The sequence below is a fragment of the Papio anubis genome, chromosome X, assembly GCF_008728515.1.
Source record: "Papio anubis isolate 15944 chromosome X, Panubis1.0, whole genome shotgun sequence".
In the NCBI taxonomy this organism is placed as follows: domain Eukaryota; kingdom Metazoa; phylum Chordata; class Mammalia; order Primates; family Cercopithecidae; genus Papio; species Papio anubis.
Genome location: NC_044996.1, coordinates 20,178,100 through 20,232,135, shown reverse-complemented (window position 1 = coordinate 20,232,135; position 54,036 = coordinate 20,178,100). Strand labels below are relative to the sequence as shown.

General features: G+C 40.3%; 1 protein-coding gene across 2 annotated transcripts; it reads left to right on the top strand.

The window, feature by feature from the left end:
* The first annotated feature begins 8,565 nt into the window (after positions 1–8,565).
* On the top strand, positions 8,566–50,865 carry HPRT1 (hypoxanthine phosphoribosyltransferase 1). 2 transcript variants are annotated; one of them, XM_017954392.1, is made up of 9 exons: positions 8,566–8,703; positions 22,475–22,581; positions 24,200–24,383; positions 35,701–35,766; positions 39,411–39,428; positions 43,616–43,698; positions 48,575–48,621; positions 48,793–48,869; positions 50,224–50,865. In XM_017954392.1, the coding sequence occupies exons 1-9, from the start codon at positions 8,581–8,583 to the stop codon at positions 50,269–50,271; spliced, it is 753 nt and encodes a 250-aa protein (XP_017809881.1). In that variant the 5' UTR covers positions 8,566–8,580; the 3' UTR covers positions 50,272–50,865. The 2 variants fall into 2 exon arrangements, with proteins under 2 accessions (XP_017809881.1, XP_003918352.1); XM_003918303.2 differs by lacking the exon at positions 8,566–8,703 and adding an exon at positions 8,905–9,095.
* The last annotated feature ends 3,171 nt before the right edge of the window (positions 50,866–54,036 follow it).

Genomic DNA, 54,036 nt, shown 5'->3' with positions numbered 1-54,036 from the left:
GATAAAAGCAGCATTTGATAGAGGCAAGTACCAAAGGTGATGGAATGCAGGGCACAGATGGATCTGCTGGCCAGAGAAGGGACTCCTCACCCCTGGGCCTGGAGGAAAGCGGGGAAGAAGGAAGAAGCAGTGTAGATGTGGACGGAAAGAAATGGATGTGGTTCATAATTGAATCCTTCAATCTCTTCACAAACAAATGGGTCAAGTCTGTTTTTCTACAGTGAGGATGGTGGAGGTTGAATGGGGATGCATGTTTACATTACTTTTACCTGTAATCCCAGCACTTTGGGAGACTGAGGCAGGAGGATCACTTGAGGCCAGGAGTTCAAGACCAGCTTGGGTAACACAGTGAGAACCCCGTCTCTATAATTTTTGAGATGGAGTTTCCCTCACTTGTTGCCCGGGCTGAGTGCAATGGTGCAATCTTGGCCTGCAACTCTGCCTCTCCTGGTTTCAAAAGGAATTCTCCTGCCTCAGCCTCAGTAGCTGGGATTACAGGCATGTGCCTTGGCCAGCCATCCGCCTGTGCCAGGCCCCCACAGCCTTTTTAGTAGAGGCCAGGGTTTCTCCAGCAGCCTCCCAAAGGTGCTCTGCTGGGATCCCTAGGCACTGAGCCCTAGCCTGGCCCCTCTGGTACACAAAGCTGCTTCCAGGCATGTGGCACATGCCTACTCGTTCTTTCAGGAAGCTGGTGGGAGAGCACCACGGCCCAGAGAGAGTTTAAGGAAGCTGTATTAAACCTCGTTAATTCCTATACTCAGCCTGGCCAGCAAAACAGACATAATATCACCCAAAAAGAAGGAAGTGGAGTGGGGGAAGGGGAGGAGGGAAGGAAAAGAAAAAGGGAGGAGAAAGGGAAGGAAAAGGAAAAGAAAGGGAGGAGGAGGAGGAAGAAAAGGAAGGAAGAAGGAAGGAAGAAAAGGAAGGAAGGAAGGGAGGAGGAGGAGGGGAGGAGGGAAGGAGGGGGAAAATCAGTAGTTTGGTCCAGAGCAAGCAGTTCACACCTAGTGAAATCCCAACCATTAGGAGGCTAAGGTGGAGGGAGGAGGAAGATCCTGAGGCCAAGTGCCTCAGACCAACCCTAGGCAACATATGGAGCCCTATCTCAAAGTCGCCCAGTTCATCTCCAGGATCCCATGAGCCCAGGATGTCCCGAGAGCTACAGTAGAAGCAAACTATCATCCCTACCCTCAACCTGATAAGTAACCAGAGCAAGACCCTATCTCCAACCACACTGCCTGCCTTTTTGTAGCACCCAGCCAGGAGGATGGCCTTGGAGCCTATTTTCCAAGAGGAACAGCTACTTCTGGTGGGAATAACAAAGGGAGGTGACCAAGGATTTATACAGGACCGTGGAGGGGCGTTTAGAGCCAAGTTGAGATCTGAGCCCATGAATCTGTACCAGTCTCCATAGTTGTGGGGTTTTTTCCAGCAGTACTCAGCAGCCCAGTATATGGATAGAGAAAACGGGATGTGTTTTGAGCCAGGGTATGGCTTAGCCATCTTGGCAGAGCTGAATCATAGGGTTACAAACGGCTTCCAGGAGTCGGGCAGAGTGATTCAGGTGGGATGCAAACAGAACTGGTAAGTAAAGGAAGCCAGGAACAGGGTGGGAGACCATAGAATTGGAGATCTCCTTGAATCTGAAACACAATTAGGGTGGCTAGAGGGAACCGGAGAGGAAGCAAATTGCAGTCAGAGATTAGGATACTACAGTTTAAGGGCTGCGGTGAACAGCACTGGAAAGCATCCCTGTACCTTATACCACTGTAGGAGGCTATACAGTCTAGTTTCCCTGAGACAGTCCCAGTTTACATGTTATTCTAACATTTTGTCTAATTTAGCATTTGTCCCAAACTTCACTTTCTAACAAAGTTTAAGTATTAATAGTTGCATTTAAATAAGCCAGGATGAGTCTATTGGGCCACCATATTTTTATTTTTAGAGACAGCATCTTGCTCTGTCTCCCAAGCTAGAGTGCAGTGGTGCAATCACTGTAACCTAGAATTCCTGGGCTCAAGCAATCCTCCCACCTCAACCTCCCAAGCAGCTAAGACTACAGGCACGCACCACCATGCGTGGCTATTTTTTAATGTTTTGTAGAGATAAGGTCTCGCCATGTTGCCCACTCTGGTCTGGAATTCCTGGCCTCAAGCGATCCTCTCACCTCGGCCTCCCAAAGTGTTGGGATTACAGGGGTAAGCCACCTTGCCTAGCCTAGGATCACAACTTTTTAATTCCAACTTCTGCCTTGGTCTCATCTACTAGCTTGTGAGATGCATATACAGAGAACCAAGTTCTCACTTTAACACCGGGTTAAACCTAAAAGACAACCAGTGATAACCCTTCTCCCTTTTTCTAATCTTTTCCAAATACAATATAACTAACTCACTCAAGGATAGCATGTAGGGCGTCCACTGATAACAAAGCAAGTGCAATCAGGCAGTAGGGGTTAGGGACAACGAACTCATTTTATTCCCAGGTGGGAGTAAGAGGAGTATTCACCATTGTGCGCCTTGCTGAATAAGTGGTGTACCAGCCAGCTGTCCCCATGCCAAAGCCTGCAAGATACAGGAAGCTGCCAGGCCACCAGTTAGTAGGTCAGTAGATGCAGGAAATTATACATTTACATGTCTGTAAAATATATTCAGGAAATAAAGGCAGAGGAGTCCTGCCTTAGAACATATATTGAGTAGTCTGAATACTTTTGGTATAATGGTTATTCATTATACAGTGTGTATCTACAACTCATGTTTTTATTTTTTATTATTATTATTTTTCTAAGATAGGATTTCACTCTCCACCCAGGCTGGAATGCAATGGTATCATCTCAACTCACTGCAACCTCTGCCTCCTGAGTTTAAGTTATTTTCCTGTCTCAGCCTCCCGAGTAGCTGGGATTACAAGTGCCCGCCACCACGCCCAGCTAATTTTCATATTTTTAGTAGAGACGGGGTTTCACCATGTTGGCCAGGCTGGTCTCAATCAAACTCCTGACCTCAGGTGATCCGCCTACCTTGGCCTCCCAAAGTTCTGGGATTATAGGCGTGAGCCACCACGCCCAGCCCAACTCATGTTTATAATAATGTTTTTGGGTTTTTTTTTTCTAGAAACAGAGTCTCACATTGTTGCCCAGGCTGGTCTCAAACTCCTGGCCTCAAGGGATCCTACTGCCTTGGCCTCCCAACGCTGGGATTACAGGTGTGAGCCACTGTGCCTGGCCTATTTTATTGTTTGGTAATGCTTTTGTAAATTTTGCAATCAATTTCTCCAGCATATAAGTTCGAAAACTAAAGTGCGTAATTAATGAAAAAGTAAATACTGAATCTGTTTCTCAAGAAAGTTGATGATAAATGTATAACATGCATAAATCATTTGTCCGCATTTATCAACCACTCACAGGGCACAATGATGTCACTGACCACATGAAAATCAGAAGACATAAATCTGCAGAGAAAGCATCAGCATCTACCTCAAAGGTTTGTAGTTCGTTGTTTTTTGTTGTTATTGTTTGTTTGTTTTGTTTTTTGAGACAGAGTCTCCTACTGTCACCCAGGCTGGACTGCAGTGGCACGATCCCAGCTCACTGCAACCTCTGCCTCCCAGATTCAAGCGATTCTCCTGCCCCAGCCTCCCAAGTACCTGGGATTACAGGTACCCGCCACCATGCCCAGCTAATTTTTTGTATTTTTAGTAGAGACAGGGTTTCACCATGTTGGCCAGGCTGGTCTCAAACTCCTGACCTCATGATTCACCCGCCTTGGCCTCCCAAAGTGCTGGGATTACAGGCGTGAACCACCACGCCAGGCCAGTTTGTAGTTATCTTAAGACTGTGGCCAAAGATGATTTGACGAGGTACAGCCGCAGAGACGTATTTACATACTGTTCTGTGAAGAACTTTTGTTTAGATCAAATGACTTATTTAGATCAAAATTCATTGGCTCATTTTCCATTTTATGTTGCCTTGTACATGACGAAAAGTGAAGCACTACTTGTAATGAGTAGCTCTATTAGCAGAACTTCACTATCTTTAGATGGTTCCAATAGAAAATCAGTTGTATTAGTCGGGGTTCTCCACAAAAACAGAAGCAACAGGATGTACCTAGATCTATCTTGATCTATCTGTATGTCTATATGTGGGGTTGGGAGAGATTCATTTATTTTAAGGAATTGGCTCACGCAATTGTGGAGGCTTGCTGAGTCCAAAATCTGATGGTGTAGGCCTGCGGTCTGAAGACTCAGGGAGGAGTTACAGTTCCAATCCAAAGGCAGTGTGCTGGAGAATGCCTTCTTGATCAGGGGAGCATTCTTGATCAGGGGAGGTCAGTATTTGTTCTATTAAAACCTTTAGCTGATGAGGCCCACTCACATTATGGAGGGTAATATGCTTTACTCAAAATCCACCGATTTAAATATTAATCTCATACAAAAAACACCTTCACAGAAACATCCAGAAGAATGTTTGACCAAATATATGGGCCAAGTTGACACATAAAATTAACCATCACGGCCAGGCGTGGTGTCTCACGCCTATAATCCCATCACTTTGGGAGAACGAGGCAGGCAGATCACGAGGTCAGGAGTTCAAGACCAGCCTGGCCAACACGGTGAAACCCCATCTCTACTGAAAATACAAAAATTAGCCCGACGTGGTGGCACGCACCTGTAATTCCAGCTACTCAGGAGGCTGAGGCAGGAGAATTGCTTGGACTCGGGAGGTGGAGGTGGCAGTGAACCAAGATCGCGCCATTGCACTCCAGCCTGGGTGACAGGGTGAGACTTTGTCTCAAAAAAAAAAAAGAAAAGAAAAAAATTAACCATCATGTTAGTTAATTCCAATTATGGTTCAATTTTACACCCCATTTATGGAATAAAAGTAAAGTTTATGGAGGCCAGGCACGGTGGCTCATGTCTGTAATCCCAGCACTTTGGGAGGCTGAGGCAGGCAGATCACCTGAGGTCAGGAGATCAAGACCATTCTGGCTAACCTGATGAAACCACATCTCTACTAAATACAAAAAAAAAATTAGCCAGGCGTGGTGGTAGGCGCCTGTAGTCCCAGCTACTCAGGAGGCTGAGGCAGGAGAATGGCGTGAACCCGGGAGGCAGAGCTTGCAGTGAGCCGAGATCACACCACTGCACTCCAACCTGGGTGACAGAGTGAGACTCCGTATCAAAAAAAGAAAAAAAAAAAAAGCAAAGCTTATGGAAAGCTATTCTGATGAAAGTGAAACATCTGACATTATTGAGAAAACCATTATCAACTCATTAAAAAATTAAACATTTAGTATAAATATTTCTGTGATGATTTTTTTTCATAGAAATACAAATTTTGGAGGAGAACAGCACCATGGTTAAAAACAGACATCTTAATAAATAAATTTCTAGAGAAGAAATATAGTTGGACTTGGTTGTGGCACACAAATAATTCATAATTGTGTTCAAGCAAGTCGATTACAAAATTGTTTCTGGCCAGGTGCAGTGGTTCATGCCTGTAATTCCAGCACTTTGGGAGGCCAAGGCAGGCGGATCACCTGAAGTCAGGAGTTCGAGACTAGCCTGACCAATATGGTGAAACCCTGTCTCTACTAAAGATACAAAAATTAGCCGGGCGTGGTGGCATGCAACTGTAGTCCCAGCTACTCGGGAGGCTGAGAAAGGAGAATTGCTTGAACCTGGAAGGCAGAGGTTGCAGTGAGCTGAGATCACACCACTGGACTCCAGCCTGTGTGACAGAGCTAGACTCCATCTCAGAAAAAAAAAAAAAAAAAATTGTTTCTGGAAAGGCATCGGGAAGAGGAATCTTAGGTTACACTCATGCTTTCCTTATTTCTTCCTGCATGCAGATATTCCAGTAAAGAACAGTGACACACCTAGCATATAAGACGTCCAGAGTAGATAATTTTTTAACATTTTTCACCTCTATGACAAAATTGTTTTAGTAATAATCATATAATAATTAGGAATAATTGTTTTCTTGCTTTTTGTCTGTAGTGGGAAAACAATATTTTAAAAGAATACATTTCCATTTTAAATATAGTGTCCAAATTCAGTAAACTATTTCATATGTGAACCAGATTTTCACTTACCAAGAAAAAGTCTTACATCTTGCAGATTGCAGTGTTTGCTGTTTTCCATTTTAAATACAAATAAAAAGTCCAAATTGTCACATGGAACGACAAGATTGAAAGAACAGTACTGTTTCTTTGTCTTTACAATCATCTGGCTATCATTATTTGTTTCAAATCCACTGTTAAAATACAGGAATATCTGGTACTGGAGGATTTGGAGAAAGGAACTGCAAGCCAGAGGCAAGCTGGAAGGATTCTGAATTGTTGGGTACCTAATTTAGAAACAAATTTGAGTAGCTGAGTCCACGTGTGTCAGGGGCCGAATATATAACTGGAAGTTCTCTGAATTAACTTCTTGGTAGAACACAATGTTTGTTAAAAGGGTAAGGAAAATGTTCTAATATGAATTTCAAGTTCTATGCCAAATAGAAATGCATTGATATATTCACCAGAAGATATGTACAAAATGTTCATAGTAGCATTATTTCTAATAGCCCAAACCTGGAAACTGCCCAAATGTCCATCAACAGGGGAATGGATAAGAAGTCTTAGAGGCAGGCTGGGCGTGGTGGCTCACATCTGTAATCCCACCAATTTGGGAAGCCAAGATAGGAGAATCACCTGAGGTCAGGAGTTCGAGACCAGCCTGGCCAACATGGTGAAACCCCATTTTCTACTAAAAATACAAACGTTAGCCAGGTCTGGTGGCACACACTTGTAGTCCCAGCTACTTGGGAAGCTGCGGCAGGAGAATTGCTTGAACCCGGGAGGTGGAGGTTGCAGTGAGCTGAGACCATGCAACCGTACTCCAGCCTGGGCAGCAGAGCAAGACTCCATCTCAAAAAAAAAAAAAAAAAGTCTTAGAGGCTAGAAGAAAGTGAAGAACTGTTTAAGGCAAAATTACTGTGGAACACATAACATTGGTATCATCATGTATTGAGCCAAGCTCTATGCTAGGCACTTTTGCATATATTATTTTGTTCAATCTTCACCACACTCTGTGACAAAGATATTAACCTCATTTGACATATAAGAAACCAAGCACGCAGCGACCAAGGATCTTGCCCAGAGTCATAATGCTATAATAGTTAGTGGGGAACCCAGGATTTGAACTCAGTCCAAAGCCCATATGCACCTTTTCCATTATAGCCTCCTGCCTCTCCAGGATAAAGAGGGAAGGCAGGGAAAGTAGGGAAGTATGGACTTCACAAATTCATACATGCTAAAATTGTAACAGCTACTGCTTCTTGAGCACCTATTATGTGGCAAAAACCATATGAGGTACTTTACATAAATGATTTTTACAATTCTTGTAAAACTCTTCATGGCAGTAGTTATTATTCTCTCTCTCTCTTTTTTTTTTTTTTTTTTTTTGAGACAGGGTATTTCTCTGTTGCCCAGGCTGGAGTGCAGTGGCACGATCTTGGCTCACTGCAGCCTCGACCTTCTGGGCTCAAGCCATCCTCCCACCTCAGCCTCCTGAGTAGCTGGGGCTACAGGCACATGGCCACCAGGCCCAGCTAATTTTTCATTTTTGTAGAGACTGAGTCTCACCATGTTACCAAGGCTTATTATTCTCATTTTTTAGATGAAGAGACTGAGGTCCAGAGAAGCTCGATGACTTGCCTAGTTTTACAAATCTCCTGCCATCACATCCCCCTCAGCGTCCTTAATAAGAGGGAGGCGACTGACTATGTGCTGGGCACTGTGGTGGATGCTGGAGCTATAGGGTTGAGTATATAAGAAATGGTGTTGCTGGAGCAACTGTTGCTTGCTTACCTGACCTATCTGAGAATTAATTAGCAGGGGAACATATTTTTGTTTTCAGATTCAATATAGGAAATTGTGTAGGCAAAAATAAAGATCAGTAGTAGTAGCAGTAGTTCCAATTTGCTGACTGTGTACTGTCCTAAGTGCATACATATACATACACACACGCATACCTATATTCCTCTAATACTCAAAATGATCCTGTTTATGTATTGTTAATATGCTCATTTTATTTTTAATTTTTATTTATTTTAAATTTATTTTTATTTTTGTTTATTTTTGAGACGGAGTCTCATTCTGTCGCGGAGGCTGAAGTGCAGTGGTGCGATCTCGGCTCACTGCGACCTCCGCCTACCGGGTTCAAGTGATTCTCCTGCCTCAGCCGCCCGAGTAGCTGGGATTACAGGCGCCCGCCTCCTCGCCCAGCTAATTTTTGTATTTTTAGTAGAGATGGGGTTTCGCCATGTTGGCCAGGCTGGTCTCGTACACCTGACCTCAGGTGATCCACCTGCCTTGGCCTCCCAAGGTGCTGGGATTACAGGCGTGAGCCACCGTGCCCGGCCAATATACTCATTTTAGTGAGGCAAAAATAGAGGCTCAGAGTCTGATTTGTACAAAGCTACAGAGCAGTTAAGTGTCCTCTCAGATGTGTACCCTGATATGGGTGACTAGGGCTCTAGGTCTCAACTGTTACAACCAGTTAAGAGTTTGGGGAAGCACTGGGCCAAGAGTCAGGAAAATGGAAGCCACAGGTAGTGCAAGGTCTTGGGAATGGGATGTCTGGTCCAAGGAGTCACGCGGTGACTGGAACCCGAAAAGCCTGCGCCCGGTTTATGGCCGCCATGAAGCAACGCGGACGGCGGTAGGTTTGGGAATCTGGGAGCCTTCTGAATAGGAGACTGAGTGGGGAGGGAAAGGGGCTTCGCTGGGGGAGCCTCCGCTTCTTCTGGGAGAAAATTCCCACGGCTACCTAGGGAGCCTACAAACTGGTAGGCGCTGGCGTAGGCGCGTGGGCGGGGCCGGCGGGGCCGGGGGCGGGGCCTGCGGGGCTGGGCTGGGCGGGGAGAGGGCGGGGCCTGCTTCTCCTCAGCTTCAAGCGGCTGCGACGAGCCCTCGGGCGAACCTCTAGGCTTTCCCGCGCGGCGCCGCCTCTAGCTGCGCCTGCACCTCCTCTGCCACCGGCTTCCTCCTCCTGAGCAGTCAGCCCGCGCGCCGGCCGGCTCCGTTATGGCGACCCGCAGCCCTGGCGTCGTGGTGAGCAGCTCGGCCCGCCGGCCCTGGCCGGTTCAGGCCCACGCGGCAGGTGGCGGCCGGGCCCTGAGGCGTGGGGTCCGCAGTGCGGGCTCGGGCGGCCGGGCCCAGGGAACCACGGAGGCGGGGGCGGCCACAGTTTCCCGGGTTCGGCTTCACGTCACGCGAGGGCGGTAGGGAGGACGGAATGGCGGGGTTTGGGGTGGGTCCCTCCTCGGGGGAGCCCTGGGAAAAGAGGGCTGCGTGTGGGAAGAGAAGGTGGAAATGGCGTTTTGGTTGACATGTGCCGCCTGCGAGCGTGCTGCGGGGAGGGGCCGAGGGCACATTCGGGAATGATGGCGCGGGGTGGGGGCGTGGGGGCTTTCTCGGGAGAGGCCCTTCCCTGGAAGTTTGGGGTGCGATGGTGAGGTTCTCGGGGGCGCCTCTGGAGGGGCCTCGGCACGGAAAGCGACCACCTGGGAGGGCGTGTGGGGACCGGGCTTTGCCTTTAGTTTTGCACACACTAGTTCATTTTTATAGAGATGCGCATGGCCTCATTGAAGCCCCACTACAGCTCTGGTAGCGGTAACCATGCGTATGTGACACACGAAGGAACTAGGGTAAAGGCATTAGGTCATTTCAAGCCGAAATTCACGTGTACTAGAATCCGGATTCCAGACTGACCATTGCCTCAGGATATAGAAAATGAGAATCTGGTCCTTACCTTCAAGAACATTCTTAACCGTAATCAGCCTCTGGTATCTTGGCTCCACCCTCACTGGTTTATTCTTGTTTGTTGAACCGGCCAAGCTGCTGGCCTCCCTCCCCAACCGTTCTGATCATGCTTGCTAAAGTAGTCAAAACCCCTGCCAGTTAAATGCTTTAACCTGCTTTATTACGATGATTTTTGTTGTTTTGGCAATGACCTGGTTACCTGTTGATTGTTTCTCCTACTAAAACTTTTTAAGGGCAGGAATCACCGCTGTAACTCTAGTACTTGGCTTGTAAGAGGTCCTCGATGATGGTATGTTGAATGAATACATTAAATAATTAACCACTTGAGCCCTAAGAAGCGATTCTATTTCATATTAGGCATTGTAATGACTTAAGGTAAAGAGCAGTGCTATTAACGGAGTCTGACTGGGAATCCAGCTTGTTTGGGCTATTTACTAGTTGTGTGGCTGTGGGCAACTTACTTCACCTCTCTGGGCTTAAGTCATTTGATGTATATCTGAGGTGCTGGTTACCTCCTGGAGTTATTGAGAGGATTATAAGACAGTCTATGTGAATAAACAACCCTTGCATGGTCCCTGGCTGGGAATAGTAATAATAGCCATCATCATGTTTACATACGTAGTCCTAATTAGTCTTCAAAACAGTCCTGTAGCAATGGTATGATTATTACCATTTTACAGATGAGGAACCTTTGAAGCCTCAGGCTAACAGACATACTGTAGGTCATATAGTTATTAAGAGAAGGAGCCTGACTCGAACCTAGCTCTCTCTGGAGTAATACCAGTTAAAAACTAGGCTAATAATAGGTACTCAAAAAAATGGTAGTGGCTGTTGTTTTTATTCAGTTGCTGAGGAAAAAATGTTGATTTTTCGTCTCTAAACATCAACTTACTTAATTCTGCCAATTTCCTTTTTTTTGAGACAGGGTCTCACTCTGTCACCCAGGATGGAGTGCAGTGGCGCAATCACTGCTCACTGTAGCCTCGACTTCCCGGGCTCAGGTGATTCTCCCCAGGCTCAGGGGATTCTCCCACTTCAGCCTCCCGAGAAGCTGGGACTACAGGTGTGCACCACCATCCCTGGTTAATATTTGTATTTTATTTTATTTATTTATTTATTTTTATTTTTATTTTTTTGAGATGGAGTTTCGCTCTTGTTGCCCAGGCTGGAGTGCAGTGGCTTGATCTCGGCTCACTGCAACCTCTGCCTCCCGGGTTCAAGCGATTCTCCTGCCTCATCCTCCTGAGTAGCTGGGATTACAGGTGCCCGCCACCATGACTGGCTAATTTTTTGTATTTTTAATAGAGACGAGGTTCACCATGTTGGCCAGGCTAGTCTCGAACTCCTAATCTCAGGTGATCCACCTGCCTCGGCCTCCCAAAGTGCTGGGATTACATGTGTGAGCCACCGCGCCCGGCCTAATATTTGTATTTTTTGTAGAGATGGTGTTTTGCCATGTTGTCCAGGCTGGTCTCAAACTCCTGATTTCAAGCTATCTGCCTGCCTCTGCTTCCCAAAGTGCTGGGATTACAGGCGTGAGCCACCATGCCTGGCCTAGGTAGATGCTTTTAGCTTTGGGGTGTGATGCCTGCCCCAGTATACAGTGAATTTAATTATTGCTAGAGCTGGCTGTTTCTTAGTTTTCTTTGAACATAAGATACTCATTGTTTTTAGTTTGCAAATCCCTCTTCCTTTTTAAAAAATTTCCTTCCCTTAAATTGTTTGCATGTTAGCAATAACAAATGCTTAAATGGTGTTATGTGCTAGATACTCTTCTAAGCCCTATTATGTATATTAACTAATTTTTTTAATTATGCAAATCAGAGAGGTTAAGTAACTTGCCCAAGATTACCTAACAATACTAGGATTTGAACCTAAGTTTGTCTCACCCCAGATTCTGCTCTTACAATCTCTAAACTTTTAAGTTAGTGATGACAATAGTAGATATTTATTGAATACTTAACTATGTTTTAGGCGTTGAAGTGAATATTTTGCAGGCATTATCTAATGTAAACACCCTAAAGTTACATAACAGGTACCCTTTAGGTAAATAAACACTAGTATGACCTTGGAGGCACAGATAGATGAAGTAACTTGCCCAATATCACTTACATGAAATTGGCCCTCAAATGTGTCTGATACAACCCATGCTGCTTGTAACTATCATTTTAAACTGCCAGGGTAAACTTGGACACACTTGAGCTAAGAAAAAGCTTCTAGATTTTTGCAAATTAATGTAAAATATACTTTATGTGGATATAATATCTTCTAAATTTCAGGGATGGTAGTCCTAGAAATGTAATTCCGCCCTAGCCAAGCTTACCCTGCCAATAATTTTTTACAGAATTGGTAAAACGGAGCACTTTTTTTTTTGTCCTTGGCCACACTGTTATCAATAGGGTGTAGATTGGCATCAGTCTGTAGGTGTAAACCAGAATTATTCTTTGTGACCACCAAGAAATAGAGCAGTTCAGTTCAGAGGTTTCTTTCTGTGAATTTAGCACTGTGACCTGCATACTACAGGTCTACTTTGTTTTCTATCCAATGTTTATATCTGGGTATTGCAAAAGGTAGGAAAAGGACCAACCAGATCAGCAGAGAAGAGGTGCTTTGGAGTTTTGTTTTAGTTTTCTGCAGTTCATTAGATAGTAACTAGTCCATGTCATTTTACTCCCCTGTAGTGAAGATATGTTGAAGATGTACTAGTATATTCTTCTACCTTTCTGTAATTTTATATTGTGTAGATTTGATAAAATTTATGTGTCCATCACCACCAGTAATATCAATATTGAGCCTCAATTCTTATTTTGCTGCCCAGTGGCTGCCAAATTACTAACATTTACAATAATTCACTACTACTGAGATAATTTACTTCTGATTCAATAACATACTTCAGATTGTTAGGGGACTACTGTCTTCAGCATTGTGCTTCTGATAACTGATAAGTATAATTTTTTTTTTGTCCAGAGTGAGCATGTCTATTCTTCTACTGTACACACTAATAAAAGGAAAAATTATAATATTGAGTAAATTCATGTCCTTATACATATAGTAGTTATGAGCCCATGTCCCTAGAATGGGTAATAATTTTTCCCTCTCTTGATTGAGTAGTCAATAATGCTGATTTTAATTCTTTTTTTTTTTTTTTTTTTAGACGGGGGCTCACTGCAAGCTCCGCCTCCAGCTTGGGTTGCACTGGCCATTCTCCTGCCTCAGCCTCCACGAGTAGCTGGGACCACAGGCGCCCGCCACCGCGCCCGGCTAGTTTTTTGTGTTTTTTTAGTAGAGACGGGGTTTCACCGTGTTAGCCAGGCTGGTCTCGATCGCCTGACCTCGTGATCCGCCCGTCTCGGCCTCCCAAAGTGCTGGGATTACAGGCTTGAGCCACCGCATTCTTATAACAGCTTTATCCCTCAGAAGGGAAGGCAAGCAAGTTATATAGGTAGTTTATTTGTAAGACTGATATGAAATTGGAAGATGAATCTACTATTAGCTTAAATTGTTTTTACATTTAGGCATATTGCATCAGCAACTCATAATTTTGGTTTTTTGTTATCCTGAGTTAACACAAATTATCCAAGGAGATGGCAGATCATCTGCTTTGAGGGGTTTTTTTTTTTTAGAATTTTAATGTATCTGAATATAAAAGGTAAAAATATGCCAACTAGCAATTTCTGCCCATTCCACAAGTTTGGAAATGTTATTGATTACTAGGAATAAAATAAAATGTGGTTTATCTATTGTTGTACCTCTTTTAATTCACATAGCTCATTTTTATCTTTTTTTTTTTTTTTGAAACGGAGTCTCGCTCTGTCGCCAGGCAGGAGTACAGTTGGCTCACTCCAGTCACCGACTCCCTGGTTCAAGTGATTCTCCTGCCTCAGCCTCCCGAGTAGTCGGAATTACAGGCATGTGCCACCACGCCCAGCTAATTTTTGTAGAGACGGGGTTTCACCGTATTGGCCAGGATGGTCTCCATCTCCTGACCTCGTCATCTGCCTGCTTTGGCCTCCCAAAGTGCTGGGATTACAGATGTGAGCCACCGCGCCCAGCCCACATAGCTCGTTTTTAGACTCACTTCCATTAACTTTTGTTTGGACCCACGAACATTGTCTTTTTTTTTTTTTTTGGAGGTGGAGTTTCACTTTTGTTGCAGACTGTAGTGCAGTGGTGCAATCTCAGCTCACTGCAATCTCTGCCTCCCGGGTTCTAGCAGTTCTCCTGCCTCAGCGTCCTGAGTAGCTGGAATTAAAGGCGCCCACCACCACGCCCAGCTAATTTTTGTATTTTTAGTAAAGACAGGGTTTCGCCATGTTGGGCAGGCCAGGGGTGATCTGCCCACCTCAGCCTCCCAAAGTGTTGGGTTACAGGTGTGAGCCACCACATCCGGCCAACATGTCTTTTTTTTTTTTTTCTTTTTAACCACAAAGAGACGTAAGCAATCCTTGTCACAGATGATGAATTGATACTGCAAGTATTGTCTTAGCTTGGATTAATTTTTTTGCTTACTGTAATTTTAGATAATATAGCTTTGTAATTAGAAATTTTATGTGTAAACCACAAAAATGTTTACGTGAAGGCCATTATTACAGATGTGACATGCATAATTATTAAGAATTTGTATGCTTACATGGGTCAGTCTGGCAAAAAATTACGAAGTTTTAAAAATTAAAAAAAATTTGTAATGCTAGTTTTACTGGAAAGTAAAATTATTTCAGTAATTGATTATAGCAAAACTATTGATTTTCATTCTAGACAAAAGTTAGAATGAAAAGTAATTTCTCAATACTCTTTCATATTAATAAAAGTACCTGTAGCGATTTTTATCATTCACAAGTATATCACAAGTAAGTTAGAATTTGAGAACTGTGTTCCAGATCTCTGAGGAGATGCAGTCAGATTTCTGAACTGTCTCGGCAAATGGTAAGCAACTTAGAGCTAGTAATTAATAACCTGTCCTTTGATTTCTAGTTCAGCCAGAAATGGCCATAATTGAGAAAGGCAGATCTGGAGAGTAACCACATTTTCATTCGCTTACCACTTCTAGGCCCCTCCAGAGCTCTCAAATATTTTGGGGTTGAGCCCTTCCCCAAAGCCATACAGGACCTTTTTTTGTGATCTGTTCTAGCCGTTTTTATGTTGGGTGCTTGTTATGGACTGAGCATTTATGTCCTCCCCCACCCCCTATACCTTTTTTGAAGTCCTAATCCCCCAGTGTGATGGTATTTGGAGATGGGGCCTTTGGAAGGTAATTACAGTTAGAAGTCAGGAGGGTCAGGCCCAGGTCTGATTGGGTTAATGCCCTTATAAGAAAAGACACCAGACCGGGCGTGGTGGCTCACACCTGTAATCCCAGCACTTTGGGAGGCCAAGGTGGGTGAATCACGAGGTCATGAGTTTGAGACCAGCCTGGCCAACATAGTGAAACCCTGTCTCTACTAAAAATATAAAAATTAGCTGGGTGTGGTAGCGGGCTTCTGTAATCCAAGGTACTCAGGAGGGTGAGGCACGAGAATCACTTGAACCTGGGAGGTGGAGGTTGCAATGAGCCTAGATTGTGCTACTGCACTCCAGCCTGGGTGACAGCGAGACTCTGTCTCAAAAAAAAAAAAAAAAAAAGAAGAAGAGGCACCAGAGAGCTTACTAGAAGAGGTGGTGTGAGCACACAGTTGGAAGACCTACAAGCCAAAGAAGAGGCCTCAGATTGAAACTTACCTTGCAGGTACCTTAATTTTGGACTTCCCAGCCTCCAAAACTGTGAGAAATAAGTTTCTGTTAAGTCACTCAGTCTATGGTATTTTGTTATGGCAGCCTGAACAGGTAATAGTTCTTTCAGAAAGTGTTGATAATGACCACATGCGACACCAAGTCACAAATAAAAAAGAGATGTGACTTATATTCATACAGAAAGTTGGGCACTGCTGTTGCCTTGTTGGTTTAGAAGGCTGTGCTAGTTCAGTGGCAGAGAGGTGCTGGTCTCCTTTACTCAGTTTACAATCTAGGCAGTAGAATGTAATCACTGCTTTAAACTTGATATTGCTTATGGAGAGAATCATTGGTGCTGGGTAACTTTGGGTTCTAGGTTTACTTTTTGTGTATATATAACTGTGTTTGGTAAATCACAAGTTTGTGGGCTTGTCGAATTAGATTTTGGTACAGATGATGAGCTTTATTATGCTATACAGTTAGTTCTATGTATATATGCCTTTACCACTAGATTATAAGCTCTTTTTTTTTTTTTTTTTTTTTTTTTTTTTGAGATGGAGTCTCGCTCTGTCCCCTAGGCTGGAGTGGAGTGCAGTGGCACAATCTCGGCTCACTGCAACCTCCACCTCCCAGGTTTAAGCGATTCTCCTGCCTCAGCCTCCCAAGTAACTGGGACTATAGACACGTGCCACCACACCCAGCTAATTTTTGTATTTTTTGTAGAGACAGAGTTTCGCCATGTTGGCCAGCCTGGTCTCGAACTTCTGGTCTCAGGTGATCCACCTGCCTTAGCCTCCCAAAGTGCTGGGATTTACAGGCGCAAGCCACCACGCCCAGCTATAAGCTCTTCAAGGGTTGTAAATTTATAATCATCCTTGTGCCCTCCTGCAAATTCTGTTGCACAGTGCCTTAATCAAGGTAGATGCTGAATGCATTTTTGTATAATTGAGTATGTTGCAATCCCCAACTCTTTCCAACTGTTCCTGTCAAAGCAGCCACTGCATTGTTAACTAATCCATATTAGATGGGGTTAATTAATATCAGATGGGACAAGTAAGGGCTAATAAGATTATAGGCCACCAAGTAGATTTATGTCTAGCTCTTATAGAGAGTGAGTTTATTGGACCTGTTTAATAGGAAGTTTTGGTGTTTGGGACGATTAAAACTGAAGTTCCTGTTTATTATACCTATTTATATTATTTCATATCAGTGGTCCACATGCAAGTGAGGCTTCTGAGTCAGAGTTTGAGTTCTCTCTTAGACTACCATAACACTTTACCTGTATCTTTTTTTCTTTTTTTAAGACAGCATCTCGCTCTGTCACTCAGGCTGAAGTGTAGTGGTGTGATCTCGGCTCGCTGCAGCTTCTGCCTGCTGGATTCAAGCAATTCTCCTGTCTCAGCCTCCCTAGTAGCTGGGATTACAGGCCTGCGCCACCATGCCGGCTAATTTTTTTTTGTATTTTTGGTAGAGACGGGGTTTTACCATGTTGGCCAGGCTGGTCTCGAACTTTTGACCTCAAGCAATCAACTCGCCTCGGCCCCCCAAAGTGCTGGGATTACAGGCATGAGCCACAGCACTCAGCTGTCTTTTTTTAAAATAGCAGTTTAACACTGTTCAGTTACTCATGTACATGTCATGCCATCTACTACACTGTAAGTTCTATGAGGGTAGCTGTATCAAATTTATCTAACTTTCTCTTTATGCATGACATACTAAGTATTCAATAAATATTTGCATGTTGGTGATAAGGATATAGGTTCTGAATAGTGGGTCCTTACCATTTAAGAATTGGTATTTGATGGCCAGGCGCGGTGGCTCACGCCTGTAATCCCAGCACTTTGGGAGGCCGAGGCGGGTGGATTATGAGGTCAGGAGATTGAGACCATCCTGGTTAACATGGTGAAACCCCGTCTTTACTAAAAAAATACAAAAAAAGTAGCCAGGCGTGGTGGCGAGCGCCTGTAGTCCCAACTACTCAGGAGGCTGAGGCAGGAGAATGGCGTGAACCCAGGAGGCGGAGCTTGCAGTGAGCCAAGATCGCACCACTGCACTCTAGCCTGGGCGACAGAGCGTGACTCTGTCTCAAAAAAAAAAAAAAAAAAAGAATTAGTATTTGATATTTGATCATTAAATATGAATTAAGAGGACTTAGACTTTTTGTTAAATGTCAAGCTGGGAAAAGTTGTCATTTTAATGAATTGCCTCTTATTTAATTTCGTCTGATGATACATTTTGTTTTTATTTTGTAAAAATTTTTTTTTTCTTTTTAGAGACAGGGTCTTGCTATGTTGCCCAGACTGGTCTGGAACTCCTGACCTCAGGCAATCCTCCTGCCTTAGCCTCCCAAAATGCTGGGATTACAGGCATGAGCCACCTCACCCAGCCTTGTATTATGATACGTTTTGAACAGCTACAAGTAGACATAGTATAATGAACCTGCATGTACCCATTGCCAAGTTCTGACAACTGTCTGTCTATAGCCAATTATGCATTTCTTAAATTAGAACCCCCTCAATATACCCAAATATATATATATATATGAAGTTGTGAATTCATATCTAAAGTATCTCAAGTGATGCAAGTTTTATGAATTTTTGTTTATGCCTTTTGGGAAAGTTGTATTGGCAATTTTTTTATGCTTAAAGTAAACCATAAATAAATCTTTCAAAAAAAAAATCCAGGTTGCAATAAAACAAACAAAACAACTTATTGACATAAATGTGATATGTAAATCTGTTTTGATTGGAAATCAATTTGTTATATTGACAGAGATAGAATTCCTATTTTAGAATACATCTCTGCTGATCTGTCTGTATTCGTAGACTGCATATCTGGAATGAACTCTGGGCAGAATTCACATTGGCTTCATTTGAAACAAACAAGACTTTTGAAATTCTTAGTCCATCTGCAGAACCTGTAGCCAGGCACTGAACCATTTTGATAGATGCCGTAGTCGTTACAAGTGTATATTTCAAGGAGTTCTGGCTGGGTCCTAGTTTGTGCTTGTGGCAGAAGCAGTGAGTAACTGGGAGGAAGTTGGTGAGTAAGCTTCAAGGAAGAAGTCATTTTTAGTACTCTGGATCTTTCTGATTTTAAAGCACTACAAAATGGTGCATTTTCATTCTTGTCAAGTGATAACAGATATATTCTGATGAGCCTGAAATGAATACATATTGTATCATTTTTATAATATCTAGCAAAGTGTGTTATTTTCCCAAAACTTGAACTAAATTTCAGTTCATAAAATTTTTTTATTTTATTTTATTTTATTATTTTTTGAGACAGAGTCTCGCTCTGTCGCCCAGGCTGGAGTGCAGTGGCGCGATCTCGGCTCACTGCAAGCTCCGCCTCCCAGGTTCATGCCATTCTCCTGCCTCAACCTCCCAAGTAGCTGGGACTACAGGCGCCTGCCACCACGCCTGGCTAATTTTTTGTATTTTTAGTAGAGATGGGGTTTCACTGTGTTGGCCAAGATGGTCTTGATCTCCTGACCTCATGATCCGCCCACCTCGGCCTCCCAAAGTGCTGGGATTACAGGCGTGAGCCACCGCGCCCGGCCAGTTCATAAAATTTATAAAATACTTACTTGTTGTAAAATATTTTTGGAATGTTCATATAGGTGACACACAAATGTCCCATTTTCATTCTTTCTATAGTAAATATGTTCTGATATAATGTGAAGGTTTAGCAGATGCATCAGCATTTAATCCTACAGGATCTGGCATAATCTTTTCCCCCAAGAATAGAAATTTTTTCTGCTTATGAAAGTAGTACATGTTTGTTTAAAAACAAATCAATATTGACTTCTTCCCGCTGTGTAGCACTACGCCCCCACCTGGCCATGACCAGGGGCATGTCCTGGTCCACCTACCTAAAAATGTTTGAAGCCAGCCTCCTGGCCATGTGCACAGGGGCTGAAGTTGTCCCACAGGTATTATGGGCCAACCTGGCAATACATGAAGTTCCACCAAAGTCTGAGAACTCAGAACTGAGCTTTGGGGACTGAAAGACAACACAAACCTCAGATTTCTCAGCACTGGAAACCTCAAAATATAACTGAATTCCATAAATAAGATTTTAAGTCTTAAATATGTATTTTTAAATGTATTAAAAGTCAAGCTGCTTGTACTTAAGCACCTAATACAATGCTTAGGTTGTAAAAGGAGATGCTCAATAGGTACTAACTGGTATGTTGAGATTTAATTATGGTTTGACCAGTATTTCTTGGAAATTGCCAAAGCTTATATCATCAGCTTCTTGAATGTGATTTGAAAGGTAATTTAGTATTGAGTATCACGTGAGCTAGAGTATTTCATTCGTTCTGGTTTATTTCTTCAAATAGACTTTGAATATAATGGTGAATGGGCATTATAAATTAATAAAAATGACATTGAAAATGAAAAAAAAAAAAACAAATATTAAAGTGTAGAAAGTGACCAGGCGTGGTGGCTCACACCTGTAATCCAAGCACCTTGGGAGGCTGGGGCAGGAGGATCGCTTGATCCCAGGAATTCGAGACCAGCCTGGGCAACATAGGGAGACTTCGTCTCTAAAAAAAAAAAAAAAAAAAAAGATTTTTTTAATTAAAGAATTTTTAAAAAGTGTAGAAATTGTCAAGACCCCACTTCTTACCATTATTTGGTATATTTCTCTATACCTACCCACCCTTCCTCCTTTTTCCCTCCCTCCCTTCCCAATCTTTTTATCTTTGTATTCTGATTTTTTGTTTGTATATTTTGCTTTAATTTAATGTATCTGTTAATTTCCCATACATTTTATATCTATATATAAAAATACATGCTGCCAAAGATAATTTATAAGAAAGACCATTGAATTTTTTTTAAAAAGTAGTATATATTCATTGAAGAAAATTTAGAATATATAGCAAAGTAATAAAGAAGTAAATAAAATTGCTGTAACTCCTCTTTCAAAGATAATTGCTTTTATGATTTTGTTGTATTTTTTTCTGTATATAGGTACATATATAGTATTTATAAAGCTGTAATCATAGTACATTTTCACATCACAGGTACCATATCAGTGTTACTAAATATTTTGTATGCCAGGGGCTAGACATACCAAGACAACCAATATGTGGTTCTACTTAAACAATATTAGAGTATCTTTTATGATGGCACTTCATTAGTTGACTGTAACAATCTTAGACTTCTAAGAGTTTGGGTTTTCAAATGATCACTTAGCTTTTTTGGGTGATTTTCCCCCCCTGCTGTGAGATGAGAGAGGCTGTTTGGATTTGGGATTGGGGTAGGGGGGACAGCAGTTTTTCTTTTCTTTTTCCAGGTAGGGTATTGCTGTGTCACCCAGGCTGGAGTGCAGTGGTGTGATCTCAGCTCACTGCAACCTCCACCTCCTGGGCTCAAGTGATCCTCCTGCTTCAGCCTCCCCAGGCGCGTGCCACATGCCTGGCTAGTTTTTGTATTTTTAGTAGAGATGGGGTTTCACCATGTTGGCCAGGCTGGTCTCTAACTCCTGACCTCAGATGATCCACCTACCTGGGTCTCCCAAAATACTGGGATTACAGGCATGAGCCACTGCATCAGCCAGCAGTTTTTCTTGTTTTGTTTTGTTTTGTTTTTTGAGATAGGGTCTTTGTTGCCCATGCTGGAGTACAGTGGTGTGATCATAGCTCACTGCATTCTCAAACTCTTGGGCTCAAGTGATTCCTTCTGCCTCAGCCTCCCGAGTAGCTGGGACTACAGGTGTGCACCACCATGCCTGGCAAATTTTTAAAAAGTTTTTTGTAGGGATGGAGTCTTGCTACATTCCCCATGTTGGTCTCGAACTCCTGGCCTCAAGCAACTCTCCTGTCTCAGCCACCCAAAGCACTGGGATTACAAGTGTGAGCCACCACACCATGCCAGTTTTTCCTGTTCTGTGTGATATTTTATCTTGTTAGACTGCAGTGTGTTAAAATTTGTTTTACTAAATTTTCAAACATACTCAAAAGTGGAGAGAATAGTGTAATGAATACTGATATATCATCACCCATGTTTAGAATATTATTAAATATTAAGATTTTGCTGCATTTGTCTTAGCTCTTTAAAATTTTTCTTTTTCTCTTTGTGACCTAAAGGAAATTCCGTATCATATCACTTGACTTCTATATTCTTGACTAAGATGACTAAGACATATAGTTAAGTGGTGGGTTTTTGATTTTTTCTTTTTTTTTTTTTTTTGAGACGAAATCTCACTCTTGTCCCCCAGGCTGGAGTGCAATGGCGTGATCTCAGCTCACTGCAACCTCTGCCTCCCGGGTACAAGCGATTCTCCTGCCTCAGCCTCCCAAGTAGCTGAGATTACAGGCGCCTGCCACCATGCCCGGCTAATTTTTGTATTTTTAGTAGAGACGGGGGTGTTCACCATGTTGGCCAGGCTGGTCTCAAACTCCTGACCTCAGGTGATCTGCCCGCCTCGGCCTCCCAAAGTGCTGGGATTACAGACCTGAGCCACTGTGCCCGGCCTGTTTTTTGTTTGTTTGTTTGTTTGTTTGTTTTTGAGACAGAGTCTTGCTCTGTTTCCCAGGCTGGAGTGAAGTGGTGCATTATTGGCTCACTGCAACCTTCATCTCCCAGGTGCAAGTGATTCTCCTGCCTCAACCTCCCAAGTAGCTGGTACTACAGGCATGTGTCACCACACCCGGCTAAGTTTTTTGTATTTTTAGTAAAGATGGGATTTTGCCATGTTGCCAAGGCTGGTCTCGAACTCCTGAGCTCAGGCAGGCAGCCTCCCAAAGTGCTGGGATTACAAGTGTGAACCAACGCGCCTGGCCTGTTGTTTTCTTATATAATTCATTATAATACCTACAAAGTTAACAGTTACTAATATCATCTTATACTCAAATTTCTCTGATAGACTAAGGTTATTTTTTAACATCTAAATCCAATCAAATGTTTGTATCCCATAATGCTCTCATTGAAACAGCTATATTTCTTTTTCAGATTAGTGATGATGAACCAGGTTATGACCTTGATTTATTCTGCATACCTAATCATTATGCTGAGGATTTGGAAAGGGTGTTTATTCCTCATGGACTAATTATGGACAGGTAAGTAAGATCTTAAAATGAGGTTTTTTACTTTTTCTTATGTTAATTTCAAATGTCAGCAACTGAGTACTTGCTATTTGAACATAAACTAGGCCAACTTATTAAATAATAGATGCTTTCTATTGTTAAAATATTCTTTATTAAAAAAAGAGAGGAGGGCCTTACTAATTACTTAGTATCAGTTGTGGTATAGTGGGACTCTGTAGGGACCAGAACAAAGTAAACATTGAAGGGAGATGGAAGAAGGAACTCTAGCCAGAGTCTTGCATTTCTCAGTTCTAAACAGGATAATGGGCTGGGGCTGAATCACATGAAGGCAAAGTCAGATTTTTATTATTATGCACATCTAGCTTGAAAATTTTCCGTTAAGTCAATTACAGTGAAAAACCTTACCTGGTATTGAATGCTTGCCTTGTATGTCTGGCTATTCTGTGTTTTTATTTTAAAATTATAATATCAAAATATTTGTGTTACAAAATATTCTAACTATGCATATATATATTTATATTTTAACATGAGTATAGTTTTAAATGTTATTGGACACTTTTAATATCAGTGCATCTAGAGCTATCTAATATATTTTAAAGGTTGCATAGCATTCCATCTTATGGAGATACCATAACTGATTTAACCAGTTCACTATTGATAGACACTATCTTGTTCTTACAAACTGTACTAGAAGAAACATTCTTTTACATGTTTGGTATTTGTTCAGCTTTATTCAAGTGGAAATTCTGGTCAGGGGGAAAGAGTTTATTGAATATTTCGGTATTGCCAAATTATCCTCTAAGAAGCTGAATCATTTTATACTCCTGATGTTATATGAGAGTGCCTTTTTCCTCACAATTTGTCTCTTTTTTTTTTTTTTTTTTAAAGACAAGGTCTCTGTTGCCCAGGCTGGAGTGTAGCAGAATGATCACAGCTCACTGCAGTCCCAACCTCCTGGGTTCAAGCGATCCTCCCACCTCAGCCTCCTGAGTAGCTGGGACTATAGGTGTGCGCCACCACTGCCAGCTACTATTTTTATTTTGTAGAAATAGGGTTCGCCTTGTTACCCAGGCTGGTCTTGAACTCCTGGGTTCAAGTGATCTGGCCCACCTCAGCCTCCCAAAGTGCTGGGATTATAGGCGTGAGCCACTGGCCCGGTTTCTACAGTCTCTTTTAATATTGTATATTATCCAAGAAATTTCATTTAATCAGAACCTGCCAGTCTAATGGGTGAAAATGATATCTTGTTTTTATTTGCATTAAAAAAAATTATGATAGTGGTATGCTTGGTTTTTTTGAAGGTATCAAATTTTTTACCTTATGAAACATGGGGGCAAAGGATGTGTTACTTGGAAGATTTTTTAAAATTTTTAATGCATTTTTTTGAGACAAGGTCTTGCTTTGTTGTCCAGGCTAGAATGCAGTGGCACAATCACAGTTCACTCCAGCCTCAACATCCTGCAATAAAGTGATTTTCCCACCTCACCTCTCGTGTAGCTGGGACTGCAAGTACATACTACCATGCCTGGCTAATTTCCAGGCTGGTGTGGAAGTTTAATGACTAAGAGGTGTTTGTTATAAAGTTTAATGTATGAAACTTTCTATTAAATTCCCGATTTTATTTCTGTAGGACTGAACGTCTTGCTCGAGATGTGATGAAGGAGATGGGAGGCCATCACATTGTAGCCCTCTGTGTGCTCAAGGGGGGCTATAAATTCTTTGCTGACCTGCTGGATTACATCAAAGCACTGAATAGAAATAGTGATAGATCCATTCCTATGACTGTAGATTTTATCAGACTGAAGAGCTATTGTGTGAGTATATTTAATATATGATTCTTTTTAATGGCAACAGTAGGTTTTCTTATATTTTCTTTGAATCTCTGCAAACTGTACTGGCATTCATTTCACTTGGTTACAGTGAGATTTTTCTAACATATTCACTAGTAGTTTACATCAAAGCCAATACTGTCTTTTTAAAATTAGTCACCTTGGAGGATATGTACTTATTTTACAGGTATGTGTGTGTTTTTTTAATAAACTTCTTTTAGGAATTGCTGTTGGGACTTGGGATGCTGTTTTCACTATACATACTCACTAGTGGCAGATATCATCTCTTGAGCTACATTGGTTTGGGGGGAGTCAAAAGTCCTTTGGAGCTAGGTTTGACAAATAAGGTGGGTCAACACTTGTTTCCTAGAAAGCACATGGAGAGCTAGAGCATTGGCAAATTGAAGAAACCACTTTTTTTTTTTAAACACACTTAAGAAAGGGGAGTGCAGGTATACCCGAGAGAGTATGGGTATACCAGAAACCACTTTTGATCCACAGTCACTCTGCCTGTGTCACACAATTGAAATGCATCACAACGTTGACACTGTGGATGAAACAAAATCAGTGTGATCTTTACAAGTGAATTTCATTCATAATTTGATAGTGCAGATGTTTGATTTTTATTACTTTAGACTGTTGTTTCTGATTTTATGTTGGGTTGGTATTTCCTGTGAGTTACTATTTTCCTTTAAAATAGGAATTTTTCATACTCTTCAAAGATGAGAACAAATGTCCAGCTTTTGCTGTTTCATGAATGAGTCTTGTCCATCTTTGTAGAAACTCGCCTTATGTTCACATTTTTATTGAGAGTAAGACCACTTATCTACATTTAACCTTCAACCTCATCCTCTCCATTAATCATCTGTTTGAGTGACCCAAGTTTTTGACCTTTTCCATGTTTACATCAGTCCTGTAGGTGATTGGCAGCCATTTAAGTATTATTATAGACATTTTCCCTATCCCATTAAAACCCTTTATGCCCATACATCATAACATTACTTCCTACCCATAAGCTCCTTTTAACTTGTTAAAGTCTTGCTTGAATTAAAGACTTGTTTAAACACAAAATTTAGACTTTTACTCAACAAAAGTTATTGATTGATTGGTTAATTGATGGTTTACGCTAGGACTTCATTCTAGTCAGTATAGTTGCTGGAAGTATAACTGGCCAGCCTTTAATACATTGCTGCTTAGAGTCAAAGTGTGTACTTAGAGTTCATGGTATGATTTATCTTTTTGGTTTTCTATAGCCTCCTTCCCCATCCCCATCAGTCTTAATCAGTCTTGTTACGTTATGACTAATCTTTGGGGATTTGTGCAGAATGTTATTTTAGATAAGCAAAAACGAGCAAAAAAATTAGGGGAGTTTAACTTTAATATTTTCTTTTAAAAAGCATTTTATAGTTATAAGAGCAATTTTGAGTGGTAGAAGCACTTTGACATTTTATTTCCATTTTCTACTTTTACTTTTTTTCCTGTTTTAGATCTTAGAGGATTATTAAGCTGAACTCCTCAATTGATAAAAAGCATGACATCTTAAACATAAGCAAAGCATATTTTTAGGTTAATTTTCACATAGAAAACAATTTATTTTATGTGAAATTCTATGTAGATATACTTTTCTTAGTATTTATTTACATATTTAATTAATTAATTTATTTATTTATTTTATTTTTTGAGATGGAGTCTTGCTCCGTCACCCAGGCTGGAGTGAAGTGGCATGATCTCGGCTCACTGCAAGCTCCGCCTCCTGGTTTCACACTGTTCTCCTGCCTCAGACTGCCACGTAGCTGGGACTACAGGCGCTTGCCACCACGCCCGGCTAATTTTTTGTATTTTTAGTAGAGACGGGGTTTCACTGTGTTAGCCGGGATGGTCTTGATCTCCTGACCTCATGATCCACCCTCCTTGGCCTCCCAAAGTGCTGACACCGCGCCCGGCATTTTATTTTATTTTATTTTATTTATTTATTTGAGATGGAGTCTCGCTCCGTTGCCCACGCCGGAGTGCAGTGGCGTGATCGTAGCTCACTGCAACCTCTGCCTCCCGGGTTCAAGCGATTCTCCTGTCTCAACCTCCTGAGTAGGTGGGACTACAGGTGCCTGCCACCATGCCCGGCTAATTTTTGTATTTTTAGTAGAGACGGAGTTTCACCTTGTTGGTCAGGCTGGTCTCGAACCCCTGACCTCAGGTGATCCACCCACCTCAGCCTCCCAAAGTGCTGGGATTATAAGGGTGAGCCACCGAGCCCGGCCGACATGTTAATTTTTTTAAAAAGGCTTTACTGGGGTATATTTTATATAATATAATAATCACATGTTTTAGCGGTACAATTCCAAGCTTTTTAGTATATTTATAAGGCTATGCAAGGAAGATATACTGTTAAACAGTAGAAATTGAGAAAGCTCTTCTGATAATATCTCTTGATTTGGTGATGGCTCATGCCTGTAATCTCAGTGCTTTGGAAGGCTAAGACAGCAGAATTACAGGAGGCCAGGGGTTTGAGACCAGCCTGGGCAACACAGTGACACGCTATCTCTACAAATAATAAAAATAAAAATATCTGTTGGTTTGAAGTAACTTTTTTTTTTTTTTTTTTTTTAAAGACAGGGTCTCATTCTGTCACCCAGGCTGGAATGCAGTAGCATGATCACAGCTCACTGTGGACTTGACCTTCTGGGCTCAAGTGATTTTCCCACCTTAGCCTCCCGAGTAGCTGGGACTACAGGTGTGCACCACCATGACTGGCTAATTTTTTTTATGTTTGTAGAGATTGGGTCTTACTATGTTGCCCAGACTGATCCCAAACTCCTGGGCTTAAGCAGTCTTCCCACCTCAGCCTCTAAAAGTGCTGGGATTATAGGCTTGAGTCACCATGCCCAGCTTGAAGTAACATTTCTACCCTGTTTAATAATTCAGCAGCTTGTCATGTAAGATATTCATATATGCATATAAAACATTAGGCAGTTTAATTTAGTAAAACTGTAAAATGGAAATTTTAAATTGCAGCATCAATAACGTTGATGTTAGTATGATTTTTACATGCTGATCTTGACCAGTTTGAAATAGTGAGTTAAAATCTGGCTGATCCATACTAAATCCTAAAGAAATATTCTATGAACTATTAAATGTTTCCAGACTGTATAAAGAAGCATTATGATATAAACACACCCATCTTTTTTTTTTGGAAATAAAAACTCCATTTTTCTTATTAAAGAAAACATGCTTATTAGAAAACATACGGCTGGGTACAGTAGCACACGTAATTCCAGTGCTTTGGGAGATCGAGGTGGGAGCGTCACTCGAGGCCAGGAGTTTGAGACCAGCCTAGGCAACATAATGAGACCTCATCTCTACACAAAAAGAATTGGTTGCACATGGTGGCGTGTACGTATAGTCCCAGCTATTTGGGAGGTAGAGGCTGGAGCATCCCTTGAGCCCAGGAGTTTGAGACTGCAGGAGTTTGAGACAGAGGGAGACCCTGTCTTAAAAAAATAAGAAAGAAAACACAACTGCAGAAAATTATAAAGGATTTCAGTCATTCCAAATATCACTGCCACTTTTTATTTAGAATATTCTAAAGAATTCTCTGTGTACACACACACATGCGTACTCTTAATCCAAGTAGCTAGGTAGGATTTTATTTACCTAGTGCCTAGATGGGAAATTGCCTGGGGATTCCAAATACCTATTTCATTAAATTAAAGATGCTGCTGATTTTAAGGCTTAACACTATTTTTCATACTGCCAAGAAAGAAACACTACCAGTTATAATTGTAAATTGTCATCAATTGTAATACATCAAGTTAGAGCTATTATTAATAAAGTGTGAATGTGCATCTTAGAGCAATGAAATATAGTACTATATATTTGATGACCTTTTCTGTCCTGTGATATTCAGAAAGTGAAAGTTAAATATGGGCTGGGCATGGTGGCTCACACCTGTAATCCCAGTACTTTGGGAAGTCAAGACGGGAGGATGGCTTGAACCCAGGAGTTCAAGACCAGCCTAGGCAACGTAGCGAGATGCCATCTCAAAATATTAAAAATAAGTAAATAAATAAAAAGAAGGTTAAGTATGCAAATGTATTTCCTTTGTTGTGAATTTATTTCAATTTTATAGTGATTTTTTTTTTTTTTTGAGACGAAGTCTCGCTCTTGACCCCCAGGCTGGAGTGCAATGGCATGATCTCAGCTCACTGCAACCTCTGCCTCCCAGGTTCAAGCTATTCTCCTGCCTTGGCCCCCCAAGTAGCTGGGATTACAGGAGCCTGCCACCATTCCCAGCTAATTTTTGTATTTTTAGTTGAGACGGGATTTCACCATGTTGGCCAGACTGGTCTAGAACTCCTGACCTCAGGTGATCCACCCGCCTCGGCCTCCCAAAGTGCTGGGATTACAGGCGTGAGCCACCGTGCCTGGTCAGTGATTTTTTGTTTTTTGTTTTTGTTTCTTTTTTTTTGAGACAGGATCTTGCTCTGTCACCCAGGCTGGGGTGCAGTGGTGCCATCTTGGTTCACTGCAACCTCTGCTTGGGCTCAAGCAATCTTCCCACCTCACTCTCCAGAGTAGCGGGGACCACAGGTGTGTGCCACCACACCTGATTAATTTTTGTATTTTTTTTTGTAGAAACAGGGTTTTGCCATGTTGCCCAGGTTGATCTCAAACTCCTGGGCTCAAACAATCCAACTGCCTTGGCTTCCCTAAGTGAGATTACAGGCATGGGCCACTGTACCCAGTCTAGTGGTTTTTAAATTTTTATTTATTTTTTTTTACCAAAGAAACAATGAAGCCTCAGGAGGAAAACTTGATACACAAGTAAATTTTATTGGAAATGTTTTTGTGTGGACCTTACGCAGAGGGAAAATTAGTCTGCATTATGGTGTATCCAGACTAAATGACTGATATTAAAATGAAATTATCCTTAGGATTTGCAATCTTCGAGAAAACTCTTTCATGTTTATTTTTTTTGGTTACAAATTATCTCCATTTACATTTGAGAACAGTGAGTCACAGAGGGATTAAGTAACTTACTCAAGATCATACAAGTCTTTGATTTGAACCCAATCTTTTAACTCTGTAGAACTCAGAGTCACTCTTATCTGGAAAAACTTTTTAACTGATGTGGATCCTCTAATATGGGCTTCCTATTATTCATTCTCTATTAGTCAGAAGTTTTGTAAGCAGACAGAATTCATTTTGCCAATTATGGGACTTTTTCCCTCAGTTGCAGTCAAGGTTCATAAAACTATAACTCTTTAATTAGAAATTTTTTTTTGAGACAAGGTCTTGCTCTGTTGCCCAGACTGGAATGCAGTGGCACAGTCATAGCTCATTGCAGCTTTGAACTCCTGGGCTCAAGGGATCCTCTGCCTCAGCCTCCCAAGTATCTGGGACTACAAGCACATGCCATTACCCCTGACTAATTTTTTTTTTTTTTTTAATTTGTAGAGATAGGGTCTTGCTATGCTGGTCTCAAATTCCTGGTCTCAAGCAATCCTTCTGCCTTGGTCTCCCAAAGTGCTGAGGTTACAGATGTCAGCCGTTGCACCTGGCCAAAACGATGACTTAAAATACACACACACAACACGTGTATCTCAAAAGCATCAAAAGAGAAAAGCTGTAGCTTTAGTCTTGATCTTGACAGTGACTTGATTAGGCTATCTGTTTAACATCAAAGATGCAAATTAATACTGTCTTTGAGTGAGCATATTAAAAATGCAGAAAATTTTGGAGTAGTTTTTTATTTTAAATTGTAGTCTGTATATTTAACATATACAACATGATGTTATGGGATACATACAGATGGTTAAAAGATTACTGCAGTGAAGCAAATTAACATATCCCTCAATTCACATAGTTACCCTTTTTTTTTTTTTGGTGGCAAGAGGAGCTTAAAATCTCGTTTAGTGTGAATCCGAAATACAGCACAATTTTATTACCTATATACCTCATGTTGTACATTATATTTCTAGACTTGTTCATCCTACATATCTGCTACTTTGTATCCTCTGAGCTACATCTCCCCATTTTCTCACTTGCCCCCCAAGTAGTTTCTTAAAGTGTCTCATATAAGAGGGCAGTAGCTTTCAGCTTAAACTTTTTCTCTGTATGTATTTAGTCAATTTCTTTGAGGTATACTTTTCTCTCCAGAATAGTTAGATGTAGGTATACCACTTTGATGTTGACACTAATTTACCTAGAACTTATCTTCTGCAAATCTGTCTCTATTTCCATCTGTCTCCATCTTTGTATCTATCTATCTATCTATCTATCTATCTATCTATCTATCTATCTATCTATCTGTCTGTCTGTCTGTCTGTCTGTCTGTCTGTCTGTCTGTCTGCCTGCCTGCCTGCCTGCCTGCCTACCTACCAACCTACCTACCAACCAAAGCAAATTCATGCCCTTCTCCTATTTATTGAATTGAGACCATAGACAGGGGTGAGATACAAAATTTGGCAGGAATGGGAATGTGTATTATCTGTGGCATAAGGAAACTACAGAACTAGGTTCAAAAGTGTACTTTCTAGTTCTTTCCCATGGCTTTTCACTTTGATATAGTCCTTATCAGGCAACTGAGGTTTTATATAAGTCCCCTGATTCTTAGAACATGAAGTGTAGTATTCAAGTCTGGTCCCTTGAAACCACAATTTTGTGAAAAAAAATTAAGAAAATTGAATAATTTCCTCAGCAAATACATATTGATCATCTGTTATACAGCCATGAGAAGTGGTTCTGTTGAACACGTTTATTTTATCAGATCCCAATCCTAAACCAGGCATAGAATGGAAACCATGAAGATAGGATGAAATAACTTCTGAATGTTTGAAAATAGTGCACTTAAAAATACCAGGTGATGTTTGTTTGTTTGGTTTTTGTTTGTTTGTTTTTGAGACAGGGTCTCACTCTGTCACCCAGGCTGGAGTGTAGTGGTGCAATCTCACCTCATTGCAGACTTGACCTCCCCGGCTCAGGTGATCTCCCACCTCAGCCTCCCAAGTAGCTGGGACTACAGGCGCATGTCACCACGCCCAGCTAATTTTTTGTATTTTTTGTAGAGACAGGGTTTCACCCTGTTACCCAGGCTGGTCTAGAACTCCTGGGCTTAAGTGATCCTCCCACCTCAGCCTCCCAAAGTGCTAGGATTACAGGCAGGAGCCACCATGCCTGGCTGAAAATACTAGGTTTTTAAGTATCAGCACTACCTCTTCAATCTTTTCTATTACTGTGTTGTGCTAAATGGTATTTTTTATTTAATTAGAGCAATGCTGTTCAATAGAACTTTTTTTGAGGGTGGAAATCTTTTATGCTTCTGCTGTATGGTACAGAGCCACTAGTGACATGTGGCTTTTGAGCACTTGACACATCTTGTGCAACACAGGAACTGAATTTTTAAGTAATTTATATTGCCACATGTGGCTACCGTATGGGATAGTGTAGGACTAGATGATCTGTAAAGGCCCTGCTTCATCAATGTCATTTTTTAACTGACAGAGACTTTTAGTTTTTTTTTTTTTTTAAGTAATGTGTTTATTTAAAAGAATTCATAAAATACAAGTAAATAAACTTACTACCTGAGCATATATCCTTCCATACTTATTTTTTCTGCATACATATTTTGGAAAATGGAATATCTGCCTTTTTTTTTTTTATCTGAGATACAGTCTACCTCTAAAAATATATGATTCTAACATTCTCACTTTTGTTGGCATTTGATCAGGGTATAGAAAACAGTTAAAGGACAGAGGATGGTTGAGAGATTATGATATGAAGAGAAAATGTGATTGAGTGTGGTAGACTTGGGGCCTGCCTGAATGTTGAGAGGATGACTGTTTTCCAATAAAAAAATTCCATTCTAGGATCCTAAAAGAAAGGTCTGAAGTTCACTGCAGAAAGCAAGCTGCATAGTACTAAGCCACTAAGGGGACATGGAGCCAGGACTTCCTACCTTGGTAATATTCTCATCATGCCCTCTTGGGATCCCAGCCTTGTTGATTAGCCTCTCTGCTTTCTCTCCTTATAGTTCAACCTCCCTGTTTGTTCAAAGCAGTTCTTTTCCAGCCCATTTATTATGCACTTCTATACAGCTTTTCCTCCTCTTTTCCTATACCATGCTGCGGTTCTTATTGCTACCTAGAGGTTTTCAAAATTCCTAGGGGCGGACAAGTGGCATAAATAAAGTTCTTCCCTATTATCCTTATTTTTTCACCTAGACTGAAGAGGTAGACAAAATAGAAATAAAGACATTAAGGGTATGTGTTTGCAGTCCCAAAGAGCTGCTCTGGCAATTTTATGTAGTTGACAGTGACACTCTTGAGTTCAGGACAGATTGGACTCCTTGGCTGAGAGGAGCGAGGAGATAGGATGGTAGAGGAGAGGGTAGAGCAACTCTGGAGGAAGCTTTCCCCTCACCTTTGCCAATCTTGTTATCCTAGACTTAACCATAATTAAAGATGAGGGAGGCACTCAGTGAAGGGATCTAGTGGGAAGCTTGTTCCAGACAGCCAAGGAGGAAGGTTTGCGCAGTTCCTTTGGCCACCCAGGTGGTGTAATTGATCCATATATGCCATCCATATACAATGTAGGCACTTATACCTGTATTCCAATGTAGTGAACTATACCATTACTCTTAAATTAATATTCTTTATTAGCTTCCATGGTGGCTATAGGCCAGGCGAGAGAGTTAAGAAAAAATAAATAGCTAGGTATGATGACTCAAGCCTGTAATCTCAGCATTTTAGGAGGCTGAGGCAGGAGGATCGCTTGAGTCCAGGAGTTTAAGACCAGCCTGGGCAAAATAGTGAGATCCTGTCTCTATTTTTTAAAAAAGCCTTGGGGCAAACAAGAATATGAAGGTTTGGATGCTAATAGAACAGCAGTGTCTTACTTCTTGGAGTTCTCTTGTTTCTTGTCCTATCACCATAGCCTTTGGATCACAGCAATTTTTCCATAACTCCATACTTTTCACTTCTTGAGTATTTTTTCCTTTATTCCTCGTCTCTGTAAAAAGAGATCAACTGGAGTCAGACTGTAATACCAAGTATCTCCAGAAGATGTCACTATTTAACAGGCTTTACAGTGTAAATAATTTGGTGTGAGTCACTGTCATCTGAAGCTTGTTGTCTTTTCTTTCTTTCTTTCTTTTTCTCATCAATTCTGTATGTTTGAAATGCTGAGTTTTAAGTTAGTTAGAATAAGGGATGTCTGTAATTTCCCTAAAATGAGAAGCAATATGCAAAGGTTGATATCAGAAGTCATATGCTCACTTTGCAACACCAAACAATACTGGCCCATTTGTTTTTTCAAAAGTAATACTCCATAATAAATGGATGTATATATAGAAGCATAACAAAAATAGAAGCACATAGAAATGAAAAGTCTCATAAACCCCATTCTCACTACTCATGCAATTGCTGTTACAAATTTGTTTAAATGTTGAATAAAAATGGTGTCATAGGCAACACAGTGTTCCACTCCTTGGTGTTTTTAATAGCATTATTCTGTCTCAGTGTGCATTGGATTACCAGGTGCTTTTTAATAGTTGCATGGTATTACATTGTGTAGATGAACTTGATTAATTTAAATGGTTCCCTATTAATGGACGTGTTAGTTCGTTTTTGTGAACAACTGGTACAGTGAACATTTTTTTTTTCATAATAATAATAAAAAGAAAGACAGGGTCTTGCTGTGTTTATCAGTCTCGCCTTGAATTCCTGGGGTCAAACGATCCTTTCGCCTCCACCTCCCCAAGTGCTGGGATTACAGGCATGAAGCCACCGCACCTGGCCCAGTGAACACTCTTTAATGTATCTTTGTATATACTTGTATACTTGTCAGTGTTTTTGTAGCATTGATTCCCAGAAGTGGGATTACTGGGTTAAGTGACATGCGTATTGCAATTTTAACAAAAGAGGCTATGCCAATTAATACTCTCACCAACAAGAGTGCTTATTTCCCCTCAGCATATTATCAGGCTTCAGTTTTGCCAGTACGGGTGGGTGAACAGTAGAATCTCATTGTTTTAGTGTTTGTTTCTCAGATAGATATAATTTTATACCTTATGGCCTTCTCTTCTATAACTTGTCTATTTGTGTTCATTCTCCATTTTCCTATGGGTTCTTATTGTTGGAGCCCAATATATAAAAGGGGGTATTCGTTACAGAACTTTTTCAGTTTTGATTCATGTCATGCCTGGGTTTTTACCCTTTCTATGGATGTTAAAAAAAAATCTTCTATATTTTCTTCCAGTCCACTTATGGCTTTATTTTTTACATTTAGATTTTAATCCATCTGGAATTTATTTTTGTGTATGCTGTGAGGTAGGGACCATACTTTTATTTTTTCCCAAATGGGTAACTAGTTGACCAAACATCATTTATTGAATAATTCATCTTTTCCCTACTGACTCAAAATACCATCTTTATTGTATACTAAATCCTCATATATTTCTGGGTCTGTTTCTGGGCTCTAGTTTGTTCATTTACTGTGCTGGTACTGCACCGTTGTAATTGCTGTGGCTTTATAGTATGGTATGGCTTGCTCTCTGCAAGGGCAAGTCGAAGCTCTTTTGTTCACCTGCTCTTTCACCCAAATTTTCTGTCCTGAATCCAGCACAGCCAAATTATGGTCATTGTCACCACCAACTGCAGTGGGTGTTGAGCATTTCCCATTGAATCTCCTGTAAGGGTTTTATTGGATTCTGTGGTAGCAGGAAAATGGGAGCCTAAGGTATTCCTTAAAGGACTACTAATCAGACCTGGTTTCCCAGACAATGCTGAAAATGACTGGGCCTGGGCTAGACTTTTGAGGGACATACCTTGGGGTTGGATGTGATATAGACCAGCCCTTACAATTTGCTTGACTCATGGGAATCGTACAGGGCCAGAACCAGACACCTGTCATGCTAATAACTTCCCTCACAATTCAGAAATCGCTGTGATTGAAGATGGGTGGCTGTTATAATACTGCCCACTTAAAAATGAATGTAACCTATTTTTTAGGACTCTTAAAAACATCAAATCAGTAATGGCCAATTAGGACTTTTTAATTTTTACTAATCTCTACTTGAAAGTTTTCTAGTCATTCATTTCAGGAAACCTAATTCTTATAATTCATGTCATTTAGAATATCATAATGCTATGAACATTTAGATAGCTAACTTCTCAAATCTTCTAGTTCTCATTTAATTTGAAGTTTGTGTGTGTACATAAGGATATTCGTATACGTGTGTGTGTGTGTGTGTATATATATATATATAGTTGTGTTTTTTTGTTTTGTTTTGTTTTGTTTTTACTAGAATGACCAGTCAACAGGGGACATAAAAGTAATCGGAGGAGATGATCTCTCAACTTTAACTGGAAAGGTATGTATCTTGAAGGGAAAGAAAAAAAAGCACTTCATACCAAGAGTCAATTAGTAACAGTGTGCTTTCAATCACTAAGAGATAGTTTACATAGTATAACTAAATGAGTTATTTAACCCTTGGAAGCAATCTAGGTTAATTATCTTTCCCTAGGTCATGTAGCAAAAAGACAGTAGAATCCAACATTAACCTTAAACGTCCCTATTGTCAAGTACTGCTGTCTGCCTCTGTGGGACTCTAATTTGGGATCCTTCAAAAAACATTGATGGGGGAAAAGACAGCCTTTTTTTAAAAAAAAAAAGAAAGAAAGAAAACTATGTGAGTCTTCCTGAGATAGACTAACATAGTTTCCTAAAAGATAGCAAAGCAGTATCATGTAGTGGCTGAAAGTGTGAGTTCCGGAGCCTGACAACTGATTGAAAGCCTGGCTTAGTACTTCCTAAATGTGACCTTGGGCAAGTTACTTAACCTCTTTTTGTCCCATATGTGATTAGGGTGAGGTTGATAATGGCAGCCATAGAGTTAAGAGGATTAAGTGCTATAATGCAAGTAGAGCTCTTACAACAGTTTCTGGTAAATAAATGCACTCAATAAATTCAGACATACTATTATTTTAAGAAATCTCAAAGAGTTATCTTAGTACATTAAAATCCTCCTGGTGTGGACCATTGGTTTTGGTATATTGTGCTTCCATGTAGTTTATCTCAAGATGTTTTTAGATTTCCCTTTTGAATTCTTTGATGACCCATTGGTTGTTCAGGAGCATGCTGTTTACCTGAAAATAATGGAGATATTAAGATATTTGAATATTTATCTTCTAGTACATTGAAAAACTTTTTGAGAGTACCAATAATGATGGAATGCTACTGCTTTTTTTTTTGAAGCTGCCAGTTATTGTTTACTTACACTGTGCCAAATATAAAGGCATTAATCTCATAAAAGTTTCACAACAATCCTGTGAGGGAGACGATATCCCCATTTTACAGATCAGGAAATTAAGGCTCAGTAAGGTTAAAAGACATGCCCAAAGTCACAGAACCAGTAAGTGGTAGAGCTTGAATTTGAATGCAGACCTGACCCTACAGCTCTTTTCTTTCTTTAGATTTTAGTGTTCATTGCTTACATGAATGAGTATCTATAAGAAAACTTTAACATGTAAAACTTGTGTGAAATTCTCTTGTCCCATATCAGGGTCATGTCAAACTAATGTCCTCCTCAGCATATTTGGAAAGCTTCAGAGGAGAAATTAGCTTTGCCCCTCCTGTTCATTTCATATACCACTGCTAGACCTGTCCTTCCCTTTCAGCATGCTTTGTCCATATTTAGAAGCTGTTGAAGCCATTACTTGTCTAATCAGTTTTTAGTGCTGGAATAGACCTAGCCTTTTAGGCCTTCTGTGATTTAGCTTGATCTCATCTTTCCCACCTAATGGCTCTGTTCTACTACATAGATCTGATCTGAAACAGTTCTCTGTTTCTAAAATAACTTTATTTTCATGATAGTCACAGTAAAGTACATTTATTATGGAAAAATCAATAAGTATAAATTGAGTGAAAGTTATTTCTTGGTGGTAAGATTATGGGATTATTTGAACTTTCTGTTTCATTTTATTTTATTTTATTTTATTTATTTATTTTTGTGATGGAGTCTCGCTCTGCTGCCCAGGCTGGAGTGCAGTGGTACAATATTGGCTTACTGCAACCTCCCCTTCCCAGTTCAAGTGATTCTCCTGCCTCAGACTCCCAAGTAGCTGGGATTACAGGCACACGCCACCATGTGCGGCTAATTTTTGTATCCTTAGTAGAGACAGGTTTTCACCATGTTGACCAGGCTGGTCTCCAACTGCTGATCTCAGGTATCCGCCTGCCTCACCCTCCCAAAGTACTGTGATTACAGGAGTGAAACACCCTACCTGGCCTCATTTTGTCTTTTGGGGGCATTTTTGTGCACAGATACATATGTATATAAATATTTTTCCTTTTTTTCCCCAGTTAGTACTTGAGCAGATGAACTTTGGACCCTGAATACCTGTATTCAAGTCTCTAATACCACTTCTTGGCTATTTTCATTTTATCAAATGGCCTCTTTCCTCATTTTTCTCATTTATTAAGTAGAGATGTAACTACCTGATATAATTCAAAAACTCTCAATAATGGCATTCTTTTATATTTTAGACTCTAGTGTCTGTAATTCTTGTACCATGCTGGGATTCATTTGAACAATTACATGGCTTTTTTTAGTGTATTATTAAATTTGCAATTTACTTAGAATTTACTGGGATCTCGTACAAATGGGAAAAAAACATAATTGTGTTACTCATTTGCTGTGTGCCTTTGGATTGACCCTATTTTTTGTATTCATTTTCTTGCCATATCCTGAGTTCCACTTTGAATAAAAAGTAATTTTTTCCTGCCTGTAAAATAGGCTACCAATGGGCTGCAGTTGTCTGTAGTAGCTGCTTCACTGAGGATAGCTCAGCATGAGAGAAGTAGTATGAATTGCTTGCCATAAATTATGGGCTAGCCTTACTTCATTCTGTACTTGGACCTGTTTAGGCTTCTTAGAGATCTTACCTCCAACAATAAACTGCTTTGAGACAGGAAAAGGTAGAAGCTTTACTTGGTTATAACTTTACTTTTAATACCTAGAACAGTGAGTCTTCAAACTTGTATTTGCATGCCCAATTTATAAAAAGTTTTCTGAGCATTTACCCCTAATATATACATTTTAAATTATATATGATTTATGGTAATAATATTATATATGTTACAAAATACATACAAAAATATAGATTAAACAAGGTGAGGTAAAAAATTAAAAAGTTCTAATCTTTCTTGCAAACCAGTGACTCTTTTATGCCCTACTCTGGTAAACACTATCTTAGAAGACTATATAGAACATTAAAATCTTTATATAGTTATATGACAGAGTATGGTGAGAGCTACAGATAAACAATACATCATGAATCTTCTTGTGGCAATGTTTATAACCAAAATGCTGCCTCATTCTTATAACTAGCATAAGAACAGATTTTCTTGATTTTGAGGGGTAATTATTAGATGGTATTTTCTCTTAAGGACTCTTCTAGCTATAAAATTCTTAAATGTAGAAAGCGAAGTGAGAGTTTATGGTGAGAGGAAGCATTGGTATCATTTTTCAGTGTAGTCCAAGAATATGGACACATTCAGAAAATGCAGATCAATTTTAGCCTAATGAGAAAATATATTTTGAATTGGAGTCCATATGGTTTTTGAGTTATTGTACAAATATAATTCTTAGAATGTTAGAGTCAGGAAACTATAAGAAACCAACTAGTTCAAGTTTCTCATTTAACACATGGGAAACTGAGGCCAGAGAAATTTCAAGACTTGCCCAAGATTAGACCTCTTGTTAAGTAATGAAAGTGTTTTAAAAACAAATGGGTCAAATTCTGTTTTTAAAATTTCCATTACGATGAAAATTTCAGTATTACAGGCTTCCAAATCCCAGCAGATGGCCCACTTGTTTAAAGGAGAGTTTGATGTAATAAAGTATCTAAAAACAAGAGTGTGAATAATTCCTTAGGGTTGTTATGATGTGATTTGACTTATAATTGGAAATACCGTCTTATTCATTGTACTGATTTTCATTTCTTTTTCTTCTAGAATGTCTTGATTGTGGAAGTAAGTTCACATTTACTTTTAATATAACATTTATGATTTTTCTTATTTAGTATGCACCATCCTAAAGGTAAGCCAGGGAAAGAAATTCCTCTGCATCAGTTTTAATGGTGGACTTGTGTTCTAAAGGAGTGAGACTGGTTTTTTGTAAAGACTACTTAGTAATTTGTTTTTACCAGTAATGGAATGGTATACTTCCTACCTCTCTTTTTTTAGTTTGAAATATTTTCTTTCTAAACATAACTCTCTCTCTATCTATATATAATATATACATACATATCTTATATTTTATGTATATATATATATATCTTGCTTAGATTTTGTCTTATGTAATATTTGGTACATAAAAAGTAATATTTATAATTTATAGACTATTTTCCATTTGTCATTATGTCCTAAAGTATTTTGTATCTTAGCACGGAGAGGCTAAGCAGTTTCCTAGGGTTACCCGCTAGTAAGCTAAGGGAAACCTTTACTTCCTTTAGCTCAGTGGTTCTCAAAATGTGGTTCCCTAGACCAAAAGTATTAATATCAGACAAGAACCTACCTAATCAAAATATCTGTGATGAGGCCAAGCAAGCTATGCTTTAACAAGTCTTTGAGTGATTCTGATGCATGCTAAGGTTTAGGGGCCCTTGTTTTTACTCATAAGTAATTTTCTCATTTAGGCCTTCTCTGGCCATCCTATCTAAAATCTCACTTTTTCATGCTGTCAACTTCCTATTTCTCCTCAATACTTTTATTTTCCTGATCACTTATCACTGTCTAACAGCCTCTTTCTCTCTCTCTCTCTCTCTCTCTCTCTCTATACATATATATAGATAGATAGATACAGATATATATACATCTATGTAGATATAAATATATCTGTATTTTTGTCTGTGGTCATCTATTGAAACCTTTCTATCTTACTGAATCCTACAAACATCTAAAGCACAGCTTGTGATCCTGTCTCCTACTCAGACCCCATTCTCCCATTCTTTAGTCTTTAGGCTACATTCTTTAGAGTTTTTCAGTGTGACCCCAATATACATTACCAACCTTATTTTCCAGCTTCCTTTCATTTTCTCTATACCTTTTACTGTTTCCCAGAGCTTGTACCTTTACTTTTCTGCCCCTGTTGTTTGCTCCTTATTTCTTTTCTTAAAATAATAGCTTTATTGAGATATAACTCACATATCATACCATTCACCCATTTAAAGTGTACAATTCCATTTTTTTTGTTGTTGTTGAAACGGAGTCTCGCTCTGTTGCCCAGGCTGGAGTGCAGTGGCGTGATCTCAGTTCACTGCAGGCTCCGCCTCCTGGGTTCACGCCATTCTCCTGCCTCAGCCTCCTGAGTAGCTGGAACTACAGGTGCCTGCCACCACGCCCGGCTAATTCTTTGTATTTTTAGTAGAGACGGGATTTCACTATTTGCCAGGATGGTCTTGATCTCCTGACCTCGTGGTCCACCCGCCTCAGCCTCCCAAAGTGCTGGGATTACAGGCATGAGTCACCACGCCTGGCCAATTCAAAATTTTTTATTATATTCTCAGCATTGTGCAATCATTATCATATTCAATTTTAAAACATTTTCATTGCCCCACAAAGAAACCCAATCCCCTTAGCCATCACTCCCCATTTTCCCTTCCCCCAGCACCTAGCAAACTGATCATCTGCCTACTTGCTATCCATAAGATTTGCCTATTCTGGACATTTTGTATAAATAGAATCATACGATATGTGGCCTTTTGTATCTGGCTTCTCTCACTTAGCTTAATGTTTTCAAGGTTCATTCACGTTGTGGAGTATATCTGCACTCATTCCTTTTTACTGACAAATTTTATGGATAGACAGGTGTTCCTCAACTGTGTCCTGATAAACCCATCTGAAGTTGAAAACATCATAAGTTGAAAATGGATTTACTACCTTGATAAATCTGTCCTAAAGTCAAAAAAATCTCATGTCGAACCATCATAAGTTGGATGCCATCTGAATTACATTTTTGTTATCCATTCATTGGTTGACAGACGTTAGATTGTTTCCACTGTTTGCTCCTTATTTCTTGTACCTGAAATGTCCTTATTCCCTCTCTTCTTATCCCATGTTTTAGTCATTTAAGACCCAGCTCAAACGTCACCTCCACAAAACTTTCCTTGATACCTCTTTCCTCCTCAATTCACTTGGACCTTTTGCATTTATTTTTTTTTTTTTTTAAGACAGTGTCTCACTCTGTTACCAGGCTGGAGTGCAGTGGTATGATCTCAGCTCACTGTAACCTCTGCCTCCCAGGTTCAAGCAATTCTCATGCCTTAGCCTCCCAAGTAGCTGGGACTACAGGTCTGCGCTGCCATGCCTGGCTAATTTGTGTGTGTGTGTGTGTGTGTGTGTCTATATATATGTGTGTGTGTGTGTGTATATATATATATATATATACTTTTTTTTTTTAGTAGAGACGGGGTTTTGCCATATTGGCCAGGCTGGTCTAGCCTCAAGCCATCCTCCTACCTCGGCCTCCCAAAGTGCTCGGAATAATTATAGACATGAGCCACTGCACCTGGCCTGCATTTAATTTTAATTATAAAATATTTTGAACTCAGAAAAGAGGGTATGCTCAATACCTATGTACCCACCACAAAGTATTAACATTTTGCCATATTTGCTTCTGATCTTATTGTTTTAAAGAAATTAAAGGTCATAATACAACTAAAGCCCGATTTTTTCCCTTCATTCCCAGAAGTATGACAATTATCCTTAAAGTTGATATATATCATTCCCATGCATGTTTTTTATACTTCCCTAGTACAAGTTAACTGTATCCTCTGCTCAGGGGCTCATCAAGCTGAATCAAGGGACTCACAATCCTCTTCGAAGTTCCTTCAGGTTGTTGGCAGAATTTAGTTCCTTGTGATTGTAGGACTGAGGGCCCGTTTTCTCACTGGCTGCTGGCCAGGGGTTGCTGTCAGCTATTTAAAGGCTCATGCCCTAGCCCATTACATTCTCACAACATGGCAGCTGACTTCTTCAAAACCAGCAGGAGAATCTTGCTCTAGTCTGCCACATAACCTAATCACAGGAGTGGCTATCCCGTTAGTTTCACAGATCCTGGTCACATTCAAGGGAACTCTTCCGGGTGTGTACACCAAGAGACAGGATTTTTTTTTTTTTTTCTTTTTCTTTTTCTTTTTTCTTAAAAAGTCTTAAAGTCTTTGTAATCCCTAAAGCATAGCGTTATAATTTTTTTTTTGAGACGAGTCTTGGCGCTTGCGGGCCACCCAGGCTGGAGTGCAGTGGCGCTGATCTCGCCACTGCAAGCCCGGCCCCAGGTTCACGCATTCTCCTGCCTCAGCCTCCAAGTAGCTGGGACTACAGGCCTCGGCCCACCTCGGGCCTCGGCTAGTTTTTTGTATTTTTAGTAGAGACGGGGTTTCACCATGTTAGCCCGGATGGTCTCGATCTCCTGACCTCGTGATCCACCCGCCTCGGCCTCCCAAAGTGCTGGGATTACAGGCTTGAGCCACCGTGCCCAGCCTGGAGGCAGGAATTTTGAGAGCCGTCAGAATTCTGCCTACCACAGCCCAGAAATCTACATTTTTCACAAGTCTCCAGCCATGATGTTTCTGATGGCTTACACTGCTTTATTCCATTTTTAAAGAGTATTTGTATTGAAAAGCATTAGGATTATGGTTTAAAAAATATTTTCCGTAACAAAGATGAGTTTGTTTAGAGTCCTACTTTTGACTAAATAGCTGGGATTCACTTTTATGTAAAGTCATTTTATAGCCTTATTAATTTGGGTGCCTTTAAAAATGGTATAAAGCAGTGTTTCTTAAAGTGTAGTCTGTTAGCCACCTATATTGGAGAGTTGGGAGGAGAGAGTCTGTATCTTGAATTTATGAGAAAAATTCTAAAATACTTTTTATAATGAAGGACAACATCATAACTCCCTAATAAAATGTGCATGTATATATTTAAATTTGCTGTAATTGACCCTGTGCCTACAAAATCCAGTCCTGGGGGCTGGCATTCTTACTGCTTGCTGAGGGCCAGATGATTTATAGATTCCAGAATATCTCCGTGTGAATTTTGGTGACAATTACTGCACTGAAAAGAATGGCAGTATTACAGTTATACATGGGGGTTTTGGTACTTTATGTTTATATAGTGACTCTGAATTTAAAGCTATGCAATGTCTTCTTTTTTGAAAGGATATAATTGACACTGGCAAAACGATGCAGACTTTGCTTTCCTTGGTCAGGCAGTATAATCCAAAGATGGTCAAGGTCGCAAGGTATGTATGACATTTTGACATAGAATATTTTCCTCATTTGAAGGGGGATTAAGTGATTGCTTCTTTGTAAGGATAAATGTTTTCAACTGTCATTTTATCTTTAAGAAGTAATGTACTCTCATATAAGACTTAAGATATAATCCTTTTAAATAATTTTGTCATGTGTCAATAAAGCTCATAGTTACAGTCACTTCCTTGCCTAATATTAACATTTGGTTTTTCAGCATGCTAATTATATCAGTTTGTCCTGAGTAGCATGGCAGAGGATTTTGAGCCCCCTTACAAAATTAAGAATAAGGATTCCACAGGGGGTGAGGAAGTGATAGGAAGGGGTGGGCCCTGAAGATCTGGACCTCCTGGAATTGAGTGATGTATGCTACATCTTCTTTGTGTCTGTAGTGAAGTTTTATAATGCCCGCTTCCTTTTTTATTAAGTCAGGCTCACCTCCTCACCTTACCTATGCTGTTTGACTTTTGCTTTTGTAGTTCTACCTGTGTTTATTTCTCATTTTAGTTTCATCCCTCAACAACTCTGGGGTGGCATTGTTATTCCCACTTTTCAGATAAGGATACTGAGGCATAGGGAATTGCCCAAAGGTACGGAGCTAGTCAGCTATAGAGATGAGATTTGAACCCAGGGAACCTGGCTCACAGTTTATGCTTTTGCTACCTTAAATTTTTAATAGAGTGACATCAAACAAACATTTAAGAATATGTTTTTCTTTTCCTTTTACAATTTCATTAAAAAAATTAAGTCTCTGATCAATCTGCAGTTTTTATGTAGGGGTCAGGTAATGATCTAACTTCTGTTTTTTTCCTAAGTGATTAACAGGTTTTTATAAACCCCTTTTAAAAAATAACTATCTGTCGAGCATCTTTGAATCAGAGTAAGCCTTCTAGTGAGTCATATGTCAGCGGTTTGACTGTATGGGCTTTTCTAATATCCAGTCCAAGTGTTTATCAGTGAGTTTTTCTTTTAAATAGATTTGGGACAGGTACTATGAGAGTATATAAGTGATACGTTATAGGACACTGAGTAGTATCCTATGAAATGGCAAAAACCACAATCACTTTTGCACCAACCTAATAGAAATTAATCAATGCACTTGCTTGTTTTTGTACGTGCTCTTTAGGGTTTTAAATGTCAACCTACTGTGGCATAGACTTCAATCCTCCGGGTATTCTTTTGTTGTTCTTTCCTGGTATATGCTGTGGAATTGAGATAGACTGGTTCGTGAGAGAGAGATTTTGTGTTGCCACAGGTAGGACATGCTCAAAGAATACTTGGGTCATTTCTTGACCCAAGTCATCTATTCACCATAGTTTTGTAGCACTGATCTTGCATACATTTCATGTATCTTCCATGAACTCCACGTCAGTGCTGCTTATCTGATACTCAGAAATTAAACACTAAGGAATAAGATTGTCAGGTAGGGTTGTTTTGGAGGGTCACAAATCTTGTAATGTCTAATATTTCCACTCTCCCTGCTGAGAATTAGTTTTGGCTTCCTTGGAGGTGATATCGCCTCTGTTGAAAATAAGTGGCCTACTGTGATCACACCACTGCACTCCAGCCTGGGTGACAGTGAGACCCTATCTCAAAAAAAAAAAAAAAAAAAAAAAAAAGAATGCATGGCCTAGACGACTTCTAAGGTTCTTCTCACCCAGTTCCAGTTTTCATGTTGTAGGCAGAGCAGTAAAGTGAGAAAGACATGGACTTGGGAGTTTAGTCTGGCATTTCACTACCACTTAATCTGAGCAACTATTCCATATTTAATCTCTCTGAATGTATTTACTCATCTTTAAAGGGGAATGATTATTAACATCTTTTACTCAGGGAAACTATGTGAGTCAAGGAGATAATGTATTTGAAAGTCTTTTTAACTGCAAAGCACTGTTTCACTGTTGGTTATAATGTGATTGATCTCATTGAAGTGAGCAGCTGCTTAATTGTGCATTTTAGAATGTAGGGAAGTAGTAAGATTTTTCGCATATTATATAGGTAGCTGGTTCTGGAACTGTAAACATACTCTTTTTTATGGAGCTCTGAGTCACATGCCATAAAGTTCATTCTTTTAAAGTTGTACAATCCAGTGGTTTTTGATATATTCAGAGTTGTGCATCTGCTACCCCTATTTCGTTTTAGAACCCAAAGAAACCCTGTACCCATTAGCAGTCATTCTCCCTTCTCCCAACCCCTGGTAACTACTAATCTACTTTCTACAGAAAGTCCGTACAGATTTGTATATTATGGACATTCCATATAAATGGACTCTTGCAATATCCTGTCTTCTTTCACTTAGCATAGTGTTTTCAAGGTTCATCCAGGTTGGGGCATGTATCAGTACTTCATCCCTTGTTTTGGCTGAATAATATTTCATTGTACAAATATATCACATTTTGTTTATCCATCTGTTGGTGAACATTTGGGTTTCTACCTGTTCACTTTTATGAATAATGTTGATTTGAATGTGTACAAGTTTGAATACCTGTTTTTAGGTCTCTTGAGTATATAATTGCTAGGTCATATGGTAATTCTATGTTTAACATTTTGATGAATTGCCAGACTGTTTAACAAGGTATATGTACTATTTTACACCAGTAACATATGAGGGTTCCAATATCTCCATATCCTTGACAACACTCGTTACTGTCCTTTTTATTATAGCCATCCTAGTGGCTGTGATGTGGTATCTCATTGTGGTTTTGATTTGTGTTTCTCTGATGGTAATGATGTTGAACATGTTTTCATCTGCTTATTGGCCATTTACATATATCTTCTTAAGAGCTGTTACCCATTTACAGTATGGAAAATGCTTCAGATGCAACTCTAGTCATGCCTTAGAGATGGAGCTTCATTAAACATTCAGATCTGTAGGCATATGAAGTGCTGAGTTCTCCTGAACTCCTAATACAGATTGCACTGAGTTTAGTGATACCTTTTCTGGAGCATTCCTGAGTTCAGGTAGAGGGAAGAGTTTTTGCTGTGATTGGCTTGTTATGTTCTTTTTAAATGGAAATGGAATTGAAGTGTCTCCTCTATCCATTTATTGGAAGAGTCATGAGGGGCATGATTAGATGATATCCCTTAGAGTCTCCGGCTTAGGTTAGTGGTTATCTACTTAGGCTGCACATTGGAATCACCTGAGAGTTAAAAAAAAAACCAGGACAACCTATGCCTGTGTCTCACCTCCAGCAATTCTGATGTAATTGGTCAGGGCTGTGGCCTGAGTAGCTGAGTTTTGGTTCTTTAAAGCTGCCAGGTGATTCTGATGTGCAGTCCAGGTTGAGATCACTTTGGGCCCTTTCCAGCTCTTTAAACATATGTATTTATCTAGAAAGGTATAAGTTTTCTTGAGACTGCCTTGTATATATCTTGTATATATGTGGGAAAGCATAAGTTTTCTTGAGACTGCCTTGTATATATCTTGTATATATGTAGGAAAGCATAAGTTTTCTTGAGACTGCCTTCAACATCTATAAAGGCTTTCAAAGCAGCTTCTATAGCTTTTATTAATGGCTGAATATTTTTCTACAGGCAGCATTTGGGTTATAAAATTAGCTTTTGGTAGAGTTGACTTATACCACCTCCAGCTTTTGCTCTCAAAAATAAATACTGGTTCTTTTGGCACACTAGTTGTTTTAGCCTAAAGTTCCTCTTTGTAAGCCAGTTATTAAAAAGTTGTGATGCAGCCAGGGTGAAGTGGTACACATCTGTAGTCCCAGCTACTCGGAAGGCTGAGGTGGATCGCTAGAGCCCAAGAAGTGAAGGCTGCAGTGAACTGTGATTATACCACTGCACTGTAGCCTGGGCCACAGAGCGAGACTCATCTCTTTTAAAAAAAGAATGTTGTGAGGCCAGGCATGGTGGCTCACGCCTGTAATCCCAGCACTTTGGGAGGCTGAGGTGGACAGATCACCTGATGTTGGGAGTTCGAGACCAACCTGACCAACATGGAGAAACCCCATCTCTACTAAAAGAATACAAAATTAGTGGTGGCGCATGCCTGTAATCCCAGCTACTCGGGAGGCTGAAGCAGGAGAATCACTTGAACCCGGGAGGTGGAGGTTGCAGTGAGCTGGGCGAGCCATTGCACTCTAGCCAACTCCATCTCAAAAAAGAAAAGAAAAGAATGTTGTGGCTGGGCGCAGTGGCTCACGTCTGTAAACCCAGCTTTTTGGGAGGCTGAGGTGGGTGGATCACAAGGTCAGGAGATGGAGACCATCCTGGCTAACACAGTGAAACCTCGTCTCTACTAAAAATACAAAAAAAAATTAGTCAGGCGTGGTGGCGGCCGCCTGTAGTCCCAGCTACTCGGGAGGCTGAGGCAGGAGAATGGCATGAACCCAGGAGGCAGAGCTTACAGTGAGTGGAGATTGCGCCACTGCACTCCAGCCTGGGTGACAGAGCAAGACTCCGTCTGGAAAAAAAGAAAAGAAAAGAATGTTGTGATAAAAGGTGATGCCCACCTCTCCCACACCCTTTTACAGTTTAGGGATTGTATCTCCAAGGTTTTTGGACTGAGAGCCCTTATATTTTCATCTTTGCTCTTTGACACTCAATACCCATTCATCCTCCTTATTAGCTCCCCTTCAGTGGACACATGGGTAGTCAGGGTGCAGGTTTCAGAACTGTCCTTCAGGTTCCAGGTGATCAACCAAGGGCCTTGTCTGTAGTGCCAACTCATTGCTGCCCCTTCCTAGTAATTCCCATAATTTAGCTCTCCATTTCATAGTCTCTCCTTGAGTGTGTTAAAAGTGACCATGGTACACTCAGCACGGATGAAATGAAACAGTGTTTAGAAACATTAGTCTTTTCTTTTGTAATGCCCTGTAGTCTCTCTGTATGTTATATGTCACATTTTGTAATTAACAGCTTGCTGGTGAAAAGGACTCCACGAAGTGTTGGATATAAGCCAGACTGTAAGTGAATTACTTTTTTTGTCAATCATTTAACCATCTTTAACCTAAAAGAGTTTTATGTGAAATGGCTTATAATTGCTTAGAGAATATTTGTAGAGAGGCACATTTGCCAGTATTAGATTTAAAAGTGGTGTTTTCTGTATCTAAATGATGAATTATGTTTCTTTTTAGTTGTTGGATTTGAAATTCCAGACAAGTTTGTTGTAGGATATGCCCTTGACTATAATGAATACTTCAGGGATTTGAATGTAAGTAATTGCTTCTTTTTCTCACTCATTTTTCAAAACCCACATAAAAATTTAGGAAAGAGAATTGTTTTCTCCTTCCAGCACCTCATAATAACAGACTGATGGTTCCCATTAGTCACATAAAGCTGTAGTCTAGTACAGACGTCCTTAGAACTGGAACCTGGCCAGGCTAGGGTGACACTTCTTGTTGGCTGAAATAGTTGAACAGCTTTAATATATAATAACTGTTGCATTATTATTTCAGATGATAAATGTGGTCATAAGTAAGAAATAAATGATCGAGTTTAGTCTTTTAATTCACTGTCCTTTGGATACCTGCCTCTTACTCTGGAGGCAGGAGTCCCATGGATGTGTTCATGAACATGGTTGAGGAAGATTTAGGAAGACTGCAACAGCACACTACCTAAAGCAGGTTTTTTACTCCATCTTTTTTTGCCACTTACCCTGGCCTCCCACTTTGATAATGCTTAAAATTCCCTACTTGATTTGTCTTTCAAAACTACATATTGAGGCTGGTTGCGGTAGCTCACACCTGTAATCCTAGCACTTTGGGAGGCCAAGGCGGGCGGATCACATGAGGTCAGGAGTTTGAAACCAGCCTGGCAAACATGATGAAACCCCGCCTTTACTAAAAATACAAAAATTAGCTGGGTGTAGTGGTGCGTGCCTGCAATTCCAGCTACCTGGGAGGCTGAGGCAGGAGAATCACTAGAAACTGGGAGGTGGAGGCTACAGTGAGCCAAGATCACACCACTGCACTCCAGCCTGGGTGACAGAGCAAGACTCTGTCTCAAAAAACCAAACCAAAACAAAAAAACAAAAAACTACGTGTTAAGACAAGAAACAGACTGGGCGTGGTGGCTCATGCCTATAATCCCAGCACTTTGGGCGGCCGAGGCGGGCGGATCACGAGGTCAGGAGATCAAGACCATTCTGGCTAACATGGTGAAACCCCGTCTCTACCAAAAAATACAAAAAATTACCCGGGCATGGTGGCGGGTGCCTGTAGTCTCAGCTACTCGGGAGACTGAGGCAGGAGAATGGCGTGAACCCAGAAGGCAGAGCTTGCAGTGAGCCGAGATCGTGCCACTGCACTCCAGTCTGGGCGACAGAGCAAGACTCCGTCTCAAAAAATTAAAAAAAAAAAAAGACAAGAAGCAAATTAATGGGATAGATTACTGCTTTGTTTTCAAAAGATACACTCCCCAAAAGTTACTGGTCTAAAATATAGTAGTACTATCTCTGTTTAGTAAGAACCCTGCCAACTAATAGTGTTCTTATATGTAAAATGCTGTTCTTGCCTTTCATTTCAGAATATACTTTTTAAATGTGAATTTCTTAATTTTTTTTATAGCATGTTTGTGTCATTAGTGAAACTGGAAAAGCAAAATACAAAGCCTAAGATGAGAGTTCAAGTTGAGTTTGGAAACATCTGGAGTCCTATTGACATCGCCAGTAAAATTATCAATGTTCTAGTTCTGTGGCCATCTGCTTAGTAGAGCTTTTTGCATGTATCTTCTAAGAATTTTATCTGTTTTGTACTTTAGAAATGTCAGTTGCTGCATTCCTAAACTGTTTATTTGCACTATGAGCCTATAGACTATCAGTTCCCTTTGGGTGGATTGTTGTTTAACTTGTAAATGAAAAAATTCTCTTAAACCACACCACTATTGAGTGAAACATTGAACTCGTATCTGTAAGAAATAAAGAGAGGATATATTAGTTTTTTAATTGGTATTTTAATTTTTATATATGCAGGAAAGAACAGAAGTGATTGAATATTGTTAATTATACCACCATGTGTTTAGAAAAGTAAGAAGCAGTCAATTTTCACATCAAAGACAGCATCTAAGAAGTTTTGTTGTGTCCTGGAATTATTTTAGTAGTGTTTCAGTAGTGTTGACTGTATTTTCCAACTTGTTCAGATTATTACCAGTGAATCTTTGTCAGCAGTTCCTTTTAAATGCAAATCAATAAATTCCCAAAAATTTACTGCTTTATGGATTCTTCAATTTAAAAATCCTTAAAATAAGGTCTGTCTCTTTAAAAAAAAAAAAGCTATGCATAGTTATCATTTCTCTACAAATTAACCTAGTATAGTTTTCTGTTGATTCCATTTTCCTTGTTTGTTAAGTTTTAGTAGCTAAATTGTAATCTTAATGATTATGTAGTAGAATGGGTTGGTGGAGCTACAAAAATTCCTAGCTACTTCGGAGACATTAAATTTCAGACACGTGGTACACTTTATATTACATTTTACTATGCTAAAATAACATGGCTTTGTTTTGGAATTCTGTTCAGTTTTGCAGATTGTAATCTCAGCTATATCTCAACAGATTGTTCTCAGATATGTCCTATCACCTTCTTTGTGTAGATAGTGCTTTATTGACCAAGAACAATGACAACAACACCTTTTGTTTTCTGGGAGCAGGAGAAAAGTTTTAAGCCAAAACTCTTAATTGCTTATCTGCTCCATGTGAGGTATGAACTAGCAACCTTATGAGCCATCTAGCTTACACATGTTCCTTAAAAAGTTTGCTGTAGGCCGGGCACAGTGGCTCATGCCTATAGTCCCAGCACTTTTGGGAGCCCAGGGTGGGGGATCACTTGAGCTCAGAAGTTCAAGACCAGCCTGGGCAACATGGCAAAATGCCATCTCTACAATTAAAAAAAAAAAAAAAACTGAGTATGGTGGCACACAACTGTAGTCCCAGCTACTCGGGAGGCTGAGGTGGGAGGATTGCTTGAGCTTGGGAGGTCAAGGCTGCAGTGAGCCTTGACAGTGCCGCTACACTCCAGCCTAGGCGACAGAGTGAGACCCTGTCTCAAAAAAAAAGTTTGCTGTAGTGCCCAGCAACAAAGTAGGAGACTCAAACTAATACTAAATAATTTTCTGTAGTCGTAGAACTTCTTAGTTTACAAAATATTTTTGCTTCTGTTATCTCATTTGATTTTCATACCCATGTAAGGTTGAGGTAGATGTTACCATGTGTGAGTGCAATATCCAGAACTCCTGAATCCCCTTCTTCCCCTAAAATGTCAGCCTGCTGAGGTCCACTTGGCTACCCTCTTGAATACTGCATCCAGCTTCCCACTGCCAAGCCTCTTTACTCTTTTTTTTTCAGTTGCACTTATTACCACCTTCTAGTAAGTTGAACCATATGAAATTACCATTTTTGTAGGTAAAAAATGGCCGGTGATAGGCAGTTTGCCGGTCGGATAACCTAATAACATGTTATATAATTTACTTGAATGACACAAGTGGTGGGTTGCTATGTCCTGGAGGAGTTAGCTCCAGACTCCAGCTAAATGATTTTATAACCTCGCAGCTCTCCACTACGTGAGGAGGCAATGTTGAAAGTCCCATATCTTATCAGAACCAGGGAGGCAGATGAGAAACTGCCTTATGGCAGCTCCCACAACATAGGGAGGTGGGTGACAAATGGCCTTGGGACAGCTTCTTCCCAAGACTGGTTATGTTACAGTGTTCCTGGGAGGATCACATGGCATTCCTCCAAGATGTGTCAGACTGCTATTGACCTTGTCTATGTGGCCTATGTGGAGACATTCATGGCAGAGCTGTTCCCTTAGAAGCATCTACTAAGTTGATCTTTTCCTTTCTTACTTACTGTCTGTCTCCCTTAGTAGGCTGTCAGCTCCATGAGTACAGGACCTTGTCAGTCCTAGTCACTCCTATATCCCCAGCACCTACAAGAGTGCCTGAAAAATTGTAGTGCTCAATAAATATTTGTTGGATAAATGATAGAATGATAGGAAGTTAAAAAGCAATTAAAATACTTGAAAATTATAATGTCTGTATTACCTAGAAAGAAGCAAAACATTTTTCAGGTTAAGCAAAAAAAAAAAAAATTAAGAATAGCTAACATAATGGGGAAAGGATTCCCTATTTAATAAATGGTGCTGGGAAAATTGGCTAGCCATAAGTAGAAAGCTGAAACTGGATCCTTTCCTTACTCCTTATACGAAAATTAATTCAAGATGGATTAGAGACTTAAATGTTAGACCTAATACCATAAAAATCCTAGAGGAAAACCTAGGTAGTACCATTCAGGACATAGGCATGGGCAAAGACTTCATGTCTAAAACACCAAAAGCAACGGCAGCAAAAGCTAAAATTGACAAATGGGATCTCATTAAACTAAAGAGCTTCTGCACAGCAAAAGAAACTACCATCAGAGTGAACAGGCAACCTACAGAATGGGAGAAAATTTTTGCAATCTACTCATCTGACAAAGGGCTAATATCCAGAACCTACAAAGAACTCCAACAAATTTACAAGAAAAAAACAAACAACCCCATCAAAAAGTGGGCAAAGGATATGAACAGACATTTCTCAAAAGAGGACATTCATACAGCCAACAGACATATGAAAAAATGCTCATCATCACTGGCCATCAGAGAAATGCAAATCAAAACCACAATGAGATACCATCTCACACCAGTTAGAATGGCGATCATTCAAAAGTCAGGAAACAACAGGTGCTGGAGAGGATGTGGAGAAATAGGAACACTTTTACACTGTTGGTGGGATTGTAAACTAGTTCAACCATTATGGAAAACAGTATGGCGATTCCTCAAGGATCTAGAACTAGATGTACCATATGACCCAGCCATCCCATTACTGGGGATATACCCAAAGGATTATAAATTATGCTGCTATAAAGACACATGCACACGTATGTTTATTGCAGCACTATTCACAATAGCAAAGACTTGGAATCAACCCAAATGTCCATCAGTGACAGATTGGATTAAGAAAATGTGGCACATATACACCATGGAATACTATGCAGCCATAAAAAAGGATGAGTTTGCGTCCTTTGTAGGGACATGGATGCAGCTGGAAACCATCATTCTTAGCAAACTATCACAAGAACAGAAAACCAAACACCGCATGTTCTCACTCATAGGTGGGAACTGAACAACGAGATCACTTGGACTCAGGAAGGGGAACATCACACACCGGGGCCTATCATGGGGAGGGGGGAGGGGGGAGGGATTGCATTGGGAGTTATACCTGATGTAAATGACGAGTTGATGGGTGCAGCAGACTAACATGGCACAAGTATACATATGTAACAAACCTGCATGTTATGCACATGTACCCTACAACTTAAAGTATAATAATAATAAATAAATTTAAAAA

Bases quoted from the DNA above. Each gene is read 5' to 3' on its own strand.
- HPRT1 (XM_017954392.1), top strand. From the start codon at position 8,581: ATGGAAGCCACAGGTAGTGCAAGGTCTTGGGAATGGGATGTCTGGTCC. The intron at 8,704-22,474 runs GTAGGTTTGGGA...TTTCTTTTTCAG, and splicing joins ATGAAGCAACGCGGACGGCG to ATTAGTGATGATGAACCAGG. The intron at 22,582-24,199 runs GTAAGTAAGATC...TTATTTCTGTAG, and splicing joins CATGGACTAATTATGGACAG to GACTGAACGTCTTGCTCGAG.